Source organism: Arachis hypogaea, chromosome 14 (assembly GCF_003086295.3).
Source record: "Arachis hypogaea cultivar Tifrunner chromosome 14, arahy.Tifrunner.gnm2.J5K5, whole genome shotgun sequence".
NCBI classification, from domain to species: domain Eukaryota; kingdom Viridiplantae; phylum Streptophyta; class Magnoliopsida; order Fabales; family Fabaceae; genus Arachis; species Arachis hypogaea.
The window spans coordinates 140321332-140393420 of NC_092049.1; the positions used below are offsets into that span (position 1 = coordinate 140321332).

At 32.9% G+C, this 72089-nt stretch overlaps 3 protein-coding genes and 7 long non-coding RNA genes across 13 annotated transcripts; all 10 read left to right on the forward strand.

Annotated features, from left to right (window-relative positions):
* Nucleotides 1-2562: 2562 nt before the first annotated feature.
* Nucleotides 2563-3369, forward strand: LOC112744718 (uncharacterized). Its single transcript, XR_003172895.2, has 2 exons — nucleotides 2563-2800; nucleotides 2884-3369. It is a non-coding gene; the product is annotated as an uncharacterized lncRNA (long non-coding RNA).
* A 3293-nt stretch (nucleotides 3370-6662) lies between these two features.
* On the forward strand, nucleotides 6663-7450 carry LOC112744719 (uncharacterized). The gene is made up of 2 exons (XR_003172896.2): nucleotides 6663-6867; nucleotides 7062-7450. It is a non-coding gene; the product is annotated as an uncharacterized lncRNA (long non-coding RNA).
* A 3232-nt stretch (nucleotides 7451-10682) lies between these two features.
* On the forward strand, nucleotides 10683-12139 carry LOC112744720 (uncharacterized). Its single transcript, XR_011871536.1, has 2 exons — nucleotides 10683-10851; nucleotides 11606-12139. It is a non-coding gene; the product is annotated as an uncharacterized lncRNA (long non-coding RNA).
* Nucleotides 12140-17080: 4941 nt separating this feature from the next.
* Nucleotides 17081-17918, forward strand: LOC140178385 (uncharacterized). The gene is made up of 2 exons (XR_011871537.1): nucleotides 17081-17303; nucleotides 17498-17918. It is a non-coding gene; the product is annotated as an uncharacterized lncRNA (long non-coding RNA).
* A 3665-nt stretch (nucleotides 17919-21583) lies between these two features.
* LOC112744723 (uncharacterized) lies at nucleotides 21584-26830 on the forward strand. Of its 4 annotated transcripts, XM_072215271.1 has the most exons (8): nucleotides 21599-22157; nucleotides 22270-22342; nucleotides 23093-23263; nucleotides 23560-23625; nucleotides 23785-24020; nucleotides 24215-24368; nucleotides 24483-24544; nucleotides 25949-26830. In XM_072215271.1, the coding sequence occupies exons 6-8, from the start codon at nucleotides 24332-24334 to the stop codon at nucleotides 26171-26173; spliced, it is 324 nt and encodes a 107-aa protein (XP_072071372.1). In that variant the 5' UTR covers nucleotides 21599-22157; nucleotides 22270-22342; nucleotides 23093-23263; nucleotides 23560-23625; nucleotides 23785-24020; nucleotides 24215-24331; the 3' UTR covers nucleotides 26174-26830. The 4 variants fall into 4 exon arrangements, 3 of the variants coding, with proteins under 3 accessions (XP_072071371.1, XP_072071372.1, XP_072071373.1); XM_072215270.1 differs by lacking the exon at nucleotides 22270-22342 and having other exon boundaries at nucleotides 21584-22157; XM_072215272.1 differs by lacking the exon at nucleotides 22270-22342 and having other exon boundaries at nucleotides 23026-23263.
* A 589-nt stretch (nucleotides 26831-27419) lies between these two features.
* On the forward strand, nucleotides 27420-29388 carry LOC112744724 (uncharacterized). Its single transcript, XR_011871539.1, has 2 exons — nucleotides 27420-28511; nucleotides 28835-29388. It is a non-coding gene; the product is annotated as an uncharacterized lncRNA (long non-coding RNA).
* Nucleotides 29389-43265: 13877 nt separating this feature from the next.
* On the forward strand, nucleotides 43266-45617 carry LOC140178386 (uncharacterized). Its single transcript, XR_011871540.1, has 4 exons — nucleotides 43266-43446; nucleotides 43538-43592; nucleotides 43681-43818; nucleotides 45336-45617. It is a non-coding gene; the product is annotated as an uncharacterized lncRNA (long non-coding RNA).
* A 1826-nt stretch (nucleotides 45618-47443) lies between these two features.
* LOC140178786 (uncharacterized mitochondrial protein AtMg00860-like) lies at nucleotides 47444-47761 on the forward strand. Its single transcript, XM_072216044.1, has one exon. It carries the CDS (start codon nucleotides 47444-47446, stop codon nucleotides 47759-47761), a length of 318 nt encoding a protein of 105 aa, XP_072072145.1.
* Nucleotides 47762-49837: 2076 nt separating this feature from the next.
* On the forward strand, nucleotides 49838-52205 carry LOC140178387 (uncharacterized). The gene is made up of 4 exons (XR_011871541.1): nucleotides 49838-50018; nucleotides 50110-50164; nucleotides 50253-50390; nucleotides 51924-52205. It is a non-coding gene; the product is annotated as an uncharacterized lncRNA (long non-coding RNA).
* Nucleotides 52206-57767: 5562 nt separating this feature from the next.
* LOC112744725 (probable disease resistance protein At1g61300) lies at nucleotides 57768-62483 on the forward strand. The gene is made up of 3 exons (XM_025794423.3): nucleotides 57768-58121; nucleotides 58280-58387; nucleotides 59659-62483. The coding sequence occupies exons 1-3, from the start codon at nucleotides 57908-57910 to the stop codon at nucleotides 62349-62351; spliced, it is 3015 nt and encodes a 1004-aa protein (XP_025650208.1). The 5' UTR covers nucleotides 57768-57907; the 3' UTR covers nucleotides 62352-62483.
* Nucleotides 62484-72089: the final 9606 nt, after the last annotated feature.

Consider the following 72089-nt stretch of genomic DNA (forward strand, 5'->3'; position numbering starts at 1 on the left):
AATTAAATCTCTTAGGATTTACTTTTTAAATTTTAAAATTAAAATCTTTAATTTTACTGAATTTAGTTTTTGAATATATATTTAAATGATAATCTGTTAATAATTAAAAATGTTAAAACTGAAACAAAACTTAAAATTTTTAAATTTTAAATTTTATTTTTATTTAATTTATATTTTAAATATGTATTTAATTTTAAATAAAGAATCACTTTTAAAGAATACCTAATCATACTGGACTAGCTAACCTTAATTTTCTGCAACAACTATTTCTTTTCAAGTTATATCAACATTTAGGAAATCAAGTTAGTAGCAGAAAGTAATGCTCTTGGTTTTATGCACCAATTTAAAAGTAAAATCTTGGAACAAATGTAATTTAATTTTTCGAAAAATGCTAATGAGTTATTAAAATTTATTATTTTTTATTATCAATTATTATTCATTAATATTTAAAATATGAATTAAAATATATTATTAAATTATTAGACAAAAAAATTAAATTAATAATTAAAAATAATAAATTTTAATAATTTTCTAATATTTTTCTAGCATTTTGCTGAAATAACCACTTAATATTATAAATAATTCTTCTTCTATATATAAAATCATAAAAAATAGCATATATTTCGTTGTCAATATACTTTTTAATATAAATGTCACTTTACTTTGTCAAGTCTTTTAATTTATATATACATACGAGTCTATGCTTTGATAGTGCTGCCATATTTTGCCATCAAATTTGACCACTTTTTCGTAACATATTTGTATCATACCTTCAAATTCCACAAGGTATATATAAATATAAAATAATATAATATTAAAAAATCTTTCATTGAAATTTTGATGACTTTTCATTATTGAATTTCTATGTACGTGTTAATGTGTGTTATATTTGTTATTTGAGTAAAATATCGAAGGGGTGCTTATTAAGTTTTATTCTGGATAAATTAGGGTTTTATTTTTTGGAATATTAAATAAATTAATCTCTAATATTTTTTAAAAAGGTAATAAAGCCTTTAATTTTTCTTAAAAAATATATAATATGGTAGGACACACCATAAAATACATAATATTTCTTGTGACAACTTGACCATGAAATTATTAAGTTGGTACATACAACCCATCACAGATTGATCTATCGAGTGTATGTAGGGTTATAAAAAATTGTCACTAGTGTATTTTGTCTAAAATGAGTAAGACGCATGTGGCTACTAGTATCTTTGTATTTATTATAGAATTTTATGTTTTTATTAGTTTTATTCTTTTAGTACTTATATATATTCTTATATATTGTACTTTTGGATACGACTCAATAATATATTATACTTTTTTCAATTTAATCTCTTATTTTTAACGAAAAATATTTATAGAAAATCACAAATATTAGAGATAAAAAATATATTTTATTCTATAATAAATAACATAAACAATTCCTAACTGTTATTTGCATTACTATTCTTATCTATATCCTTATATTATGAGTTTGGAACCTTTACACTAAGGGTGGTAACATGCACGTTATCTACGGGTATCCAAGGGTTGCCAACATAATTCGCAATGAGTAGGATAGGGTGCAGGTCACTAGGGATGGTAACATACACGCTACCCACAGATATCCAAAGCTAAGATTGCCAATCCAATTCGCAATGAGTAGGATAGGGTGCGGGTAAGGTTCTCATATGTGTGTGTGGGTAGAGTCAGATACCCGCAGATTAAGAATGGATAGGATTAGAATTAAAATATTCTCAACCCACAAATAAGATAAAATTGAATTTATATAAAAATCTCAAACAAAAAATATTTTAATTTGACTCCAAATCCTACCTTACCTTACTCATTACTACTCCTACTTTACACACATATACACACAATGTTAATTAAGTTCATTCAAGTAATGGCAAAAGAAACGATACAGTAAATAAAGTTTTCGTTGGTCTATACATGTTAATTAAAGTATCCAACTAATCCTTAGAGATTGTCGATCCTCATTTTCTTTTTAATATTGATTATTATACAACTAAATTTTCAACAAATAACAATAAATATAATCTTGTAAAAAAATTGAAAATATAAAACATTATCCTTTTGAATTTTATTTTTTAGTAAGAACTGGAATATCAATTTCATCTAGAGTAAAAAGAATTCATAATATAATAGCTAAATTAAATAAGTAGTATTCTTCTTTGCAAATCTTTTCCTTTGTCATTTTATGAGTCAATGGCAGATCAAATGAGAAGACAATGTTATCGTATTCCCTTTTTTTTTTTTTGGGGACTTTTTGTCATATTCCTTTTGTAATATTCATTTTTCCATTTCATACGGCGCCACCGCCTACTTGGCAGAAAAAAAGAATGATATGGAAAATTGCCAGCTAAATGAGTAGGACGCATTGTTAGTGTTGCAAATGTGAGAAGTGTTGAAGTTAGTCCTACATCAAAAAAAGCATGAAAGAGTGAGGAGTTTATAAGATGAGAGACCCATTAACTTGACACCTTAAGGTTTTGAGTTGGATGTGGTGTCTTCTCATCTTATGTTATCTCATTTGATTCCTCTCCGAAATCTCCCCGGTGGTCGAGAGCTCTCCGTGGTTGGCCCAACACGCATGTGGCTACTTGAATAGCCTTCAATGTTGTAATACTATATAAATACATGATGATGATGATATCTCCATGCATAAGAAAAGTTGAAGTGTAGCCTCATCGATCTTCAGTTACAAATAATCATAAGATGAAGCCAATTTTGTTTACAATCTTGTTGCTTTTGGTTCCCTCCTCAACACTTGCAGCTCGAGTAGCAGGGGAGCGTAAGAACTCTCATCTTAATCATTTATAGAATGTAGTACATACGTAAAGCATCTTAATTATTCTTCAAATTTGTGTTATGTAGGAGGAGGTGATTTTGGATTAAATCCAAGGGAAAGAGATCCATATGGAAGAGGTATTGGAAATGCTCCACGTGGAAGAACACCAATACATCCACCACCTATTCCTGCTTCTCCCAATCTTGCTCATGGTGTTTCTCGAATTACAATTAAACATATACCTATTCCTCGACCTCGACCTCGACCTCGTTTGCACCTAAAATGCAATCAACTTCCAACCAAATTTCGTCGTTATTGCTCCCCACCTAGTAATTAAGCATTTAATACTTAATTAATTAATAAATTGAGGTCGAGGTCGTCTAAGAATTGAAGAAGCAATATTTATTAACTAGTAGTGTTTCGTTTTAATTTGTGTGCCTTATACCCAAATGCATATGTGTTTGTTTTACTAGCCAGTACGTAGAACAATCGACCTCAATAATGTACGTTTCAGTTTGTTGTAATACTTGCTTGCTTATTATCAAATAAAACCATATATTATTGGCCTTCAATTTTCCGGGGTTGCCTTTTTCTTTTTTCTTTTTAATTCATTAATCTAAAAAGTATTTTACATTATATCATGGAACGCTATGTTTGTATAAAAATGACTCATCATTTTTCGTTTTCTATATGGTGATTCATGAAAATAAGAAATGATCACCATTGTACAGTATAAAAATATGGAGAAGAATCACATATAATCATCACTAGGAGAATAAATGCACTTATTAAGTGGACAAAATATTTGACTAGTATATAATAATTTGAGCGTTATCCCGGTTGAAAAAAGAAAAACACAGGGAACAACAACACTCGTATTAAATTAAACAACGTAAACAACAAATAAAAAAAAATTAATTAATTTTAAATCAAAATTTTAAATCATTAAAAATAATTAGATTTATGAATTTGCATAATTAGAATTAGATAATCTAACCTTCTCTAAATAAAAGAACGCAACTACCGGAGCCAAAAAAAAAAAAAAAAAAGGAGATGATCTCTATCTTATATCATGACAGTTAGATGTATAGTAAATGTATTCATCAAAATTTCAAATTACTAGATAAAAATATATAAACAATTATATTTTTAATATATTTTTTTCTACATAATAACTTTATTCGACTTTAAAACATATTTTTTTTGCATATATATATACTAAAATTCTTTTTTCTAAAATTATATCCCTAATAAGTAGTAATAACATTCTATAAATTATTAGAATGAGATAAAGAGTAGAGTTTGTACGCTGCAAGTGTTGAGGAGGGAAGGAACATTACGGAAACCAAAAACAAGAATATTGCAAAGAAAATTGGCTTCATCTTATGATATGATATGATTATTATGAAATACTTATTTCTGAGTGAATTAGTCTTTTATTACTTAAAATGTCAAACAATTTAATCTATTAACCATATTATATATTTTTTAAGAAAAATTAAAGACTTTATTACATTTTAAAAAATATATTAGAGATTAATTTTTTTAATATTCTAAAAAATAAAACCCTAATTTATCCAGAATAAAAATTAATGAGCACCCATTTGATATTTCAATCAAATAACAAATATAACACACATATACATATCTTAATAAATTTATCATGATTTTTCTGCATTCTTTCGTCAGCATATATTTTTGATAGTAGCAACATGATGCTTATTGCTCAGTGTAGTGTAGTAGTATCTTCTTGACTGAGTACTACCTGAAGGAATAATGAAATAATCATCAAAATTGGTGGTGTTAGTTTTAAGGATTATATATTTTGTTTAATTATGGTGCAGTAATTTTTAAGTTGACTTGACTATATGGACGAAAATTCGTTTAGGCAAATTATTCTCCTTTGAATTTAAACAGTACACAAATTGAGACAAAACTTATAATTTATTAGAGACGCCATAAATTTAAAAAATAGGAGTGGGAAGGAAAAAAAAAATACATTAAAAAGAATATAACGATAGAAGTGATTGATATACTCTTTTCGTTTTAAAACATATATATTGAGAAAAATAATAAAATATTTTTTTGTAATGTTTGAGATTATATAGTAGAAAAAGTTATTAATTGATAGAGAGAGACAAAGAGAAGAGAAAGAGGAGAGGAGGAGGAGATGAAAAAAATTAATATGTGTATTATTTAATTACTATACTTGATAAATTATTAAATACAAGTATTTACAGTATTTACAAGATAAAAGTATAAACCTAAAATTCAATTTAAGTTCAGAGAAATTATTTAGTGCTTATGAAATTTTTTTTAATTTATACAAAAGTAGAGATAAAACAAAGTAAAATTCACTTTTTTTTTTAATTCTATGGGTAAAATTTAAATATCATAGAAGAGATTTAAGATTTTAACAAGAAAATTTTAAATATATAAAAATATTATATAGTTAATAAATTTTTTTTTGTTAAATTAATATTTTAAATAACAAAAATAAAATATCCAAAGTGTTAGTTAATGTGATAAATTAATAACATTTTTCATAAATATATATTATGTAAAAGTAAATTAAATTTAAAGTTCAGTTTAATTAATAAATGGTTAGTCATATCATTGGGGTATGATATTACTCCTATATATATTGTCTAGTAGATATTTTTCCATTGACTAATAAAATGACAAAGCCGAAGACTCGCAAAGAAGACTCACAAACGGGTGAACTTTAACATCGACGTCAATTAACCAATTTTCTTCTATAAAAGAAAATAAAAAATTTTGGAACAAATCTTAACCTATTATTGTAGATTTATTAAACATCCCCTGAAAATTAAAGCTCAAAACATATATACATGGGAATTTAATTTTGATGCATGTCAGTTAAAAATTATTTTTTACTATATCTAATTATATGATACCACCACTACAACAATATAGATTATTTTTTAGGGTTATAATGTGTAAAAGAAAATTAAAATTTGTCAAAAAAACAAATTTTGGCACTATTCTAACTATGAAAATATGTTAATAAAAATTTTGTCAAAAATAGTATTTTTAACATATAAGTGATTGTGAAAAAAATTTAAATCTTATTTTGATAAATATTGGCTGTCAAAAATAATTTGTTAGAAAATTTTGAGAACATATTTTATGTGATACTTATTAATTGTCAAAAATACTATTTATTTTGACACTTATTGACTATAAAATATTTTTAACAAAAAATTTTAACAAATAATGAAATGAGATCTTGAAACTAAATAATAAATTGAGATTTTGAAGATAAAGAATGTGTAGTATAATCCTAAACTGAGAGCAGCGTGATGTCAAAATTAACAGAGTCCAAAAAAGAATAAAAATAGTGGAGTAAATTGAAAACAAATGAGTATCAAAATTGAGGAGTAATTTTCTACGGTCAAATTATTCATCAAGAAAACATAAAAAATTTGACATTTGTGATATTTGTCAAAAATATATATTAATTTTGACACTTAATTATGGTATTAAAAAATAAAGTGTTAAAATAACTCTATTTTCTTGTAGTGCACATTAACAAAAATAATTATCTTTTAAATTGACAACGTGAACAATAATTCAAGAGAATAGTTATAATTATACGATGGTGTAAAACGCATCAAATGAAAAATATAAAAACTAACACATAGCACCATGACAAACTGAAAACTATCACATAGTTTTATCTAGCAAATTGGGATTAAAGTATCATTTAACGGGACATATTTAAAATGTCATTATTGACCAGTCATGTATGTCAATGTCACTGACCAAGTCTTCTTCTAAGTTCTAATTTATTTATTATGTTTATGTTTATTTAATTAGACTTAACATCTACATGCATTAGTGGATCTCTTCCCTCCACTCCATACCCGGGTTTTGGGCAATATAAATACACAACAGCATAGGATGTATAGCCATGCAAAAAAGAAATTAAATTACACTACAATAGTAGTTTCCATTAATCAGCATGAAGGCCATTTTTATTGCATTCTTACTTTTGGCTTCCATGGCCTTCCTACCCTCTTCAACTCTAGCAGCTCGTGAAGTCAAAGGTTTCTTTTGTTTTGCCATAAATTATAAGAGTTAATTAATCCAAAATTCATATGCATGAGTAGTCCTATAAATAGTGTCACGTATTACATGATTTATATATTCTGATATGTATAAGCACTTAAGAATTTCTCTTCTACAAAAATTTCCTTCTAATATAACATGCATGGTATGTGCTAATGATTAATGAATGCAGGAGAGAAAGCAGCAAGATATACAGCAGTAACAGCTCCTACTAAGAACCCTAATAAACCTGCTGTTAACTGTCCCCCTAATTCGCCTTACAGAGAGTGCCTCAAACCGCAGCCGCCGCCAGCGCCAAAATGTTCAGCCTACAGTCGTCGCTGCCCACCATGATGATGCATATCTATGAAGGCAAATAAATTGGAGTGAATGAAGAAGAAGCTTTCCTTGTTAATTAGTCTATAAATAGTAATAGTAATATGTGAATAATAAAACTCTCTTCATCATGAGTTTTATGTGTGTCTTAATATTGTAATTAATCATCTCTCTCTATATATGTATGTCAGATTTCACAATGTGGTAGAAAATTACATAATAATAAGAAGAAAATTCTTCACACAATGAATCCCATTGCATAAACAGGATAGAAACATGAAAGCCATTAGTTATGCCTTTTGTCCTTATTATTAGTAGGAGCTTCTTAATGATTTTATCAAAATTAAAAAAAAAATCTGACTTAATATTGATTCTCTCATGTAAAAGTATAGACGACTTGATGGTTAGTGAACAGATCTTGGTGAATATGTGTATCTAACAGAAAGAATGATTCTGAATATGTGTATTATAAGAAGAGAAGAGACTCTGTTTTACATAACAAGAGTACAAAATGAAGAAGTTAAAAGAATTTTTCAAATAATATCAGAATAAATTATCATTTCTATCCATAAAAGATATAAATGCTGATAAATGTATCCATATAAAAAAAGATAATTGTAACCACAAATGATATTCGTGTGCTAAGAATAACCAAATGTTAATTACGTAATTGGTCCGTTAGGGTACTCTTGGCACACAGAAACCATCTTCCGCAGTTACAATTATCATTTTATTCTTATATAGATATATTTGTCTGTATCATTCATGAGTATAAATGATAATTTATTCTCCAAATATTCAATCCCAAACTAATACAGGATGAATCAGATATCCTTACAATATATATTAAGAGCACCATATTATGTGATTAGTAGTCAGTAATTAATTATTATTAATATTTTTAATAATATAAAATTATATTTAATAGTATAAAATTATATATTTTCTTTTTTTATGATTAAATGCTAGTTATATTTTAATGAAAGTATTAGCTCTTGAACCTTTTTCAATATCCTTAACTAATAATTTTATCTAACAATTTGGGATTAAAAATTCATTTGGACGGAAGTGATTAATAATTTATTCTATTCATTTTTAAATAACTACGGATAAGAGTTAAACTAAGAAATTTTTCTTTTTCAATTTTTTAAAATTATTTTTTATCTTACATTCTAAATTCTAAAAAGTGAGTTAAAAATAATTTTATAATAAAAAAGTAATTAATATTAATTAATTAAAAAATACTTTTTTTATACTTATATATTCTATTTGTTATTATATAGCTCTATTAATATCCTAATTCGAGAGTGTAGTTTTGTTAAAAAAAAAATTAATAATAATAATAAAATAAAGCATCTCTTTAGTCAAGCGAACTTGCCACTTAATTATAAATGATCAAAGATAGGAAAAATTTTACGTATGTCAACAATAATTATACTATGTGAATATTAAAATTAATCGTTAAAATTAACTATTAATATAAAATAAATATTAAAATATAAAATATATATTAAAAATAAGTTAAATAACACATAAATTTATATATAAAAAATATATATTTTGTGTTGTATCTAATTTCAAATCCTTCTTGGCACTATAAAAATGCATGATATCGCAGTTATATTTCCATGGGCTAAAGCTTTACATACAATGCAAACAAATATTTAATAAAGTTTAATCAAATTACTATAATTATTTTTTAAATCACACATATTTTTTATTTTTTTATTTTTTTCTTCTCCTTTTTATCTTCATCTTCTTTCGTTGTTCTCTTCGTGTTCTTCTTCTTTTATTATTTTATAATTTTTTTGTTTCACTCTTTTAAAAAAAAAAAAAATCAATGCTGTAAAATTGTTAGGAAAAAAAAAAGGAAAAAAAACACAACAACAGCAGCAATAAAAAAACAACGATAAAAAAAACCATGCGAAAAAAAATAAGGAACGCAATCAAAAAGAATGAAAAATACGAAAAAGAAGAAGGAGAAATGCGAAGAAAAAGAAAAAAAAAACACGAAAAAGAAAAAAAAAATGCAAAAATGAAGAAGAATATATTTACATTAGGAAAACACGTGTGTAATGAAAGTAATTTTTGTTGAGTTTGAGTTAACTTGATTAGATTTGGTAGCAAAAAAATTTAAATATATAACAAACTGATTTCTATACATTCAAATTAAAAGAAAAACGAGGAAGCTATATAATATTTTTATATATTTAAAATTTGTTTATTAAAAACTTAAATCTCTTTTATGGTATCTAAATTTTACTCATAAAATTTAAAAATAAAAAGATAAATTTTATTTTAATTACTGCAATAATTAATCAATATACTTTAAATACTTATATTTAATCATTTATCAAGTATAGTAAATAGCACACATTAAATTGTTCATCTCCTCCCCTACTCCTCGCTCCACCTCCCCCTCCCCCCCTTCTTTTTTTTTTTCTCTCTCTATTACTATCAATTAATATTAACTTTTTCTACTATATATAATCTCAGACATTACAAAAAAATATTTTATTATTTTTCTTGATACAATATATTCTTTAGTTTTGGAAAATTATTTTAAAACGAAAAGAGTATATCAATCACCATCGTTATGTCCTTTTTAATATATTTTCTTTTCTTCCCGCACTCCCATTTCTCAAATTATGGCGTCTCCAATAAATTATAAATTTTGTCTCAATTTGTATACTGTTTAAATTTAAAGGAGAATAATTTGTCTAAATGAATTTTCATCTATATAGTCAAGTCAACTTGAAAATCACTGCACCATAATTAAACAAAATAATCCCTTAAACTAACACCACCAGTTTTGACGATTATTTCATTATTCCCTTCAGGTAGTACTCAGTCAAGAAGATACTACACTACACTGAGCAATTAATAAGCATCATGTTGCTACTAAAAAAAATGCATGCTGTCGCAAGAATGCAGAAAAATCATGATAAATTTATTAAGATATATATGTGTGTTATATTTGTTATTTGAGTGAAATATCAAATGGGTTCTTATTAATTTTTATTCTGGATAAACTAAGGTTTAATTTTTTAGAATACTAAATAAATAATGAATCTCTAATATTTGTTAAAAGGTGATAAAGTCTTTAATTTTTCTTAAAAAATATATAATATGGTTAATAGATTAAATTATTTGACACTTTAAATAATAAAAGACTAATTTTGTGAATGACCAATTCAACTTTCCGAACAATTTGGGTTAATGAAGGGCTAATATAAAATACATAATTTTAATTTGCTTGTGACGACTTGACCATGAAATTAAGTTGGTACATGCAACCCACCACAGATTGATCTATCGAGTGTATGTAGGGTTATCAAAAATTATCATTGGTGTACTTACTCTAAATGAGTAGGACGCATGTGGCTACTAATATGCAAAATAAGATTACAAGACATATCTACTTGAATACCCTTCAATCTTGTAAGACTATAAATACATGATGATGATATATATCGCCATGCATAAGGAAAATTGAAGTGTAGTCTCATCTTCACTTATTACAAATAAATATCTCCTAATAATCATGTCATAAGATGAAGCCAATTTTGTTTGCAATATTCTTGATTTTGGTTTCGGTAATGTTCCTTCCCTCCTCAACACTTGCAGCTCCAGCAGTAGGGAAGCGCGTAAGAACTCTTATCTTATATTATCTCCTTCTAATCATTTATAGAATGTTAAAAGAATATAACCATTTATTATTTAATTTTAGAAAATCAAAAAATTATTAAAAGCCAATTTAAAATATGAATCTTATTAGAAAATAATGCTAGAGACAGAGAAGAGACTGAAACTCAGTATTATGTTTGTTGGTTCAGAGACTAGTACTAAAATTTCTGTCTCTGTCTCCAAAATTTCAGTATTTCAGTACCTCCAAAAAGTAAGGACACATGGTACTAAAATTTTTAAAGATGGAAACTGAAACTTTAATGACATTTTATACCTAAAATATCCTCATTTTAATTAATTAATTCCAATTTTATCCTTTGTGCAAATTAAATTAGAGTTTTATTCTTGTTTCAATTTCTGTCTCCCATTTTACACCAAACAGAATGCTTAGATTTATTTCAATATCTGTCTCTTTCTCTCAGTCTCAGTCTTTCCGTCTCTGTCTCTCCACCAAACGCTAAGTCTCTGTCTCTCAGTCTCAGTCTTTCCATTTCTGTCTCTCTACCAAACGCTACCTTATAGAATGTTAAAGAATATAACCATTTATTATTTAATTTTAGAAAATCAAAAAATTATTAAAAGCCAATTTAAAATATGAATCTTATTAGAAAATAATGCTAAAGAATCAACGGTTCTATTATTAAAAAAAAAAAGAAAAAAGAAAAAAATTGTGAATGGCCTGTAATTTTTCTTACTTATATAATATATATGCAGGTGGTGATAAGAAAGAAGCATATAGAAGAGGAGGAAGAAGAGCTCCTAATTCTTATGTGGACAATGATCCATATGAAAGAGGAAGAGTTGGAGGAGTACATGCACCTCCTAATCCTGTTCGCTTTCGTCCTACACGTCCATACAGAGGAAGAGGAAGAGGAGGAGGACCACCACATCCACATCCTAAGCCTCATGTCTTATAGAGCTGTTTTCTTGTATTGCTTTATTCCTATTCCTCCCAATTCTTATAGAGGAACAGCTCCGAATCCACATAGAAGATGTATTAATAATCCATACAACTGTTTTTGCTCTCCACCACCTAATAATTAAGCATTTAACACTTCATTAATTAATTGAGGTCAAAGAAGAAGCAATGATAATAATAATTCATATATAAAGTGTTTCGTTTTAATTTGAGTGCCTTGTATCCAAATGCATAAACTTGTAATATATTAACTAGCGTGTTAGATTTGAGCTTCTTGTAAACTTAATAGTGCCTGTGAAATAAAACCATATATTAGCCTTCAATTTTCAGAGGTTGGCTTTTTCTTTCTTGTTTAATTAATTTCATTTTTGTATTGGCAAATCTATACCGCTACTTTCGAGGAGTGTTAGAGGTAAGCAAGTTTTGTGTTTTGTAACCATCAATTGGCTATTAATAGTATTTTTAAGGTTTAATTACTCTCTTGGTTCCTATAGTTTCACGAAATTTTCAATTAGATCCCTATACTTTTTTTCTTTTTAATTGGGTCCCTATACGTTAATTTTTTTTTCAATTTAGTTCCTATTAACGTTAAACGTCTAAAAACTGTTAGTGACTTACGAAATTACTTGTATACCCTTAGGGACCTAATTGAAAAGAAAAAAAGTATAGGGACCTAATTGAAAATTTAGTAAAACTATAAATATTTAATGAAAGATATTCCTATAATCCCTATTCACACTACAAGAAATTACCGAAATAGCGACCGATTTAGTGATTGATTTCTCTTAAAAATCGGTCGCTGAACCCTTTAGCCACTAATTTCTGAACTAAAAATCTAAATCGGTCACTAACTCTGTCATTGTTCCTAATTTTATAATTATAGATTTTTACTCATTTCAGATTAACCACTATTAAAACTAAATTTTCATAAATAATTATATTTTCACAAAATATAAAAAGAATTGAACATAGATTAATTTTTCAAATAAATACCACAACATTTACAATGTCTACATCGAAATATAGAATTTAACATATTGAAATTTCCTAAATACATTAAATTTATGATCCACAATGTCTTCACCATAGCAAGGTGCTTCATTCATGCTTTTGTACAAAGCTGAATCAAACTTTTAGGCCCTCATAAAGATAGAAGCTCGACTTAAATTCCATACTTATGTTCCAAAAGGACATTCTCTTTCTAAGTCTCCAACAAAGACAACACCTGCAACCAACATATCACTCTCAATTAAAACATAATAGAACAAATCTTTTATTATGTGAAAAAGGAGCTCCACCAGGTACCGGCCAATATTTCCACTTGGTCATGTGTTCTTTCTCCCTTAAATATCTCCTTAACTTGTCAGCCCTATGCTTGTGAGTGCCAGATTTTGTTTAAGCCATGAAAGAAATCTCACCTTCTTTATATTCAAGGTCTTCAGGCACTTCTAGCAAGTCTTGAAGTCTAGTCTAAAATCAACTTTGTATCTGAACATTTCCTCCAAAATAAACAAATAAGTATTAAATACCAAACAAAAATTATAGCACAGAGCTAGAAATGACCAAAGGCCCAAGGAAATCAACTCATTGATATTAGATAAACAATGCAAAAGAACATGCTGGCCATTTCTCCTATACTTGATGGAATGCAAAAAACATAAATGAAAAGAGAGGCAAAGTGATGATGTGAAGATCTAGTAGAAAATATGATAAATTTTAACATAAAAAACACACTAAGATTTTTAATAAAAACACAAGAAGCCAACACAAATACAAGAAAACAAATGCAAATTCCTATAGAACCCGATAAACCAATGATCCTAACAAATAAAGAGGATTGATATGCATCCTGAATAAAAGCATTCCATAACCAATATCACATAAGAGATATAATGGAACCAATTGTAGCCCCAACAACCACCTGGTTCATTGTATGAAGTTGTTGTGATACCCTTAGATACGACTGGAAACACACAAGAGCATGCATCAGAAACTCAAGCTACCAAAAATATTAGTTGCCATCATTACAGTAAAACTCGGATATTTCAATGCTAATTCATATGAATAGCTTATATTAGATAAATTCATATTTTAAAAAGTTCTTACCAAGTTTCAATGGATAAATATGTTTGTGCATTCTGAATATAAATGCAAATAATGCAATGTTTGAATACATATACCGAAGGTTTCCAAGTTTATATGCTTTCCTTCGTTGAGATCATTGCAATATGGAAACAATAACATGACATAAGTCATCAACTAGACAAAAGGCAGACTTCAGTGTCATGAACAATTACCAAACGAAAATACAATATTGCCAAACGAAAATACAATATACTTACAAAATAAGAACCACATGTCAAGTACAATCCACTGAGGACAATGCTGTAAACATTTAGCCTAAGCAATTCTACAGCTCCAGCATGATAAGAGAAACAATCGCATGTATGTAGTGAATTAGTATATACTAAAATAAGAACCATTTTATTATATGATGATGAAATTATAACTAAAAATAAAGGATCAATCCACATAAGTATAAGTTTAACAGTATATACCTCAACTTCAATGGTATTAAATCAGAATCCAGAATTCCCTTTAACTGCAACAAGAAGTCGATCCGGACAAGCCACTGCAGCCGAAATGCAATACCTAAGGCCAACCCCCCAAGTCCCTGCATCCAACCTAGTCCTGGGCTCTGTCTGAAATGGAAGCCACGGGAGTAGGCGCGAGGCAGCGAAACCAAGCGCAAGGGATGGAGTGGCGGCGCGGTGAGGGAGGGACGGAGGCACGGGCGGCGAGGCGAGGAAAGCATGGAAGCACGGAGGCACGGAGGCGAGACACGGCGAAGGAGAGAGGGACAGAGGCGCGGCGAAATACAAGGGATGAGTAGAATACAAGGGACGAGGCATGACAGGGACGTCGAGAGGAGGAGGCGCGGCGAGAGGCACCATGCGGCAGATCCGGAGAGAGCTCGATTGAGAGGTTAGGGCTAAGGATATGGGAGTGTGGGGGGTCACTGGGCTATGGATGGGAGTGTGGGAGTCAGCTGAGAAGGATTTTTTTGGAATTTTTAAAATATAAGAGTGTCCTGTTATCTTCAAAAAGAGAATATTCGTTTTTTTAAGAGAATATTCTGTTATTTTAGACGTTTTTGTCATGGTAGGGATTTAATTGAAAAAAAAATTAACATATAGGGACTCAATTGAAAAGAAAAAAAGTATAAAGACCTAATTGAAAATTTCGTGAAACTATAGGGACCAACAGAGTAATTAAACCTATTTTTAATGGTGTGAGATTATATTCAATAGTAAAAAATCACTCACTTTTCTTTTAATGGTTAAGTACTGACCAGATTATTAAAAAAGTGCTGGCCTAGAGTTTTCCAAAATGAAATTACATTTGTTCCAAAATTTTACTTCTAAATATTGGTATGTAAAACCAAGAGCATTACTTTCTGCTACTAGCTAGATTTCCTAAATGATGATCAATTAAAAAGAAATAGTTGTCGTAGAAAATTATTGCTAGCTAGTCCCCAATAATTCTTCATTTATACGTGAAGTCACTAAAAATAGCATATATTTCATTGTCAATATACTTTTTAATATAAATTTCGCTGCACTTTGTCAAGTCTTCTATATATATATATATTTGATAGTCCTGCTATATTTGGCCATCACATTTGACCACTTTATTGTTGTAACTTATGTGTATCATACCTTCAAATTCCACAACATATAAATATAAAATAACGAGTGATTACCTAACTCAGTCCCTGATAATTATCTTGAAAGGACTACGAGACCCTTAATAAATAAAAATATTCAATTCGACTCCTAAGTTTTATTTTTATGGGACTGATTAGTTTCTATGTAAAAAAAAAACACTGAAAGAGGAGCTAATTAGTCCCATAAAAATAAAGCTCAGGAGCCAGGTTGAATATTTTTTTGTTAAGGGTCTCGTTGTCTTTCGAAGTAATTGTCACTTTAGAATTTTTCTCTAAAATAATTTAAGATTAAAAAAAAACTTTCTTTGAATTTCAATTTATAGTATTGTGTTGTATCATTCGAATTCATGCAGTTATCTTTTTATGTAAAATTAATAGTTGAAAATTTTTAGAGAATAATTTAATCAAATTTACTAATTATCTAATAATTTTTAATTATTAATTTTACATAAAAATGACTGTATACGAGTATTTATCTATTTTACAATATAACCCTGGAGAAGAATCATAACCATTCAATCATTGAGCGAAAAGAAAAAGTTTAAGGTGAATGCTATCATACCCTCTCTAAAGTAATATGTAAGTTATTCTCTCTGATGTGTCACATTTTAATTGGGTGTTTATTTTAACCTGAGTTACCTTCTCCACTCTTTTCGTCGTCGTTGCGCCTCTCAAGCATCACCGTCTCATTGGTGTTTCGTTTTCTCTTCCCAAATCATTCTTCTAGAAAAAGTACTCTAACTCTCTCTAATTGTGTTTACTCCTTCTCACACCTTCGTCGTCCTCCCAAGCATCACGGTCTCGTTGGGTATCTTATTTTATCTTCTCAAATCATTCTTCTAGAAAAGGTACTCCAACTCTCTCTCTCTAATTGCGTTTACTCCTCCCCATTGTACTCATTCATCGTCGTCGTTACACCTCCCAAGCATCACTGTCTCATTGGATGTCTTGTTTTCTCTTCCCAAATCATTCTTTTAGAAAAGGTATTCCAATTCTCTCTAATTGCGTTTACTCCTCCCCACTCACCGTTTTATTGGCCGTCACCGTCTTCCAAGATATTATTAACTCTCACGAGATTAAAGTAATTCAGGTTAAAATAAACACCCAATTAAAATATGACATATCAAAAAAGATAACTTACATGTTATTTTAGAGAGGGTAAAATAACATTCACAAAGTTTAATTATTAGTATAAAAGTTTCAGTGTTGTCGAGCAATATAGTAATGTCTCTATCTAAGTTTATTTAGAAATTTACTTGTTCTTAGTAAGGTACTGAAATTCCACAAGTAGAAAATGACACAAAAGAGGAAAATTATTCAAATAATAAATATAGTTTAAATTTCATCCAATCCCAAGCCTACACTATCCTTATTAATAAATGATTTTATCTAACAAATTGGGATTAAAGTTTCATATAACGGGACATATTTAAAATGTAATTATTGACCAGTCATGTATGTCAATTGTCACTGACCAAGTCTTCTAAGTTCTAATTTATTTATTATGTTTATTTAATTAGACTTAACATCTACATGCATTAGTGGATCTCTTCCCTCCCCTCCATACCCGGTTTTTGGGCAATATAAATACACAACAGCATAGCATGTATAGCCATGCAATAAGAGAATATAAGTGACAACACATATACACTACATACAATAGTAGTTTCCATTAATCAGCATGAAGGCCATTTTCATTGCATTCTTACTTTTGGCTTCCATGGCCTTCCTACCCTCTTCAACTCTAGCAGCTCGTGAAGTCAAAGGTTTCTTTTGTTTTGCCATAAATTATAAGAGTTAATTAATCCAAAATTCATATGCATGAGTAGTCCTATAAATAGTGTCACGTATTACATGATTTATATATTCTGATATGTATAAGCACTTAAGAATTTCTCTTCTACAAAAATTTCCTTCTAATATAACATGCATGGTATGTGCTAATGATTAATGAATGCAGGAGAGAAAGCAGCAAGATATACAGCAGTAACAGCTCCTACTAAGAACCCTAATAAACCTGCTGTTAACTGTCCCCCTAATTCGCCTTACAGAGAGTGCCTCAAACCGCAGCCGCCGCCAGCGCCAAAATGTTCAGCCTACAGTCGTCGCTGCCCACCATGATGATGCATATCTATGAAGGCAAATAAATTGGAGTGAATGAAGAAGAAGCTTTCCTTGTTAATTAGTCTATAAATAGTAATAGTAATATGTGAATAATAAAACTCTCTTCATCATGAGTTTTATGTGTGTCTTAATATTGTTAATCATCTCTCTCTATATATGTATTTTGCTGTCAATGTATGTCAGATTTCACAATGTAGTAGAAAATTACATAAGAAGAAGAAAATTCTTCACACAATGAATCAATCCCATTGCATAAACAGGATAGAAACATGAAAGCCATTAGTTATGCCTTTTGTCCTTATTATTAGTAGGAGCTTAGCTTCTTAATGATTTTATAAAAAAAAAAAATCTGACTTAATATTGATTTTCTCATGTAAAAGTATAGACGACTTGATGGTTAGTGAACAGATCTTGGTCAATATGTGTATCTAACAGAAAGAATGATTCTGAATATGTGTATTTTTATAAGAAGAGAAGAGACTCTGTTTTACATAACAGAAGTACAAAAATGACATAAGAAAAAGTTAAAAGAATTCTTCAAATAATATCATCCAAATATTCAATCTCAAGCCAATACAGGATGGATCGGATATCCCTACAGTAATATTAGGGGCACCATATTTTATAATTTGTAGTCAATAATTAATTATCATTAATATTTTTAATAATATACAATTATATTTAATGGTATGATTATACATTTTTTTTTATGGTTAAATGCTAGTTATATATAGGGGTGTCCATGAATCAGATCGTATCCACAGATCCGCGGTAAATATTCGCATCCGATCCGAAAATTGCGAATATGTACTCTATATCCGCGGATCTGCAGATCCGTACTATAATAATTAAAAAATAAATAAATAAATATATATATGTTTGGTATTATATTTACTTGTTTGTATGTTTTAGTTAGTAATTATTATTCATATATTGTATTATTTTATTTTTGTTATTTAGAGAGAGTTTGATTAAAAATATTTTAAGAATAAATAAGTTTAAAAGTATGAAAGAAATATTTTTATCGAATTCTTTTACATAAAAATATGATTAAAAAGAGAAGGTTTAATTATGCGGATATATCCGATATCCGATATCCGATCCGATCCGCAAATGTGCAGATCGGATTGGATTGAATCCGACACTAAAAAGTGCGGATATCATATTCGATCCGATGAAAATTGTGCGAATCAGATCGAATTTTCGACCATATCCAATCCAATCCGATCCGCTGACACCCTTAGTTATATTTTAATGAAAGTACTAGCTTTTAAACCTTTTTCAATACCCTTAACTAATGATTTTATCTAACAATTTGGGATTAAAATTTTATTTGGACAGAAGTGATTAATAATTATTTACTCTATTCATTTTTAAATAATTACGGACAAGAGTTAAATTAAGAAATTTTTTTTCAATTTTTTAAAATTAAAATTCTAAAAAGTGAGTTAAAAATAATTTTATAATAAAAAAGTAATTAATATTAATTAATTAAAAATAGTTTTTTTTTTATACTTATATATTCTATTGGTTATTATATAGCTCTATTAATATCCCAATTCGAGAGGCTAGTTTTGTTAAAAGAAAAATAAATAAAATAAAATAAAGTATCTCTTTAGTCAAGCGAACTTGCCACTTAATCATAAATTATCAAAGATGGGAAAAATTGTACGTATGTGAGCAATAATCATACTATGTAAATATTAAAATTAACCGTTAAAATTAATTATTAATATAAAATAAATATTAAAATATAAAATATATATTAAAAATAAGTTAAATAACACATAAATTTATAGATATAAAATATATATTTTGTGTTGTATCTAGTTTTGAATCTTTATTGACACTATAAAAATGCATGATATCGCAGTTATATTTCTATGGACTAAAGCTACAAAATATTTAATAAAATCTAATCAAATTATTATATCTGTTTTTTAAATTATGCACCTTTTCTATTTTTTTTCGTTGTCCTCTTCATTTTTTTTATTTTTTTATAATTCTTTTTATTTTATTCTTTTAAAAAGAATAAAAAAATCAATACTGCAAAATTATTAGAAAGAAAAAGAAAAAAAAAACGTAACAACAATAGCAGCAATAAAAGAATAATGATGAAGAAAAAATGCGCAAAAAAGAATAAAAAACATAAAAAAAAAGGAAGAATGCGAAGAAAATGAAAAAAGAACAACACACAAAAAAAAATGCGAAAATAAAAAAGGATATATTTACACTAATAAAATATGTGTGTAATGAAAGTGATTTTTATTAAGTTTGAATTAATTTGATTAGATTTACTTGCCAAAAAAATTTAAATGTTTAACAAGACTGATTTCTATGCATGCAAATTAAAAGAAAAACGAGGAAGCTATATAATATTTTTATATATTTAAAATTTGTTTATTAAAAACTTAAATCTCTTTTATAGTATCTAAATTTTACTCATAAAATTTAAAAATAAAAAGGTAAATTTTATCTTAATTACTGCAATAATTAATTAATATTAAATAAAATAAATTCTAATTTTTTTTTTAAATCTTTTTAGGATTATCAATACTTTAAATACTTGTATTTAATCATTTATCAAGTATAGTAAATAACACACATTAATTTGTTCATCGCCGGTAGGGTGGCAACCGGGTGGGTAGGGGTGGATTTTTGCTCTACTCGACCCCGCTCTGCCGTACAACAACCCGCATAGAATCCACCCCACTTCTATCCGTGGGTAGTAAAACGTTGAACCCTAACCCGCTCCTACGGGTATCCTTTTCGCCTCTACCCGTCCCTATAATTATTAAAATCTAATAAATAAAATTAAATTTCAAAATTTATATAACCACCATCACATACATAACATAAATTAAAGTAAAAATTTAAATATGATACAATATTATTAATTATTTACTAATTATTTTATATATATTATACATATTATATATTAAAAATATATATATATATATATATATATATATATATATAGTGGGGCGGGTCGGGGTGGGTATTACCTAAACCCGACCCCGTCCCGCCCCTCCCAAGAACTCGCCCCGTCCCTCCCAAGAACCCGCCCCGATGCGGGACGAGTTTTTAGCGGGTAGAGACGGAATGAATACCCGCAAGTTCGGATGTATTGCCATCCCTAGTTTCTCCTCCCCTATTCCCCCCTCCATCTCTCCCTCTCTCCCTTCTTTTCTTTTCTTTCTTTCTCTCTGTATTGCTATCAATAAATATTAACTTTTTCTACTATATAATCTCAAACATTATAAAAAAATATTTTATTATTTTTCTTAATACATATATATGATCTTTAGTTTTGAAAAATTATTTTAAAACGAAGAGTATATTAATTACCATCGTTATGTCCTTTTTAATGTATTTTCTTTCCTTCCCACTCTCATTTTTCAAATTATGGCGTCTCCAATAAGTTATAAATTTTGTCTCAATTTGTATACTGTTTAAATTTAAAGGAGCATAATTTGTCTAAACGAATTTTCGTCCATATATATAGTCAAGTCAACTTGAAAATCACTACACCATAATTAAACAAAATAATCCCTTAAAACTAACACCACCAGTTTTGATGATTATTTCATTATTCCCTTCAGGTAGTACTCAGTCAAGAAGATACTACACTACACTAAGCAATAAGCATCATGTTGCTAGCTGTCGCAAGAATGCAGAAAAATCATGATAAATTTATTAAGATATGTTTGTGTGTTATATTTGTTATTTGAGTGAAATATCAAATGGGTTCTTATTAATTTTTATTCTGGATAAACTAAGGTAATAAGGTTTATTTTTTTAGAATATTAAATAAATTAATAATCTCTAATATTTTTTAAAAAGTGTTAAAGTATTAATTCTTCTTAAAAAAAAATTTGATTAAATTATTTGACACTTTAAACACTACAAGAGACACGGGACTTAGCAGCCAAAGATTGTCGGCTGTTGTCCCAAACCGCTGCAGCTTCATTGAATTGATGCGGTTCCTAATGCGTAATTAAGCCTCGCTCCAATTGTTCTGACCTGAGGCGGTTTTGGGCAACCACCGCATCGAATAACCCTGGGCGCTACTGGCCTGGCCTTTCCTTTCCTTTCCTTTTGTTTTCCATTTCTATCAGACAACTCCAAAACACACAAACTAAAAAGTGAAAGGTGAAAATAGCAGAGCACAACCCCCAACCCCTTTCCCTTTCCTTCTCTCCCCCTCCATCCTTCGTGTTAGTCCAAAAAATTAATTAGGGCTTCATTGACAGAACACAATCAAGTATCAACCAAAGCCGCAGCACACACACTCTCTTCCTCTCCAAATGCTTGTTCTCTTGCCCCAAATACCACTTTTAGGTTTTTAGTGAAGAGAAATAGCGAACAGGGAAGGGAGTGACCGCGGCGATGGATAAAGGGCGCGTGCCCGGCTGAAGAAATCAGCTGTGGCTCCGTGAACGACAAGCGGCGGCCGCGGTAACCGGAGGTGGCAGATCCTCTCCTTAGTTCCCTTGGTCTGTACTCTCCGTCTCTCTCTTCCTGTACATTTTGCTTTTTTTTTTCGGTATTAAAAGGATAAGTAAAGAAGCTGTTGTTGAACTTAGTTTTATGGTTTTGGATTACTAGAATTGTGCTGATCTTTGCAATGAAATGGTAAAGCTGAACCTAGACTTGATGAAGTGAAGATGATGATTTGTGTGTGAGTTGAAACTAATTAATTAATTATGGCTAAATGGTTAGAGTCTGTTCCATAATGTGTCATCATATTTGATTAAATACTTCCATTTTGCTTCATTTTGATATGATCACTTGATTTGGTTTGATTCACCTATTTATTACCACTTTGAGCTGAATTATTATTATTATTATTATTATTATTATTATTATTATTATTATTATTATTATCTCTGAAGATGACATAGATACCAAGAAACTTATCTTCTGATTAGGAGCCTCAACATTTTGATTCATTTTCTTGGTTTGGAACATTTATAGAAGTCTTTGAATGGTGTACTTTCACTCTTCATGATTAGAATAAAATCTCTATTGCTTCTTATGGGTAAATGCTCACACCTCATTTTAAACTATACTAATAAAATGTGTGCTAGATACTAATTCTGTTTGAGACTGGAAACACACATTAATTTATTATTTGCTGTTTATGCTTTATTTTGGTATTTTTTATGTTTAGTTCTACCAATTGTTTGTAAAGTTGTTTGTTTAGTCTTTATAGCATTTGATATCTTCAGTGTTGATAGAAAGCAAAGCACAATCATGCCCCCCTTTAAGTTTGTTCACACCAGTCGTGGCACTAATTTGATTTTGATTTTTGAGTTATGCAATTGTTGCTTTAACATTGCTACCTCCTTTTGCCAAAACTAGATAATAATAACCAATGAAAAAGGTCTTAGATGTTAAAGGGCTATGATGATAACATATGAATTATCAGATTCGTAGTTTGTTATCTTCCTCGTGCGAACACAAAAGGGGCAGAGGCGCGAAACACACCTCCGCGCACAAATCCTCGCCGCCGTTCCTTTCTGCCCGTCAGTACCAGCTGCATCGCGCTTCCCGTTGTCGGTGGGTCCATCACCGATCAACTTCTTCGTTTAGATTACTGGTATGTACAAAACCCCTCTTTCTATTTTGTTCTGTTTTCCTTTTGGATTCAGAATTCAAATTGGTCCACATTAATCCTTTTCTTCTTGATTTGGTATCAATTTACTGTTTTGTTTTTGTGTTAGTGATCGGGACTTAGCATACCAACAGTTAGTAATAGGTTTAACAATAGTTATTAATATATTATATATAAAATGAAACTGTGAGTGAGATCAGAATTCAGATCCTTTCCTTCTTGTTAATTAAACTACTCAGGACAATGTTCTTTTTGTTAATTCATCTATTTATACACATCAGTTGCCATGGATAAAGTTACCAGCTGAGCTAAAGCTCATGAAGGAGGCTGCATCGGTTGCTTGTCAGGTACATCCATCTTCGTTGCACAGTTAATAGTCCAATGACTCAAATTTCTAGCGAGGCTGTCTGATACACTGTTGTTAAGTATATTACTACCATTCGTTGGGTCTAGGTGCAAAATGATAAAATCTTGATACTTGAACCTTTCTTGTCTGTCTTGAATAGGCCCTTTTGTTGACTATGCTGCATTCAAAAACATACCCTTTTGAAAGTATGCTAGGTGCAAAGGTTGAATATGAATGCAGAATGAAAGGAGCACAGCGAATGGGGTGAGTGCCTCTCTATTTATCTTTCTACTGTGTAAAAAATTTTGGATGCAGATCTTAAAGGCAAGAAAGATCTCAAGATTCATGCTTTAGAGGTTGTGGAAGAACTTAGAACTAAAAGAGCAAGACAAGCAGGTCAGTTATTAGTTATCACCCTTGAATGCTAAGATCCATGTGTCGTTATCAGTGTTGTAAACTCTGGATCATTGTTTGACCTTTTTCCTTTTGTTGTTTTACCTTTGTCATTAAACTATTAAGATAGTTGTCTGATCACTATTTTAGAGGAGCATACTAACAATTCTTTTGACTTTCTAACAATTTCCAAACAGTCCATGCTCATGTTAGATGCCTTTAACAAAGACAGGGCATCTTTACCTCAACCTCTGCCAAATCCACCTCCTTTGGCTCCCATTCCTGTTGCTGCTCCTGACCCTTGAACACAAAAGATGATAAATGAGAAGTTGAAGAAAGCCGAGGACCTTGGTAAGCCACTGATCTGATATTCTTTAGCTCATTGGAAGACTGAGGAGAGATGCCTTCTTTAAGGAAAAAGCCCTTTAATTTATATTCAATATATAAGTTTGGATTAATGAACAGGCGAGCAAGGAAAGGTTGATGAGGCGCAAAAAGCATTGGAAGAAGCCGAAGCACTTAAGAAGGTCCTTCACTTTTTATAATATGGTTTTGTTTGTCTTGCTATTGAAATCATTTTGGGTACTGTTTGCTTATTTAAATCGAAGAGTTCATATATACCTGCTGTGATTTTTTCTTGTTAATTTTGATCTGTGTGTTAACAATCTTTGCTCTCTTATCTTCTTTGCCTTTGTTGCCGAGGCACAGAGAGAGAGACAGAGAGTTTTTGGTTGGTGTTCTTTGTAAAAATTCCTCATCCAAGTAAAATTCCATTTTTTTATTTTTTGTATAACTTTTATTGACTTATAATTTGTTGCTGCTTCTATTACCTTCCTTGTTTATCAGATATATTGTTTCATTTTATTTATAGAATTTATTGCTTATATTATATTCGAAACCATTGCAATTTCTTTTTGAAAAAAAAAACCAACATAAATCTGCGGCGGTTTTGAAACCGCCGCAGATTTTTTTAAATCCAATACAGAAATAGCGGCGGTTCTGCAACCGCCGCAAAATCGTCAACTTGATTTGCAGCGGTTGTGCCAGCGGTTCATTAGAACCGCCACAAAATCATATTACAACCCCCTAACAGGCGACGCTTCTGGAACCGCTGGAATTTCGTTCCGCGGCGGTTTAAAACCGCCGCAAATTCCTAAATAAACCGCCGCTATTCAGCGTGTCTCTTGTAGTGAAATAATAAAAGACTAATTTTGTGAATGAGCAATTCAACTTTCTGAACAATTTGAGTTAATGAAGGGCGGCTAATATAAAATACATAACTTTGTTTGTGACGACTTGACTATGAAATAAAGTTGGTACATGCAACCCACTACAGATTGATCTATCGAGTGTATGTAGGGTTATCAAAAATTGTCATTGGTGTACTTAGTCTAAATGAGTAGGACGCATGTGGCTGCTAATAATATGCAAAATATTAAGATTACAAGACATATCTACTTGAATACCCTTCAACCTTGTAAGACTATAAATACATGATGACGATGATATCGCCATGCATAAGGAAAATTGTAGTCTCATCTTCACTCACAAAAAAAGATCTCCTAATAATCATATCATATCATAAGATGAAGCCAATTTTGTTTGCAATATTCTTGATTTTGGTTTCGGTAATATTCCTTCCCTCCTCAACACTTGCAGCTCCAGTAGTAGGGAAGCGTAAGAACTCTTATATATCTTATCTCCTTCTAATCATTTATAGATTGTTAAAGAATATAACTATTTATTATTTAATTTTAGAAAATCAAAAAATTATTAAAAGCCAATTTAAAATATGAATCTTATTAGAAAATAATGTTAGCTAGAGAATCAACGGTTCTATTATAAAAAAAATTAATTAATATTAATTTAAATATAAGAAAAAAAATTGTGAATGGCCTGTAATTTTTCTTACTTATATAATATATATGCAGGTGGTGATAAGAAAGAAGCATATAGAAGAGGAGGAAGAAGAGCTCCTAATTCTTATATGGACAATGATCCATATGAAAGAGAAAGAGTTGGAGGAGTACATGCACCTCCTAATCCTGTTCGCTTTCATCCTACACGTCCGGATCCATACAGAAGAGGAGGAGGAGGAGGAAGAGGAGGAGGAGGACCACCACATTCACATCCTAAGCCTCATGTCTTATAGGTAGCGTTTGGTAGAGAGATAGAGACAGAAAGATTGAGACTGAAAAATAGAGACTAACAAATAGAGATTGAAATAAATTTTAATATTCTGTTAGTGTAAAGTAAGAGACAGAAATTGAAATAAGAATGAAATTCTAATTTAATTTGCACAAAAGATAAAATTGGAATTAATTAATTGAAATAAAAATATTTTAGGTATAAAATGTTATTAAAGTTTCAGTCTCCATCTCTAAAAATTTTAGTCTTTTGTGTCCCCTACTTTTCAAAAATATTAAAATACTAAAATTTTAGTATCAATCTCTAAACCAATAAACATGATACTGAATTTCAGTCTCCCGATCTTTGTCAAACGCTACCATAGAGCTGTTTTTTTGTATTGCTTTATTCCTATTCCTCCCAATTCTTATAGAGGATGTACTAATAATAATCCATACAAGCGTTTTTTCTCTCCACCACCTAATAATTAAGCATTTAACTCTTCATTAATTAATTGAGGTCAAAGAAGAAGCAATAATAATAATTCATATATAAAGTGTTTCGTTTTAATTTGTGTGCCTTGTATCCAAATGCATAAACTTGTAATATATTAACTAGCGTGTTAGATTTGAGCTTCTTGTAAACTTAATAGTGCCTGTGAAATAAAACCATATATTGGCCTTCAATTTTCAGGGGTTGGCTTTTTCTTTCTTGTTTAATTAATTAATCTAAAATATATTAGCTCGAGATCATTAAGATTTCTTCCAAAATTTCATTTTTGTATTGGCAAATCAATTACACTACATTCTGCTACTTAAATATTAGATTTCCTTTTTTCCTGTGGAGCGAGCTTATATAACTAAGTCATCATCAAATAAAATAAAATTACATTTGTTCCAAAATTTTACTTTTAAATATTGGTATGTAAAACCAAGAGCATTACTTTCTGCTACTACCTAGATTTCCTAACTGATGATCAATTAAAAAGAAATAGTTGTCGTAGAAAATTATTGCTAGCTAGTCCCCAATAATTCTTCATTTATACGTGAAGTCACTAAAAATAGCATATATTTCATTGTCAATATACTTTTTAATATAAATTTCGCTATACTTTGTCAAGTCTTCTATATATATATATATATATATATATATATATTTGATAGTCCTGCTATATTTGGCCATCACATTTGACCACTTTATTGTTGTAACATATGTGTATCATACCTCCAAATTCCACAATGTATAAATATAAAATAACGAGTGATTACCCAACTCGAACTTTAACAATTATCTTGAAAAGACTATAAGATTCTTAATAAATAAAAATATTCAACCTAACTCCTGAGCTTTACTTTTATAGGATTGATTAGTTTCTGTGTCAAAAAAAAAAAAACACTGATACAGGGACTAATTAGTCCCATAAAAGTAAAGCTCAGGGCCAGATTGGATATTTTTTTTAAGGGTCTCGTTGTCTTTTGAGATAACTGTCAAGAGCTGTTTAGAATTTTTCACTAAAATAATTTAAGATTAAAAAATAAACTTTTATTGAATTTCAATTTATAATGTTGTGTTGTATCATTCAAACTTGTGTAGTTATTTTTTTTATATGAATTTAATAGTTGAAAATTTTTAGAGAATAATTTAGTCAAACTTATTAATTATTTAACGATTTTTAGTTATTAACTTTACATAAAAATGACTGTGCATGAGTATTTATCAATTTTACAATATAACCCTGGAGAAGAATCATAACCATTCAATCATTGAGTGGAAAGAAAAAGTTTGATTATTAGTATAAAAGTTTCAGTGTTGTCGAGCAATAATATAGTAATGTCTCTATCCAAGTTTATTTAGAAATTGACATGTTCTTAGTAAGGTACTGAAATTCCACAAGTAGAAAATGACACAAAAGAGGAAAATTATTCAAATAATTAATATAGTTTAAATTTCATCCAATCCCAAGCCTACACTATCCTTATTAATAAATGATTTTATCTAACAAATTGGGATTAAAGTTTCATATAACGGGACATATTTAAAATGTCATCATTGACCAGTCATGTATGTCAATGTCACTGACCAAGTCTTCTTCTAAGTTCTAATTTATTTATTATGTTTATTTAATTAGACTTAACATCTACATGCATTATTGGATTTCTTCCCTCCCCTCCATACCCGGGTTTTGAGCAATATAAATACACAACAGCATAGCATGTATAGCCATGCAAAAAAGAAATTAAATTACACTACAATAGTAGTTTCCATTAATCAGCATGAAGGCCATTTTCATTGCATTCCTACTCTTGGCTTCCATGGCCTTCCTACCCTCTTCAACTCTAGCAGCCCGTGAACTGGTAGCGGTCAAAGGTAAAAACACACTCTTTAAGTACGTTTTAATTGTTTGAAATACAAATATTGATGTAAGGTGTTATGATTTATTTTGATCTCGAAGTACTTAAGAATTTCTTGTCTAATACATGTATCAGCACCAAAATTTCGTTCTATTATTTTTGTCTAACCGTTTTCCCCTCACTATTGCTTAATTGGTATATATCTTTTTGTTGAATTAGTTAACATAATTGTGCTGTGGCATTTAATTTGAAGATATATATATATAATATATGGTTGTCATTTCATATAAAATGATTATTCTATAGTATAAATTATGGAGAGTGTACTAATGAATGCAGGAGAGAAAGCAACAACAGTAGTAGTTGACCCTAATAACCCAAAGGGGCCTGCTGTTAAATGTCCACCAAATACGCCTTATGAAAAGTGCCTCAACCCGCCATCTCCAAAATGTAACAAAGTGTACAATCGTGGCTGCAAATGATGACCATCAATAAAAATCAATCTGTATAACTCACATGCAGTTGTCTTAATGTGAAGTTGGTAGTCGAAAAACGTTAGATAATTTAATATATTCGATTAAATTATCATCTAATAATTATCAATTATCAACTTCATATGAAAACAACTATAAGTGAGTTTCTATCGTATACACATATCTATGAAAATAAATAAATTAGATTTTATCACTCATGAGTGATGAAGCAGCTTTCATTATTAGTCTATATAGTGATATGTAAATAATAAAACTCTCTTGATGATGAGTTTAATTAAATGTTGAAGTTTTACAGAGTTTATCTGTGTCTTATTGGATAATGTATTTTGATGTCAGTGTATGTCAGATTTCAAAATAAATCTAGTAAAAAATGACATAAGAAGAAGAAAATTCTTCAAACAATGAGTCAATGAATCCCAAAGCATACATATAGTGATGGATATTCTTGATTAATGATTTTATGTTTTATCTAACAAACTAGGACGCTTTAAATTAATTAGTAGGGACCTGATGAAAATATCTAACAAATCCAACGTGTATGTGTTCTCTAAATTAGATTACTACACTGACATGCATGGCTACGGTTAACTTGCTATTAATTATTGCATCAACAGGGTAGAACCATGAAAGCCATTAGTCACAGTTTTTGTCCTTATTAGCGGCTTCTTAATGATTTTTTAAACTTATAAAAATAATCTAATTTAATATTGACTTTCTCATGTAAAAATATAGATACGTTGTATATAATTGAAAGCTATGAAGTATGGACACTTGTGTTTTTATGTCAAACACATTTTAGATATGATAATATTTGTTCAATATGTGTGTCTGTTGTGTCTAAGTGTGTTTTAATAAAAAAATAAAATTTTTTTTGGACATTCTTGGACACACTTAAATATCATCATGTATCAGCGTGTTCAACCTTATTCTTAATATGTGTACTATACCTCTAAAATTTCGGACAAAACCGAATCATACCTCGGCGTAACGGCTCTATTCTAACAATTCACTCACCAAAATCTCAGAACCAGTTCACTCACCAAAATCTCGAAAGAAACTGACCATTAAACTACAAACCAAGTTATAAAACGAATAAAGGCATAAGTAGAAACACACAAGACAGAAATACTTCGTCCCAAAAATAACATACTTCGGAGCTATATTCCCAATCATATACACTCTTTATTTATTTATTTTTTTACTGACTTGGGCGTCAGAGTCCCTTTTGCAAATACCACGCTCGGGTCCAGGTTCACAAAGATATTATTGACTCAGCCAAAGCTACGGGGCACAGCGAGGTTAACGGAGAACCGACGTATAGATCGGATAGAGCATCCTTAAAAGAATAATATGTATTCTTGAAATAAATTTAAAAATAATATAATTATTATTTATCAAAACAAAAATATTTTAAATATTTATATAATTAAAATAAGATATTAAAAATAATTACAAATTAATTTATATTTTAACATTAATGAATTATTAAAATATCATTATGATTTATTTAAAAAATATTTTATATATATATATATATATATATATATATATATATATATATATATATATATGCATGTTTTCGTATTTTATAAGATTTTAAATTTTATGTATCGACATATTTCGTATATCTATATTATTATCAGGGTTGAATCTTAGCCCCCTTTTTTTGTTGCTAACACTTGCTGAATTTAGAGGAGACTTTTCTGTTTTGGCTCGTCTCTAAACACGAGACTTTTTCTTTTATCTCGTCCCTAGTCACGAGACTTTTTGTTTTGTCTCGTCACTTTGCACGAGACATTTTTAGTTTTTGCTCCTGTACAGTAGAAAACAGAAATGAAGTAGGAGAGAAGAAAGATTACACCCAGATATATCCTGGTTCAGCTGCTAAGTGCAGTGCAGCCTACATCCAGTCTCCATCACAACAATGATGGAATTTCACTATAATCAACCTGATTACAAAACTGTAAAGTGCTAACCCAACTTACAAGGGGATTCCCACAGAATCATGAAACACAACATAGATGAACAAAGGAACTCTAAGACATCTATGGCTTTTTCTTTTAATTTTGCACTCTCTCCCTTTTTTCGCTCTATGGCTTTTTTCATACAAACCTCACTGTTTGCCTTTTTCCATGAGACTCAAGACATGACAAAATTAAACAGAAAAATACAAAACTGAATACATTGAAGGAGAAGAAAATCTGTAAGCTTAGGTAGCTCTGAGAATCCTGTGCCTTGCACTCTCACTGCTTACTTCTAACTCCTTGCTCCAAACAGTGGTTGTTCTCTCTTTTTATAGAAGAGGGAAGCCTCCACACTTGAAGCCAACACCCAAACCAACTTCTTCCTCCTTCAACAAACAGAACTAGTTCGGCCACATAGAGAGAGAAGAGATAACCATGCAAAACCCAACATGCAATTACCTCTAGTCCTTTCTTGATCATCACCCTTCATCAATCCGAGCTCTCCATCCTTGGCTTGCTCTCCAAGATGGATTTCTAGCCCTTGATGCTTCATGATGATAATGACTTCATCTGCTTCAATCTCTGTCTTAACCATCACTTCGCCACTCTAGCTACTTCCTGTGGTGGTTAAACAGAATCAAAGACAAGCCATGCTTCAAGAATTTCCTCCTTGCTGGCCGAATCTTCATCTACCTTTTTGAGCATGAGGAGCTCGAGAATACCTCACCAAATCTAACCATATTTGGAGAAGATCTCAGCCACATCTCACTTTTATTTTTGTATATTTTCTTGCCATCATTGTGATGGTCTTTATGTTTGCTCTCCCTTCCTTTCGGTAGCTTATTTTTGTTTCCATGGCTACCAATGTTTCCTGGACAATGTCCGAAAGAGAGAGAGAGAAGAAAGAGAAAATAAAACAAAGCTATGAGTGTTATGATAGATAAATTAATTAGGTACACTTCTCCATGCTTTGTGTAGTAGCGTGTAAGCTACCATTGATTGCCATCAAATCACTTGACTTTTTCTCTTTTATATTTCCAAGGACTGCATTAACTTTACTTGATAAAATTTGAATTCCATTACAAGTTAAAGTGTGAAGTCCGTTGGAAGCATGCAACCAAATTCAATGAGTTGGGTTTTCATCATTGTGCCCCAATTCCATTTTTTTTCTTTCAGACCATGCATGCAAAACAAATTGGGCTTGTGATACTATTTAAATTCTGGCCCAATAGTAACATTTGCTTTCCTGATGAATTTTTTGGATCAAGCATTGAACACATAGGAAAGCTTTCTTTGGGCTTGTTGTATTTCATTTTTTTTGGCCCAATAAAACCTGCACAGTAAAATTAATTTAATTAACATATCAATCAAGATTAGCTTAATAATTTTGCTGTTAATAATGTTTGATCATCATCAATTTAGTTTAGAGTTTTCCAAACTCATCAATCTCCCCCTTGATGACAAACTTTATTAAAATTGAAATGGAAAGAAATTTAAAGATTTGAGTATAAAGTACTCCCTTTGAAGATTTGAATTTCTCTCCCTTTCTAATTGTCACATGGCTCCCCCTTAATATATGATGTTTTTACCAAGGGAAGCACTAACCTGTAACAATTTTAATCAAGCTTCAAGTAACAATGTTATTCAACATATTTATTTTGAGATGTTGAATGCTTGATTTATGAGTAGAATTGGATGATAATCAAAACTCATTTGTTATCAATAAATTGATTTTCTGCTCAAACTTAAACAAAAATCTATCCAAATATTTTCCAAACATTTCTTGTTAGTATATCAGAGCAAAACAAAATGATGGAAAAAATATTTGAAGTACACATGATCAAAACAAGGCAGTTTTAATATATTACACAATTTAAAGGAATTGCCAAAAATAAGTTTTCAATCCAACAAGTTTATCAATGATGAATCAACAGCCAGGCATCAAAGATAAATCAAACATCATTATAAACCAAATGCCAAATGAGTATTAACTAATCATGATAAACCAAATGCTTCATGCAGTTCAAACAGCAGTGACCATAGTAAAACAAATGCTATAACAATATTCATTCTTTGAACACATGCATTCTTTGAATCAAGGGTGATCATAAATTTTCAATTTTGAATGTTTTGTTCCAATTTCAATTTTGGAACATGAATTTTCTCTCCCTTTTTTCATCATGGGGGCACCTGCACAAAACATGATCAACATAGCAAAATATTCAAAGTAAAGTAGCAAAAGTATATCACATTATCCTAGAGATTATCCTAGAGCAGTGAGTATCAAGTCATGCTCCCACAAAAAAACAGATTGAGCCTAATGGAGCCAATATCAAACAGAGTAAAAACAGTCATTTAATCATCAGAAAAATTAATATCTTCTTCCTCAGCGCCTCCTTCACTTTCACCTTCCAGATCCTCCTTAAGAGATGCTAGCATCAGGCCGACCATTTCTTTGCAATTTTTCCAAGCTCTCTCGCTTTCAGAGGCTTGCTTGCGAGTCTCTTTGTGAGATTGAATCATCATTTCTGCCATGTTGGAGAATTCACCCAAAATTTCTTTGATGGATTTGACTGTTTTGGATGATTCTGGCCGAGTCTCATTGTCACTGTCTGAAGCCACAGATTTGCCTCCTTTGGTTCCCTTAGTTGCTCCTCCTCCTCTAATGGAAGATACTTTGTTTTCCACTGCCTCATTCAATAGATCAACTTTAAAGTATTCAAAAATTCTTGTTAAAAACATACCATAAGGCAGATTAGCCTTTTTGGTGCTTCTAACAGAATCCCACATATGCCTAATCATAATATAGCCAAAAGATATAGGAGTAGAGGTAACCAAAGCAAATAATATGAGACAGTCAGAAAATGTTACTCGGTTGTGTGAGCCGCTTTGGGGAGTCAAAATATGGGTGATGATTCGGTGGAGCAGAGAGTTGACTGGTCCTAGAGCTTTGTGGGTTGGAATCGTTCCATGCAAGCCAGAAAGGTTCTCGCAAATGTGCTGAAGAACTGCTTTGTATGAAACGCCAACTTGTGTGTCCCATTTGTCTACCATATATGCTCGTGGTCCTTCATCCTTGAAGCCCAGGGCCGCTCCAATGGTCTCAGAATCAAGGGCTATTTGAACCCTTTTGACATAGGAATGAAGAGTGCCATCAATGAGTTGCATATTGGCGTAGAACTCTCGGACGAGGCCATGATAGACTGGTTTCTGAATCAGAAGAAGGGGCTTCCAGTTGAGGAGTTCAAACAGAGAGGAGATGTTGATGCCCTTGTTAGTGAGAGTGTCGAGATTCACAAGATAGGTTGTACATAGATGACGTTTTTCCATAACCTCATTGTGAAACTCAAAAGAAGTGCAAGAGTTGAATCTGCTAGGATCAAAGTGGGAGTGAGTCTTGCCATACTTGTTTCTGAATTCTAGGGATTCCAAGTTTGGTGGTTCGGTGGTGTCATGAAGAGCAAAACCCTTCAACTTTTGAGCACTCTTCCCGGATGCATGGGGAGTTGATCTCTTTGGTGGTGATTGTGGAGGGGAAGGAATGGGAGAAGTATGAGACTCCTCTTCTTCCGTCACGGGAACACTTTTCTTCTTCCTTGAGGAGGTTTTTGTGGCAATGACTTTTCTTCTCATTGTGTCTGTGCGTTTTGATGGGGGTGAGGGTGATGAAGATGATGTAGAATGGATGTGAATGTGTGTGTGTGATTGTGGAGTAGACTGTTTTTGAGAGAATAGAAGCCTTTCACTTTTTTCTTGGCGCGGTTTTCTTTTTCATGGTGATGGAGGAATGAAATATGAAAGGTTATGGAGATAACCGAATTGAGTGGAAGGGAGATGTAAGGTAAGTGACGCATTAAATGAAGGTTGGAGAGAGAATATGGAGTGAGTAATGACCATTAGTGGGCGGTTAATGACCATTATGGGTGGTTATTACCCAAAAAATGATTTCCCTTTTAACTTTTGAAATCTAAAATAGAAAAGTTGTTGCCTTAAATCAAGGGATTAGATGGAGAGAAAGATTTTGATTTGACAATAACCACTTCCAAAAGGATTTGATGACACAAGAAGAAGATTCTTATTTGTAGAGAGATAACTACCATAACTGTTAATGTGGGGTCAAGAAATTTTGGTGGGGCCCATAAAATTTGAATTCTGCGTTGCCTCCCCCTTGATCATAGCTCCTCCAACAAGCTTGCATTTTTATCTCGTCCAAACCTACGAGACAAAACTGGGCAGAGTAAAAAATTCACAAGTTTTCAATGAAACTTAAATCAAACATTCCCAAATTTTTTCTCAAGGTACAGAATCTGTCTTCACAGAGGGGTTTTGTAAAAATATCAGCAATTTGGTCTTCAGATTTTACAAATTAAATATCAATAGTACCCTTTTGCACATGTTCCCTAATAAAGTGATATTTTATCTCAATGTGCTTAGTTCTTGAATGCAAAACAAGATTTTTTGAAATGTTTATAGCACTCATATTATCACAAAATAAGGGTATACTATTGATTTTTAATTTGTAATATTCCAATTGTGTTTTTAACCAAATTAATTGGGTGCAACATGCAGATGCGGAAATGTATTATGCTTCAGCGGTGGATAAAGCCACTGTGGCTTGTTTCTTGCTTGACCACATGTTGAGTGAGCTTCCAAGGAAGCAACACATTCCGGACGTGCTTCTTCTATCCACTCTATCTCCCGCATAATCTGCATCACAAAATCCTACTGCACAAAATTCATCAGATTTAGGATACCACAAGCCATAATCACAAGTTCCCTTAATGTATCTAATGATGCGTTTCACAGCCGTAAGATGGAATTCTTTTGGGTGAGATTGAAATCTTGAGCATACACCCACACTTTGAACAATATCCGGTCTAGAAGAGGTAAGGTACATGAGTGAACCTATCATTCCTCTATACCTTGTTTCATCCACATCTTAGCCATCGTCATCCTTTTCAAGTTTTGTGTTAGGATGCATTGGAGTACCCATTGCTTTGGAAATTTCTAGGCCAAACTTTTTAATAAGTTCTTTTGCATATTTTCCTTGGTAAATAAAAGTTCCACTAGGAGTTTGTTTAATTTGGAGGCCAAGAAAAAAAGTAAGCTCTCCCATTAAACTCATTTCAAACTCACTAGTCATGAGTTTTCCAAACTCTTCACACAAGGAAATGTTGGCCGAGCCAAATACAATGTCATCAACATAAACTTGAACAAGGAGTATATCATCATTAGATGCTTTAATAAATAAAGTAGTATCGGTGGTACCCCTTTGAAATTTATTTTCCAACAAGAAGGCACTAAGCCTTTCATACCAAGCTCTTGGAGCTTGTCTAAGACCATAAAGAGCCTTAGTTAATTTGAAAACATGATTTGAAAATTCTTTATGTTCGAAACCGGGGGGTTGTGCCACATACACTTCTCTATCAATAAAGCCATTAAGGAAAGCACATTTAACATCCATTTGAAACATTTTGAAACCTTTATGGGCGGCATAGGCAAGAAGCAACCGAATTGCTTCCATTCTAGCTACCGGAGCAAAAGACTCATCAAAATCTATACACTCTTCTTGATCGTAACCTTGGGCCACTAATCTAGCCTTGTTACGAACAACTTGTCCATCCTCACCAAGTTTATTTTTAAATACCCACTTAGTACCCGTTACCTTCTTACCATCCGAATAAGGTACTAATGTCCAAACCTCATTCTTGTCAAATTGAGCTAGCTCCTCTTGCATGGCCTTGACCCATGATGGATCTTCAAGAGCTTGTTTGACATTGTTGGGCTCCATTTGTGACAAGAAAGCAAAGTTGCTAGGTTCGATTTGCCTTTTGGTGGAGGATCTTGTTGTTACACCATGAGAGGGATCTCCAATGATGAAGTCATGAGGATAACCCCTCATAGACTTCCATTCTCTAGGCTTTCGGACAGGTGTAGAGCTTTGATGAACTTCTGGTGGTCTCACTGTTTCAGTTGCTCGTGCCTGCTCAGGAGACAAAATGAAAATATCTCCTCCAATCTGACGAGACAAAACTGGACTGACAGATTCTTCATTTTGCACAGATTTGGGATTTTCTTTATTTGTTCCAGCCTCTTCACAATCTGAATTAATATCCTTCACAATACTGGGAATTAAGTTAGAATCACAGAAAGTAACATGTATGGATTCCTCTATGGTTCTATGCTCTTTGAGATAAATTCTATAGGCCTTGCTTGTAGTGGAATATCCAACAAACATTCCTTCATATGATTTTGGATCAAATTTTCCAAGGTTTTCCTTATTGTTAAGCACAAAGCATTTGCATCCAAAAACATGAAAATACTTAAGATTTGGAGGGGTTCCTTTCCATAGCTCATATGGTGTTTTCTTTAACCCTTTTCTAATGATTGTTCTATTCAAAATATAACATGCTGTGTTCACAGCTTCAGCCCATAAGAATTTAGGAATTTCACTTTCACATAACATAGCCCTAGTCATTTCTTGAAGGCTTCTATTCCTTCTTTCAACCACCCCATTTTGTTGGGGGGTTCTAGGGCATGAAAAATTATGAGAAATCCCTAAGTCATCACAGAATTTTTCAAAATCTTGATTTTCAAATTCTCTTCCATGATCACTTCTCAAATGAGAAATTTTCAAATCCTTTTCATTTTGAATTTTCTTACAAAGGGTGGATAAAGCATGAAAAGCATCATTCTTATGAGTAAGGAAAAGTACCCAACCAAATCTAGAGTAATCATCTACCACCACAAGACCATAATGTTTACCTCCTAAACTTTGAGTTCTAGTAGGACCAAAAAGATCAATATGTAACATTTCCAATGGCCTTTTGGTTGAGATTCCATCTTTTGATTTAAAAGATGATTTTACTTGTTTGCCCAATTGACAAGCGTCACAAGTAAGATCCTTATCAAACTTGATGTTTGGAATTCCTCTAACCAAATTTCTTTTGACTAGCTTAGAAATTTGATACATGTTAGCATGTCCCAACTTTTTATGCCAAAGCCATTTTTCAGATTCAAAAGATGTAAAGCATGTTACATTTTGTTCCTTTAAATCCTCAAGAGTTAATCCATACACATTGTTGCATCTTTTAGCTTCAAGAAGAACATTCCCAGTTTTCTCACACACAACTAAACAAACAAATTTCTTAAAAATAACTTCAAAACCCAAATCACAAAGTTGACTAACACTAAGTAAATTATTTCTCAAGCCATGTACAAGGAGAACATCATTTATACAAGATGAAAAATTTTTACCCACTTTCCCAACAGCCACAATTTTTCCTTTTGCATCATCACCGAAAGTGACAAGCCCTCCATCATATTCATTAAGCTTTATGAAGAAGGTTGTCTTTTCGGTCATATGCCTAGAGCATCCGCTGTCCATATACCACATATTTTCCTTCCTTTTGGATGCTAGGCACACCTACAAAACAAGCTCAAGTAACCTTAGGTATCCAAATCTTTTTAGATCCTTTTACGTTAAACCATCTTCTATGTCCTAAGCCATTGTAATCAAAAACAATTTTATAAACCTTATCACCGACCATTCTTTCACCGAAAAAGCATTGAATGGGAAAGTGTCCATTCCGATTGCATAGTCTACAAAATCTTGGAGTTGATGTTTTGTTAAAGTAGGTGGGATCTTGAAATCTTGTATCATTAGAAGATGAAGCAATATTTTCAAAATGTGAATTTTCAGATTTATAGAACCCCAACCCAGCCTTATCATAAAGAGGTTTTTGACTAGCCAAGATGTGATTTAAACTTTCGGAACTTTGTGTGAACTTGGCTAAGTCTTCCTTAAGTCTTTTAACCTCTTTAAGCAACTCTTCATTTTGCTTAAAACAATCCACATATGCAAGAACAGAATGGTTACTTTCACAGCTTCTAACTTGCGCTCTTAATTGCTTATTCTCTTCAACAAGGTCACAAGCAGTTTCGGCTTCTCTTACTTTTTCTTTTAAAAAACTGTTTTCAGCCTTGAGAATGGTGATTTGTTGTTCAAGTTCTTGATTTTCCAGCAAAAAATATCTTATTTTTTCAGAGAGGTGGTCTATCATAAGATGAAGATCTTCAGTATTAGGGTTATGAAAGACTACCTGATCTATGTGGTCTGCCATGAGACATGTTTGTGACTTGGTCTCGGTTTCTTCATCATCATCATCAGAATCATTCTCCAAGTCTTCCCATGAGGCCATCAGTCCTTTCTTCTTTTTGGCTTTTCTTCCTTCTTCAGCTTGGGACAGTCAGATTTGAAATGCCCCATTTTCTTGCAATTGTAGCAAGTTACTTTGCTAAGGTCTTTCTTCACTCTCCTTGTGCTGCTGCCTTTGCCTTTGAGCTTAGCCATTTTCCTGAATTTTTTTGCAAACAACACAAACTCATTTTCAGAAGAGTTATCACTGGATTCATCATCCAGAGGGTTAGTCACAGAAGAAAAAGCAATTCCTTTTTTTTTGTATCTTTTTTTTAAATAGGTATTTTCAAAAGCAAGAAGATTTCCTCTCAAATCATCAAGTGTCATGGAATCTAAGCTACTGCTCTCAGAAATAATTAAAGCTTTAGTTTCCCACTCTTTTGTGAGACATCTCAACACTCTTCTCACTAGCACAGATTCAGAATGTGTAATTCCCAGAGCATCTAAGCCAACAATGATAGCATTGAACCGTTCGAACAGTTCATCAATGGACTCTCCTTCCTTCATTGCAAACATTTCATACTCTCTATTCAACATGTCTGTCCGAGTCTTCTTTACAATGGTGGTTCCTTCATGGGTGATTTGCAATTTGTCCTAGATTTTCTTTGTCGTTGTGCATCTTGATACCCGTCGGTACTCCTCGAAGCTTATAGCACAGTTGAGCAGATTTATTGCCTTGGCATTTAACTCTACCTTCTTCCTATCTTCTTCTGTCCATCTTGCTTCAGGTTTGAGAGAAACAACTCCTTCGGCACTTGTAACAGTTGGATATTGTGGTCCTTCCAAGATGATTTTCCATAGTCTGTAATCCACTGCTTGTACAAATATCTTCATCCTCTCCTTCCAATAGGTATAATTTTTCCCATTGAAAAGAGGGGGCCGGATCTGTTGCTTGATTGACCTTCAGTTAGATTATAAGACACCACATTTGCGCCACTGTTTTCTGCCATGAGGATCTTTGCTCCAAGCTGCAAAGCTTGATCTCTTTGAGACCAAGCTCTGATACCAATTGATGGTTTCAGTGGCTAAGAGAAGGGGGGGGTTGAATCTTAGCCCCCTTTTTTGTTGCTAACACTTGTTGAATTTAGAGGAGACTTTTCTGTTTTGGCTCGTCTCTGGACACGAGACTTTTTCTTTTATCTCGTCCCTAGTCACGAGACTTTTTGTTTTGTCTCGTCACTTTGCACGAGACATTTTTAGTTTTTGCTCATGTACAGTAGAAAACAGAAATGGAGTAGGAGAGAAGAAAGATTACACCCAGATATATCCTGGTTCAGCTGCTAAGTGCAGTGCAGCCTACATCCAGTCTCCATCACAACAATGATGGAATTTCACTATAATCAACCTGATTACAAACTATAAAGTGCTAACCCAACTTACAAGGGGATTCTCACAGAATCATGAAACACAACATAGATGAACAAAGGAACTCTAAGACATCTATGGCTTTTTCTTTTAATTTTGCACTCTCTCCCTTTTTCCGCTCTATGGCTTTTTTCATACAAACCTCACTGTTTGCCTTTTTTCATGAGACTCAAGACATGACAAAATTAAACAGAAAAATACAAAACTGAATACATTGAAGGAGAAGAAAATCTGTAAGTTTAGGTAGCTCTGAGAATCCTGTGCCTTGCACTCTCACTGCTTACTTCTAACTCCTTGCTCCAAACAGTGGTTGTTCTCTCTTTTTATAGAAGAGGAAAGCCTCCACACTTGAAGCCAACACCCAAACCAACTTCTTCCTCCTTCAACAAACAGAACTAGTTCGGCCACATAGAGAGAGAAGAGATAACCATGCAAAACCCAACATGCAATTACCTCTAGTCCTTTCTTGATCATCACCCTTCATCAATCCGAGCTCTCCATCCTTGGCTTGCTCTCCAAGATGGATTTCTGGCCCTTGATGCTTCATGATGATAATGACTTCATCTGCTTCAATCTCTGTCTTAACCATCACTTCGCCACTCTAACTACTTCCTGTGGTGGTTAAACAGAATCAAAGACAAGCCATGCTTCAAGAATCTCCTCCTTGCTGGCCGAATCTTCATCTACCTTTTTGAGCATGAGGAGCTCGAGAATACCTCACCAAATCTAACCATATTTGGAGAAGATCTCAGCCACAGCTCACTTTTATTTTTGTATATTTTCTTGCCATCATTGTGATGGTCTTTATGTTTGATCTCCCTTCCTTTCGGTAGCTTATTTTTGTTTCCATGGCTACCAATGTTTCCTGGACAATGTCCGAAAGAGAGAGAGAGAAGAAAGAGAAAATAAAACAAAGCTATGAGTGTTATGATAGATAAATTAATTAGGTACACTTCTCCATGCTTTGTGTAGTAGCGTGTAAGCTACCATTGATTGCCATCAAATCACTTGACTTTTTCTCTTTCATATTTTCAAGGACTGCATTAACTTTACTTGATAAAATTTGAATTCCATTACAAGTTAAAGTGTGAAGTCCGTTGGAAGCATGCAACCAAATTCAATGAGTTGGGTTTTCATCATTGTGCCCCAATTCCATTTTATTTTCTTTCGGACCATGCATGCAAAACAAATTGGGCTTGTGATACTATTTAAATTCTGGCCCAATAGTAACATTTGCTTTCCTGATGAATTTTTTTGGATCAAGCATTGAACACATAGGAAAGCTTTTTTTAGGCTTGTTGTATTTTATTTTATTTTTGGGCCCAATAAAACCTGCACAACAAAATTAATTTAATTAACATATCAATCAAGATTAGTTTAATAATTTTGCTGTTAATAATATTTGATCATCATCAATTTAGTTTAGAGTTTTCCAAACTCATCAATATGAATAGCCAAAGAAGTCTCAAAACAGAATAAACTATTACTAGAGCCAGCAGTAACCGAATTGAATGCATTATCTAACTAAACTTATTATAGTAAATAACAGAAACAATTCCTAACTGTTATTTCCATTGCTATCCTTATCTATATTATCCTGATGAGTTTGGAACCTTTACACACATATGCACACAATCTTAATGAAGTCAGTCAAGTTATGGCAAAAGAGACAAGACAGTAAACTTTTTCATTGCTCTATATATGTTAATTAAATTATACAACTAACCTTAGACATTATTGTTGATCCTCGTTTCCTTTTTAATATTGATTATACAACTAAATTTCAACAAATAACAATAAACCTTGTAAAAAAAATTGAAAATATAATAAATGATGCATTATCCTTTTGGATTTTATTTTTTAGTAAGAGCTGGAACATGAATTTCATTTAAAGTAAAAAGAATTCATAATATAATAGCTAAATTAAATAAGTAGTGGTCTTCTTTGCAAGTCTTCGCCTTTGGCATTTTATAAGCCAATGGCAGATCAATGAGAAGACAATCTTGTCGTTTTTTTTTTTTTTTTTTTTTTTTTTACTTTTTGTCATATTCCTTTTGTAATATTCATGTTTTCATTTCATATACGGGGCCACCTTCATGGCAGAAAAACAGTTAGCTTTTTTAGTTTGTTGTAATCTTGCTTAATTGTGAAATAAAAGTATAAAGAAAAAGTATAGGATACCAATAGATTATTTGTCAATTTATTATTAACAATAATTAATTATTATATTTTAAACACATGTATAAAGAGATACATTTAAAAAATATATCTATAAAGACACTTCTATTAGCCTGAATCATAAAAAAAGATATTTTTATTAGATACATCCACAAAAACACTTCCATTAAACACAGTTATAAATAAGAGTTGGCAGAAGTTTTCTGTTGGTAACGTAGTATAAAACCATACATTTTGGGCTTCAATTTTTAAGGGGCTGGCTTTTTTCTTTCTTGTTTAATTAATTAATCTAAAATAATATTAGCTCATGGTCTTTAAGATTTCTTCCAAAATTTCTTTTTTATATTGGCAAATTGTAAATCCCGGTTAAATTAGTAGATAATTAGTCAATAAATTAATTTTTAATAAGGAGGATTAGAAATGTGAATATTATATTAAATTAGGGTAGAGCTCATCGAAACGAGAATTTTGACACTAATTTCGAGAAAATCGGTCCAAGATTGAACCGAACGGGCCGAACCGGGCCCAACCAGCCCATCACTTAAGAAGACCGAAGCCTTCTCTTTTCTTTCATTCAGTGTAAATGAAGCTTTCAGCTTCCAGGGAGAGGAGAAATGAGAAAAGCTCCCGAAACCCTTACGTTAATTTCCGATCTTCGTAACTTCTCCGTCCGAGCTCCGATCGCCGCACCGTTTACGGCCACGCGTTCATCGCGTCGAGCTCTACATTTCTACCGGAACAATTTCATAGGTAAGCCCTTAAATATTCTCAGCCACTCTTTTCCCCCAATTTTCGAGTTTTGAGAAGGGGTATTGAATTTCTTTGATTTTTGATGTTTTAGGATCCAATTAGCTTGAGAAAAACGTTCACTCTTGCTTATGTGAAGCTTGGGTAAGGTGAGGATATGATAATTCTATTTTATTTTCATTGAATTTGAGCTTTGAGTATTAAATTAGATATATATGTGTTATGAATGTGTATTAGGTTATGAATAAATAATTGGAGCTTGGAATTGTGGATATTGGAACTTGGAGGAAGCTGAGCCTAGTGTTTATTGAATTTTGAAAGGGCTGTGTTTATTATAATTAAAGTACCTTAATCGTTACGTGGGAATCGGCCAAGGTATGGTTTAGGTTTCTTGCATTTAATATATAATGTTCTGTGAAAACTTAGGCTAGATGACCATAGGATAAGTTGGAATGCAGGTGTATATTTAATGTTTAGTAATGGGTTGATAAATATGCTTGGTTAGGTTTGGTGATTTGTTTGTAAGATGATATTGGTTGCTAGTTGGATCTTTGAAAGGATATGTGATTGAATTGTTGATTATATGGCTATATTTTGGTTTGGTTGAATGATGATTGATGGAAAGACATGGAGCTTGTTAAGGATTATTGTTGGCAATTTGGATTGGTGGTAATAGGTTTGAAAATAATTGGAATGGAAATTTTGAATGAAAAATGAGGTATTTTGTGTTAAAAGTCTAGGATTTGTGAACTATGATTTTTAGTTGAATTTTGGTCGTTGGATTTGAATATTGTATGAGTATAATTGTTGATCTGAGGTAGATTTATTGTGGTGATTGTAATGATGTGAGGAAGGGTATGTTGAATTGAAAAAAATGCAGGTTTGGACCCGAAAAGGGTGGCAAAGTCCGAGTTTTAGAGGAGATGCTGCCGAAATTTTATAAAAATTAGAGATTTTGTTTATATGATTATTTAGAAAGATTTAGATTCAAAGGTTATATGGTTTGATTTTGAGTTATTAAGAAAATGAGCATGTTTTAAGTTTGATTCATTTAGAAAAGAATGAATTACGTTTTGAATTGGAACTATTGATGGACGGAATGAGAGGTGTGATAATGAAGGATAATGATTGAATATGATTGACGTATAATTATGAATGAGATGTGATTGAGAATGATGTGGATGTTGATGAATTTTAATTGAATTATTTATATGGCTTATGAATTTGAATAATCTGAGATACGAGATTCCCTGGATTAAGTGCCGTGGCTTGCCACCACGTGTACCAGGTTGAAAACTCGATACTCTGTTGACCCTACGACGTAAGTGTGACCGGGCACTATATAAATTCCCGGGAATGTTACCCCCATTGAGTAATATTGATTATTTGAGATAAAGCTATGCATAGACTCTTGGGGATGCACGTCGGGGGACAGTCTAAGGACAATTCAGACTTGTCGGGTTGGCTGGATAACCGACAAATGAGCCTCATCAGCCATAGGACAGGCATGCATCATATGCATAATACTTGAATTACTTGCTTGTGTTTTAATTGGGTGTGCCTATATGTATTTGCCATGTTAAATGTGTATTTGTTACTTGCAGTAATTGTAACCTTCTTGTGCTTGTCTTTATCTGTCTATTTGTCTGTGGAAATCCATGATGGAGTTGGAGGTATGGAGGAAAGGCAGTATGGTACTTAGATTTAAGGTTAAATATTCTTAGAAAACCACCTCTTATGGCTCCTGTTTAATACTTTAAGCTCTATAATCTGAGTGTCGGCGTCCTAGGATTGCCTCTGGCATTCCCAGGACCTTATATATTATGTGTGTGGCACCTTTACCATACTGAGAACCTCCGGTTCTCATTCCATACTATGTTGTTGTTTTTCAGATGCAGGTCGAGAGACACCTCGTTAGGCGTCTGGACTCTTGAAGCGGAGTGGTTACTGGGTAGTTTTATTGTACAGTGATAAATATATATGTACTTAGCTTTCTCTCTGCATAACATGTTCTTTTTTATCCTCTTAGAGGTTTATGGAGAGGCAGGATTGTGTATATGTACTTTTGGGTTTTTGATATGTATGTATATATGTGTAAATATTCTCCGGCCAGTCTTGACTTCGCAGGCTGAGTTAGGAGCTTGTTATTTTGTATCTTTGGCACTCTTTTCCTACTTCTGTTATCTTATGTTTGACAGTTACGGTTTTCTTAGCACGCAAGTTAACTCGTTCCTTGAGCGTTGCGCTTTTATCTCACGATTTTTATTTCCCCTATTCTTCAAGGCTCCTAGCATATTATAATTCTTCTGCTATTATATGTACTCATTTTATTTTAGAGGTCGTAATACCACACCACCTTTGTTTTACGACTTAAGCGTAAAGCTTAGTGTGGTAGGGTGTTACATTATGGTATCAGAGCAGTTCGTTCCTATAGAGCCTGAAAGACGGACTGATTGTGCTTCTGTGCATTTTCTATGTATGTGTTTATGTGCTATTAGGATATCTGACTGATATATATGGCATAAACGTTTGTGAGCATGCATTTGGAACTTAAAGCATTAGACCTGCGATATTAAGACTGATCAACTTAATATCACTTGTTTAGTGTGTATAAGGACCATATGTCGACTTGCGGACACAGTCGCGGGTGAGGTAGAGATAGGATAGGCATTATTACTCCTGATCCCATAGAGACTGATCCAGTAGACTTTATGGCTACCCTGGGAAATATGGCTGCAGCTATGCAGGCAACAGCTGAGGCACTGGGTAACCAGATAAATCAGGATAATCATGGGAACAATAATGATGAAGACAGTCCTATGACACTTGCTACATTTCTAAAAGTTCACCCTTCGACTTTTAGGGGAACCTCAAATCCCACTGATGCAGATAATTGGATCCAAGCTATGGAAAGGGCGTTGCAGGTTCATGAGGAGCAAAGGGTTGAGTTTGAAACTTATCAGCTGCAAGGTGAGGCTTAGTATTGGTGACAGGGGACACGATGTATCCTGCAGGCAGGTCGCGCTGTGATAGTCGGGAGATTGGTCATTTAAGAATCATGTTTTGCTTGATTGTTCTGAGGAGTCAGTACAGTTTATGCTGGAAGGGTCAGAAGCACCTGTTGTGGTGAATAGTTACTATATGAACTCTATGATAGTAAACTGTTCTGGAACTGAATGTCAGGGTATTATGTTATTAACTGTGGGAATATCAGGTGATAATCAGAGTTTAGAGAAGATTATGATTGTATGTGAATTTCCAGATATGTTTCCGGATGATATTAATGAAATTTCACCTAATCGGGAGGTTGAATTTGCAATTGAGTTGGTGCCTGGAGCCGGTCCGATTTCGATTACTCCTTACAAGATGTCACCTTTAGAAATGGCTGAACTGAAAGCTCAGCTGGAGGATCTGTTGGGTAAGCATTTTATTCGACCAAATATTTTTCCGTGGGGAACGCCAGTGTTACTGGTAAAGAAGAAGGATGGAAGTATGCGCTTGTGTGTCGATTATCGGCAATTGAATAAGATTATTGTGAAGAATAAATATCCACTACCTAGAATCGACGACATAATAGATCAGTTACAAGATGCAAGTGTGTTTTCTAAGATTGATCTGCGATCCGGGTATCATCAGATAAGGGTTAGAGATGAAGATATTCCAAAAACTGCTTTCAGGACATGTTATGGTCATTATGAGTATACAATAATGTCTTTTGGGTTAACTAATGCCCCAGCAGTATTCATGGATTATATGGACAGGATTTTCTGACTGTATCTGAACAAGTTTGTTATTGTCTTCATTGATGATATTCTTGTTTAATCTAAGACTGAAGAGGAGCATGCTGATCATTTGCGAACTGTGCTACAAATTCTGAGAAAACAGGAAGTTATACAATAAGTTATCTAAATACGAATTTTGGAAGAGTGAGGTAAAGTCTCTCTGTCACGTGGTGAGTAAGCAGGGAATAGTTATGGATCCTGCTAAGGTGGAAGCAGTGATGAAATGGAAGTGGCTAACTTCAGTAATAGAGATTAGGAGTTTCCTAAGTTTGGCGAAATATTATCGGAGATTCATTAAGAGATTTTTGCAGCTCGCCTTATCTTTAACTAAGTTGACTAGGAAGGATACGCCTTTTGTCTGGACTCCGGAGTGTGAAGAGAGTTTTCAAGCATTGAAGTACATGTTGACTGTTGCACCCGTATTGGTATTGCCCGAACCAAGTGAGTCGCTTGAAGTGTACTGTGATGCATCACTGAAGGGTTTAGAGTGCGTTCTGATGCAGCACCAGAATGTTGTAGCATACGCCTCACGGTAGTTAAGGCTGCATGAGATAAACTACCCGACACATGATTTAGAACTTGCTGTTGTTGTGTTTGCTTTAAAGATCTGGAGGCACTACCTCTATGGCATTAAGTTTCATGTTTTCTCAGACCATAAGAGCTTGAAGTGTCTTTTTGACCAGAAAGAGTTGAATATGCGTCAGAGGAGGTGGATGGAGCTTCTAAAAGATTATGATTTTGAATTGAATTATCATCCAGGAAAAGCGAACGTTGTGACGGACGCCTTGAGTCGGAAGTCTTTATATGCAGCTTGGATGATGCTATGAGAGGAAGAGTTACTAAAGGCATTTCAAGGTTTGAATATAGGAGTTAGAGAAGAATCTGGAATTCTATGTTTGAGTCAGTTGCAGATTTCAAGTTATTTTAAATCAGAACTTTTGAAGGTTCATCAAGACAGTGAAGCGTTACGTAAGGTATTACCAGCAGTTGAACAGGAAAAACAGTGGAGAGTGTCAGAAGGATAGGATGGTTTGTGGAGGTTCAAGAACCGGATTATTGTGCCAGATATTGGAGACCTGTGACAGAGTATCTTGAAGAAAGATCATAAGAGCGGATTTTTAATTCATCCAGGGAGCACTAAAATATACCAAGATCTGAAAGCAATGTTCTGGTGGCCAGGAATGAAGAATGATGTGGCATTACATGTGTCTAAATATTTAATGCGTCAGAAGGTTAAGATTGAGCATCAGAGACCATCAGGGATCCTTCAACCTTTGGAGATTCCACAATGGAAATGGGAGAGTATCGCAATGAATTTTGTGATAGGGTTGCCTAGAACCCGATCTGGTTGTGACGCTATTTGGGTAGTTGTGGATCGACTGACGAAATCAGCTCACTTTCTTCCTATCCGAATAAGTTACACAATGGAAGAATTAGCTCGAGTATATATCAAAGAGATTGTCAAGTTACATGGCGTGCCTTCTACCATTATATCTGACAGAGATTCCCACTTTACATCAAGGTTCTGGGGAGCTTTTCAGCGTGCATTTGGGACTCAGTTAAGCTTGAGTACTGCGTATCACCCTCAGACAGATGCAAAATCAGAGAGAACTATTCAGACCTTAGAGAATATGCTAAGGGCTTGTGTTTTGGACCAGTCGGCGAGTTGGGATCCGTATATGCCATTAGTGGAGTTTGCTTATAATAATAGCTACCATGCAAGTATTGGAATGGCTCCATATGAAGTTCTGCATGGCAGGAAATGTCAATCTCTGTTGTGTTGGTATAAAACTGGAGAAAGAAGTTTGTTAGGACCTGAGATGATAGCTGAAACTACTGAACAAATAAAGAAGATTCGTAACGAATGCTTATAGCCCAAAGCCGCCAGAAGAGTTATGCTTATCAGAGACGAAAGCTTTTGGAATTTGAGGAAGGGGAGCATATTTTTCTGAAAGTTATACCAACCACTGGAGTGGGAAGAGCTATTAAAACTAAGAAACTGAATCCCCGTTATATTGGACCGTTTGAGATCCTGAAGAGAATTGGGCCGGTAGCTTATAGAATTGCCTTACCACCGTATCTTTCGAATTTGTACGACGTGTTTCATGTGTCACAGCTTCGGAAGTATATTCCTGATACAAGTCATGTCCTAGAACCAAACCAATTCAAGTAAGAGAAGATCTAACACTTCCAGTAATTCCGGTAAGAATTGATAACACCAGTGTTAAACGATTACGTGGAAGGAAAGTATCATTAGTAAAAGCAGCTTGGAGTCGAGCTGGTATCGAGGAACATACTTGGGAACTTGAATCAGATATGCAAAAGAACTATCCACATCTCTTTTCAGGTAACTAGATTTGAATTTTGAGGGCAAAATTCTTTATTAGGTGGGTAGGATGTAAATCCCGGTTAAATTAGTAGATAATTAGTCAATAAATTAATTTTTAATAAGGAGGATTAGAAATGTGAATATTATATTAAATTAGGGTAGAGCTCATCGAAACGAGAATTTTGACACTAATTTCGAGAAAATCGGTCCAAGATTGAACCGAACGGGCCGAACCGGGCCCAACCAGCCCATCACTTAAGAAGACCGAAGCCTTCTCTTTTCTTTCATTCAGTGTAAATGAAGCTTTCAGCTTCCAGGGAGAGGAGAAATGAGAAAAGCTCCCGAAACCCTTACGTTAATTTCCGATCTTCGTAACTTCTCCGTCCGAGCTCCGATCGCCGCACCGTTTACGGCCACGCGTTCATCGCGTCGAGCTCTACATTTCTACCGGAACAATTTCATAGGTAAGCCCTTAAATATTCTCAGCCACTCTTTTCCCCCAATTTTCGAGTTTTGAGAAGGGGTATTGAATTTCTTTGATTTTTGATGTTTTAGGATCCAATTAGCTTGAGAAAAACGTTCACTCTTGCTTATGTGAAGCTTGGGTAAGGTGAGGATATGATAATTCTATTTTATTTTCATTGAATTTGAGCTTTGAGTATTAAATTAGATATATATGTGTTATGAATGTGTATTAGGTTATGAATAAATAATTGGAGCTTGGAATTGTGGATATTGGAACTTGGAGGAAGCTGAGCCTAGTGTTTATTGAATTTTGAAAGGGCTGTGTTTATTATAATTAAAGTACCTTAATCGTTACGTGGGAATCGGCCAAGGTATGGTTTAGGTTTCTTGCATTTAATATATAATGTTCTGTGAAAACTTAGGCTAGATGACCATAGGATAAGTTGGAATGCAGGTGTATATTTAATGTTTAGTAATGGGTTGATAAATATGCTTGGTTAGGTTTGGTGATTTGTTTGTAAGATGATATTGGTTGCTAGTTGGATCTTTGAAAGGATATGTGATTGAATTGTTGATTATATGGCTATATTTTGGTTTGGTTGAATGATGATTGATGGAAAGACATGGAGCTTGTTAAGGATTATTGTTGGCAATTTGGATTGGTGGTAATAGGTTTGAAAATAATTGGAATGGAAATTTTGAATGAAAAATGAGGTATTTTGTGTTAAAAGTCTAGGATTTGTGAACTATGATTTTTAGTTGAATTTTGGTCGTTGGATTTGAATATTGTATGAGTATAATTGTTGATCTGAGGTAGATTTATTGTGGTGATTGTAATGATGTGAGGAAGGGTATGTTGAATTGAAAAAAATGCAGGTTTGGACCCGAAAAGGGTGGCAAAGTCCGAGTTTTAGAGGAGATGCTGCCGAAATTTTATAAAAATTAGAGATTTTGTTTATATGATTATTTAGAAAGATTTAGATTCAAAGGTTATATGGTTTGATTTTGAGTTATTAAGAAAATGAGCATGTTTTAAGTTTGATTCATTTAGAAAAGAATGAATTACGTTTTGAATTGGAACTATTGATGGACGGAATGAGAGGTGTGATAATGAAGGATAATGATTGAATATGATTGACGTATAATTATGAATGAGATGTGATTGAGAATGATGTGGATGTTGATGAATTTTAATTGAATTATTTATATGGCTTATGAATTTGAATAATCTGAGATACGAGATTCCCTGGATTAAGTGCCGTGGCTTGCCACCACGTGTACCAGGTTGAAAACTCGATACTCTGTTGACCCTACGACGTAAGTGTGACCGGGCACTATATAAATTCCCGGGAATGTTACCCCCATTGAGTAATATTGATTATTTGAGATAAAGCTATGCATAGACTCTTGGGGATGCACGTCGGGGGACAGTCTAAGGACAATTCAGACTTGTCGGGTTGGCTGGATAACCGACAAATGAGCCTCATCAGCCATAGGACAGGCATGCATCATATGCATAATACTTGAATTACTTGCTTGTGTTTTAATTGGGTGTGCCTATATGTATTTGCCATGTTAAATGTGTATTTGTTACTTGCAGGAATTGTAACCTTCTTGTGCTTGTCTTTATCTGTCTATTTGTCTGTGAAAATCCATGATGGAGTTGGAGGTATGGAGGAAAGGCAGTATGGTACTTAGATTTAAGGTTAAGTTAAGCTAGGTTTAAATATTCTTAGAAAACCACCTCTTATGGCTCCTGTTTAATACTTTAAGCTCTATAATCTGAGTGTCGGCGTCCTAGGATTGCCTCTGGCATTCCCAGGACCTTATATATTATGTGTGTGGCACCTTTACCATACTGAGAACCTCCGGTTCTCATTCCATACTATGTTGTTGTTTTTCAGATGCAGGTCGAGAGACACCTCGTTAGGCGTCTGGACTCTTGAAGCGGAGTGGTTACTGGGTAGTTTTATTGTACAGTGATAAATATATATGTACTTAGCTTTCTCTCTGCATAACATGTTCTTTTTTATCCTCTTAGAGGTTTATGGAGAGGCAGGATTGTGTATATGTACTTTTGGGTTTTTGATATGTATGTATATATGTGTAAATATTCTCCGGCCAGTCTTGACTTCGCAGGCTGAGTTAGGAGCTTGTTATTTTGTATCTTTGGCACTCTTTTCCTACTTCTGTTATCTTATGTTTGACAGTTACGGTTTTCTTAGCACGCAAGTTAACTCGTTCCTTGAGCGTTGCGCTTTTATCTCACGATTTTTATTTCCCCTATTCTTCAAGGCTCCTAGCATATTATAATTCTTCTGCTATTATATGTACTCATTTTATTTTAGAGGTCGTAATACCACACCACCTTTGTTTTACGACTTAAGCGTAAAGCTTAGTGTGGTAGGGTGTTACACAAATCAATACCACTACTTTCTGTACTTATATTAGATTTCCTTTTATCTTTGGAGCATATATAAGCTAAGTCATGATCAAATAAAATAAAAAATTACTTTCTGCTACTATCTAGCTAGATTTCCTAAATGATAATGAGTTAAAAAGAAAATTAATGCTAACTAGCTAGCTAGTCCCCAATTGCATTTGAATAATTCTTCTCTATCTATATATATGAATCACTAAAATTAGCATATATTCATTGTTATTTGTTAATATACTTTTTATTAGTATAAATGTCGCTGTACTTTGTCAAGTCTTCTATATATACATACGAGTCTATGCTTTGACCACTTTGTCGTAACATATTTGTATCATACCTTCAAATTCCACAAGGTATAAATATAAAATAATATACGATTAAAAAAATCTTTCATTGAATTTCTATTTATAGTGTCGTGTTGTATTACTCTGTCCCACATTTAACATAATAAAATTTTGTGAGAGTAGTGTGACTTAGTTATTAGTATTACGAAAACTAAATTACCCAGATAGCTAGTAATTTCAGTTTTATTTGTCAGCCAATAATAATGTCTCTAAATTTATTTAGAGATTGACTTGTTTGTATTAAGGTGCTCAAATTCTACAAGTAGAAAAATAACCAAAAAAGAGGAAAATTATTCAAATAATTAATATAGTTTAAGCCTACACTATCCTCAATTAATGATTTTATCCAACAAATTGGGATTAAAGTTTCATTTAAGGGTACATATTAAAGTGCACGTCATTATTGGGCAGTCACCATGTCACTGACCAAGTCTTCTAATTTAGATATTACGTTTATTTAGACTTCAACATCTACATGTATAACTGAACGTGAAAATTCAGGTGAAGTCGATTTCACGTTAAGTTGATATTTGAGAACCGTTGGTATCAACTTTACGTGAAGTTGACTTCACTTGAGTTTTTACCATAATTGAATCTCCTCCCTACTATCAATATAAATACACAACCCGTTGGATATATAATCATGCAAAAAGAAAGAGAAATAAGATAAGCGACAACATATATATTAAAGTAGTTTCCATTAATATAATCAGCATGAAGGCCATTTTTATTGCATATTTACTTTTGGCTTCCATGCTCTTCTTACACATTTTTATTTTTAATATTGGGTTAACAATGGTGTTTTTTTAAATTGTGATCTACTGTAATATTTTTTTAAAATTTGAGATAATTTAATTTACGGAGTATAAATCGGACTATTTGATTTTTAAGAAATACCAATTTTTGTACTCGAACCGTCCAATTTGTGTTTAAAAAATTAAAAAAATTTGAAGTACAGAAATCGAATATTATTTTAATTTTTTAAACAAAAATCAGTGGATCCGATTTATATACTCCAAATTTTTAAAACTTTTTAAATACAAATAGAAGAGTCCGATTTGTGTCCCTTTCGTAATTTTAAAAAACACTAAAAATTACCACGTTAAGGTATAACGTTCATCCTACCTCCATATCCAAATTTTTTAGTCCCTTCCTACCCTCTTCAACTCTAGCACCTCGTGAACTACTAGAAGTCAAAGGTACATAAGACCAGGCTCTTTAACTATTCTCTAATCTTTAAGTAACCAAATTTTATTTCTCTTAATTTCACTTCTATACACCTAAGACCCTAAAATAAACTCTTATATCTAAGGATGTGTTAGATATAAATACACAGTAACTTTTCTTTCTTTATTTTTTTTTATTTCTCTTATATTGCGATTAAATCTTTTCTCTTTTGATGGGACCATAAAAAAATTAAATAAATTTTAGATCTTTTAGGCATAAAAATTTTGATAATACTGTGTTATAAAAGTACATAAATGATCATAACTCTAACAAACAAATCTAGTAACGTTCTACGTGCTAATGAATGCAGGAGAGAAAGCAGCAACATATACAGTAGTAACAGCTCCTACCAAGAACCCTAATAATCCTATTGTTAACTGTCCCCCTAATAGGGGTTACAGAGAGTGCCGCCTCAAACCACGGCTGCCGCCAGCGCCAAAATGTTCAGGCTACAGTCGTCGCTGCCCACCATGATGATGCATATCTATGAAGGCAAATAAATTGGAGTGAATGAAGAAGAAGCTTTCCTTGTTAATTAGTCTATAAATAGTAACATGTGAATAATAAAAGGTGAAAACTTAGATGGAGTTGACTGTGAAATTTATAGCGGAGAGTCGTTAGATAAAAATTTAGTCAAATCAGTAAAATCATTTAACGATTCTCCGCTATCAACTTCACCTGAAGTCGACCGCACCTGAGTTTCCACCGTAATAAAACTCTCTTCATGATGAGTTTTAAATGTATGTCCAACTTATACACTTTATCTGTGTCTTATTGGCTAATCATCTCTCTCTCTCGTGTAGGAAATGACATAAGAAGAAGGAAATTCTTCAAACAATGAATCCCAAATTAAAGCATAATACACATAGTGATGGATATTCTTGATTAATGATTTTAATATTTTATCTAACATACTAGGAGTTTTAAGATTTATATGGACTTATTATTGAGATATAAAATTATTCATATACAAATTCTACGGTTTTAAGTTTTAATATTATTCATTTACTATCTAGCTAGTTTAATTTGGAGCTGTAGTATTGTGAAAGAAAGGGATGCCTTAACAAGTTCAATAATCATTTAGTGTCAAATCCTGAAGAAAATGGATTTCACTGTTATGGTTAATCTCATCTTCTTCTACATTGCCCAAAAACTTCTTTTACATTAGTTACAACTTACAAGCTTATATAGCTACTACTAAATTAAACATTACGTTTTAAGTACCATAATAATAATCACTATGGTTTAATAGTCCTGATATTTTTATAATCAAAATTGACCGTTTGCCCTAAGATATGTTGATACCCATAATCATACCTTCAAATTCTACAAGGTATAAATATAAAATAAGATTTAAAAAAGTACGTAAAAAAAGTTATAGTTTCATTGACATTACAGTCATTAGTATATAAGGAATAACCATTATAATAAAGTATGAAAATATGGAGAAGAATCACAACCATTCAATCATCATCACTAGGAAAAGAAACTTCAATTATGGAGTGGAAAAAAATTTTGTGATTAGTATATAAGAATTTGTTGTCGGCAACAGTAGCAATATCTTTAAAATTATTTAGAAATTGACACGTTTTTGGTAAGATGCTCAAATTCCACAGGTAAAAAAATGACATAAGAAGCAGCTAAGAAAATTCTTCAAATAATATCATTCAGTCGCAAGCCAACACATACAGGACAAATCAAATATCCTTAATTAATGATTTTATCTAACAATTTCATTCGGATTAAAATTTCATTTGGACGGAAGTAATAATTTCCTTTATTCGTTCCTAATAAGGACAAGAGTTAAACTAAGAAATTAATTTTTTTTGTGAATTCTTTAAATTATTTTTATTTTAAATTGCAAACTCAATTTCTAAATTTTGAAATTTTAATTTTAAACTGTAAACTTAAAAAAAAAAAGAGTAAAAATAATTTTACAATATTCTATTAGTTATTATGATCACTCAATTAATATTCCTTTAGTCAAGTCAATTTATGTTAAAAGGTAAATAAATTAACTAAACTACTAAAGTATCCCTTTAGTCAAGTCAATTTGCCACTTAATAATTTAATTTGAGTATGACGCATGTGGCTACCCCTATAGTTTCTTAGGGACATTATCTACTTTTCCAACTCTTAGCTTGACAGAAATTATTTTTAATATGGAAATAGAGACGTTGTTTTGGTTGAATATTGATATTTGAAGTGTATTACAGTATTGTGGAAATCATTCAATACACTCTCTACGTATTTCAACACGTCCTCCATGTGTTGGCTAATATGTTGTCACGTGTCTAATACGCTTCTTACGTGTTGGCCAAAATACTGCCATGTGTCCGGCACGTTCCCTACGTATTGCCCTTCTACCTGATACCTCCATTCATGCATAAATACACTAGGTTCACCCATTCTCAACCAATACACCACCCTAAATCCCATAACCAAATTCTTGAGCCCCATGCAAGAACCCCTACACGCGTAGATGCTCGCCACCGCACAATAATTAAGCTCCGACGAGAAACTAATTAAGCCACTTGTTAAAGTTTTCAATACATTAATGAATAAATTTGGTCTCTTATTTTCAATGATGTATTATTTCAGTGTTTCAGCAATTTCAAATAGAAATTGATGTAAGTTTTTGTATGTAATGTTTTTTTTTTTTTACCAAAGATATGAGACTCGAACTCGCGCGCAACCTCTTAATTGAGTATGAGGAGACTATGTCATTTGAGCTATTACTCGTTGGCTTTGTATGTAATGTTTATCCAATAAAAAGAAACGCATTATATTGTCTTATATATGTATCTTATTGATTAATGATTTTATCTAACTAACTAGCTAGCTAGGTAGGACGTTTAAAATGTTATGTATATATATGTTCCTGAAAATATAAATCCAACGTGTATATGCTCTATTGATATGGCTATGGTTAAGTGGCTATTACTTCTTGCATATATAGGGTAGAACCATGAAAGCCATTAATTATTACACCTTTTGTTCCAAGAGAACTTAGTTATTTCATTATTTTATAAAGTAATTAAATTTTCATATACATACGAGCCTCTTGACATACGAAAATTCTTATATACGATGAATTATTATTAGGAGCAGATTCTAGTCACAGTAAAAGGAGAAAGAGAAGAGAAATTCACTAATTTTCCATTTGACTGAATTACGAGTAGGAGGCGACACTTTATTATAATAATAGAATAAGAAAAAATCTAGGACCAGCATTTTTATTAAAATTTGATCGGTATTTAGTCATAAAAAAAATAAATAATTTTTTATTATTAAATAAAATCTTATACCATTAAAAATATTATTAATAACTAATTAATGACTATAAATCACAAAATTTACTGTCTCCTAACACATATATACATACATATACTAGTTTGTAATATAAAAAATAAATATGGTCACATTATGAACTTTTACATGTACATACACATACTAGTTTGTAATTTTTGAGTTCGTAATTTTATGTACAATCAATTTTTATCTATTTAGTAGTTTTTAAACCAGTCATAGAATCACTGTGAATAGTATTTATAATAAGTAAAAAAATAGGTAAATGTATTTTAATTTTTTTTTATTAGAACTATTAAATTGTAGCTAGATAATTACTTTTACCTTTTCTTAATTTTAATTTGTAATAATAGCTTGAAACATTAATTTGATTTTAAAGTAAAAAGAATTCCTTCATTCATAATATAATAGCTCAATTGAATAAGTGTAGTCTCCTTTGCAAGTCTTGGTCTTTGTCATTTTATAAGTCAACCACCTTCTTGGCGTGAATATACTTAGCTGTAGATATAACTAACTTGTAACTTATCAATCTATCTTACTTTGTTGGTTGAATTAGAAGAACGCAAGAGTTATGGGTAGACCGAAGGAAGAACATTACTGGAATCAAGTTACAAAAGGAAACGCCGGAACGTGGAAGTGCAAGCGCTGTGGACGTGAGTTTAGTGGAGGTGCTTCTCGAATTAAAGCTCATGTGGATCGAATCCCAGGAAAAGGTATATCTGCATGCTCTGCTTCACCTCATGATAATCATCCACAACCACAAGAAACTGCAAATCCAATGGAAGGTAATAGAGTAACTTAAGTTGATTCATCATGGATTTAAGCGGATAGGTAGATCATAAGTTAGTTGTTACAAAATTTGTTTTTACCCAACTACTGTGTTGGAGTATAAAAGTCTTGACTGGATCTTTTAATTTCCTGCCTCATGTTTGTACTGATTAAGGGGCTGCTGAACATGAAGATCATGAAATGGTTGATGCCTTTCCTGGAGGTTTAATGCAGCATCCAGTTAATGTCAATAATACTGAACACATCAACTACTTGCCGGGAGGTAAGCACCCCTTTTGCTCCTACCAATTCATCATTGAGTTGGATAACCAGATTTCTGTTTCTTCCACCATAATTTGAGTAATCTAATAAATCAGAAAGTCTTGGGACAGCATTTTTATTGAAATTTAGCCGGTACCTAGCAAACAAAAGAAAAATGAATAATTTTTTACCATTAGATAAAATCTCACACCATTAAAAACACTCTTGATAGTTAATTGATAGTTACAAAACGCAAAATCTGCTGGCCCCTTGCACTCCTCCTAATAAATTATATCATTTCTTTTTCTAGATCTCAAAAGTGTGTATGATGATGAACGACTAATTTTTTGAGATGCTGACAAAAATAACCTCACTTTTGACAACTATGAAAATGTGTTTGAAATATTTTGAAATGCTACAAGAAAAAAATATTCAATTATGATAAATATATATTTTTAAAAGATGTTTTAGAGATTGAATTTTGATTTGATTTTTTTATAAATATGATTAAAAAAATCGGACAATTTTATTTTTAAAAATTAATGGTTTTATGCTAAATAGGCTATTTTTAATTCATTTTATCAATGACAAATTATTCTTTTAAGAAATGAAAAGAATTCTAGTGATCAAATTTTTATCTATTTTTTCATATATTTTTTAAATAATTATCCAAATATTTTTAAAAAAAAATTAATCAAATGTATAAATAATTTGTCAAATACAAAAGTCACTTACTATTTATAAAAAAATATTTTTTTTGGTTATTTTTATCGTGTTTAAAATAGTTTGAGAACATTTTTGTCATAATAAAAAATGAGAGTTATTTTTGTAAATATTCAAAAGAATTCGGATGTGATTTTAGTAGTTTACCCATATATATATGTTAAATTCTAGCTATGGTTATCATTCTGAATAAAAAAGTTCCAGTTAAATTCTCAACTCTCAAGCATAAAGAACAAAGGGAAATGGTGTGTGTATAAATCTAGATTTAGAAAGTGAAGATAATTGGGGTGAAATTTCATTAAAAATTTTTTATTGATAAATTAAACATAGCACAATAATTATAGAGAGATATGGTTAATCTTAATCTCACCATAATTTGATTGGTAAATTAAATTTAGTAGAATATAAAAGTTAGAATCAATAAATGATGTAATTCTAAGTAAGTTCAATATGGGTGAATAGACTTTCATTTGTTTATGTTTTAATTTTATAGAAATTTCCCCTTGAATTAGAAGTTCATGTTTTATAAATTTGTTTACGTGCGTTTGAAATTTGAACTTTATGTAATAGGCTCGGCAGCGGTGGTCCAAAGCAACAACGTTGGTTTTGTAAGTGATGAAATTAAAAAGTTGCTTGAATTGCTGCATGATCTAAGCCTTGAAGAAAACGACATTAAGGGAGAGTTAGACTGGCTTAAGTCTCAGGGCAAGCAGAGCAAGACACAAGTTGATGATTGGTTGAATGAACTGCAACAATTGAGAAACAAAGTTGTTGATCTTGTGAAGGGAGCATCTCATAATTTCATACAGCCATTAATTTTACAAATGAGCGAGCTTAAGAAGGAAAAGCCTGTGGTGTTGTCAAGTGAATTTGTTGGTAAAGATTTTGAGAAAAATGTTAAGAAGATGTGGGAGCTTGTTGGAGACGAGAAAGCATTGATGATTGGGATACATGGAATGGGAGGAGTGGGTAAAACATGTCTTGCAACTTATATGGAAACTCAAATCATAAGGAAAGGAACTTTCAACCGCGTCATTTGGGTCACGGTGTCCCGTGAATACAGCATTTCAAAGCTTCAAGAAGACATCGCTGAAGCAATTGGTGTAAAGCTTGGTGGAAATGAGAGAATAAGAGTTGCACATTTGTCATCCGCATTATCAGAAAAAGGAAAATGGGTGCTTATTTTGGATGATGTTTGGAAATTCATTGATCTGGAAAAGGTGGGAATCCCTCGTTGTAGAATCAATGGCTCTAAACTGATTATAACAACTCGGTTGAAACATGTGCTTCGACAGATGGACTGCCCCACAAGTAATGTAATAGCAATGCGTCCTCTCTCTGAGAGTGAAGGTTTGGAGTTATTTCTTGCAAGACTTGGTGAATATCACAAAACGCCTGCAACCTTTCCTCCTAATATATTAAAGATTGCAGGGATTATTGCAAGGGAATGCGATGGTTTACCGCTTGCAATCAGTGTAATGGCTAGAACCATGAAAGGCGTTGATAGCATTCATCAGTGGAGACATGCGTTGAATAAACTTGAGAAAGGGGAGATGGGGGGAGAGATGGAAGAAGAGGTATTTCAAGTATTAAAACCGAGTTATGATAACCTGATGGACACTCGCTTGCAAAATAGTTTCTTGCATTGTGCATTATACTTTGGCTTCTGGAATTTTGATGAAAGGATAATGAATCTGGTTGACAATGGAACCATAAATAATGGAAGGAGGAGCTTGGAAGAAATTTTTGATGAAGGCCATACCATATTCAATGAACTTGAAGACCATTCATTATTGCGTCGTTTTTGGAATATACAGAATTCAGTAAGAAATATGGCTTGTCAGAGGTTGATAGTTAGATGTGGTAAAGAATTGACAGGAATACCTCACGTGCATGAATGGAGTGCTGATTTGGAGTTGGTTTCGTTGGATACAAACAGGATAAAAGAAATCCCAGCGGGTATATCACCCAAGTGTCCAAGATTATCCACCTTGATTCTGAGTAATAATTGCATCAGTAGCATCCCAGAATGCTTCTTCACACACATGAAATCTCTAGCAATACTTGACCTATCTGAAAATGGCAGTTTAACCTCTCTGCCGGATTCCCTGTCGGACTTGACTTGTCTTGTTTCTCTACTGCTTGATAAATGTTATGCTCTGGAAAAGGTGCCTCCATTGGAAAGGCTTCAAAAATTGTCAAGGTTGATAATTTCATATACTAAAGTTGAGGTAGTTCTAGGCTTGGAAATGCTGACAAACTTGAGATGGCTTGATCTATCTTACAATGAAAAGTTGAGGTTGGAATCAGGGAGGGTGCTGCGTGGTCTGACCAATTTGCAATATCTGAATCTCTTCTACGCAACTCTGTCAAATGTGGAAATAGAGGATGTACAAGGGCTGACCACTCTTGAATATTTTGTGGTTGGCTTTGATGACTGCAAAAGCTATAACAATTTTGTGACAAGTATATGCAACACAGGTTCTGTACCCAAATCTTATCTTCTCTATTTGGGTAGTATCGAGGATAACGATGAGATTATTGAATCTTATGATCATATTGGTCCAAGTGGTGACCACCAGCGAATTGTACATTTATTAGATTGCAAAGAATCCCCGCATTTGCTATCCCCTCATTTGCTGCCAAATGATCTTACCAATCTCTACATTGATTATAATGCACGATGGGAAAGCTTATGTGAGGCTCTGTCAAATATTACTCCTTCTTTGGACAACATTCAAATTGCGAGATGCAGAGAAATGGAGAGCGTGCTTTGTTCATTTGGTAATTGTTCCTTTTGCAGTAATCTGAACAACCTTCAATCCTTGCAGCTTTACGAATTGGACAGCTTAACAGTCATTTGTAAAGATGATGTTGCTGCTACTGATACAACAGCACAATCTCTCAAACCAAATGCCGTCTTCTCTCAACTCAGGCACTTGGAGATCCGTGATTGCGATGGGATAGAAACGTTGGTAACAGCAGGGTTATTGCCCCAAATTCAAAACTTGGAGACATTAAGTGTATACAGATGTAATTCATTGAGAGAAATATTTGCAGCGAACAGCAGTGGTGCTGATAGTGAGGATGCTGCTTCCACCATCATTACACTCCCCAACTTAACCTCACTCTACTTGTACGACTTGCCAATGTTAGAGACTGTGTGCAAAGGAATTATAATCTCTGAATCATTCCCGGATTTGGAGACCGAAGACTGTCCCAAGTTAGAAAGTCGCTTTCCATTTAAAGTCTCGTCATCATAGTTACATGATCTTGCACATTACTTTTTATGAGTGTAATTTCACACCTCTTCACCTTTTAATTTCTATCTTCACAGCTTTCATGTCATGATTATATATATTCATTTACATACTACCAACAACTAATTTATTGCACGTTTATTCTCTAACAATAATTATGACCTCTATTATTGGTTATCCTCCTAAAAATAAAATAATAAAAACACACAATACAGCGTATGCTTGTTAAAAACAGTGATGATAATAATTTAATTTCCTTGATACTGATACTAATATATTTTAATTATATATTATTCTATCGATAAAAATAAATATCTTTTACACTCAAAACTTAAATAGTTAACGTAAAAACAAATGTATCTAATTAGATGATAATGTAATTTTTTTTAATACATTGTTAAGGTATTAAAATTAATCTATTTACCAAAAAAATATATATAACTCGACAAGTTTTTGCAAGTCTTCGGCTTTGCCATTTTGTCGTTGATGTATGTCGTTTTTATTTTTCATTTTAATTTCCCTTTTATATTATTATTATTATTATTATTATTATTATTATTATTATTATTATTATTATTATTATTATTATTATTATTATTATCTAATTTTGCCATACCATGTTAATTATTACTAGCAAATAATACCACGGATAATAAATAAGATAGTTTTAAATGATAACATATTTTAAATGCTTTATTTTACCTTAATATGTTAGTTAACGCAATCTAATTAAGATAGTTAGTTAAATTATAATTGATTTTAAAGTTGCCAAATTAGGACATAAGTGATGATGTCACGATCCAAAATGAGCTATCACCGGCGCTCAGAAAGATAATCTCCTAACAAGCCTATCCAACTCAAATATAAGTTGAATAAGAAAGGTACAAATATTTTAAATAAATTTACAGTTTCTAAAATGAATAATTACATATTTTTAATAAAAGGTAAAATAAATAAATATGAATGGATCCTACATGTGACATATGGAGCATATGACGTCTAAGAACTCAACAAAAATGAAGTACCAATTGCAGATCATTACTCTTGAATAGAAGGCTCACACATTCAAGTATTTGTTCCTAAAAAATATTTTTAGAAAAACAGAATAAATTTTGCAACTCAATGACTAGATAATACATCTATAATTCACATGAGACCATATAAACATTATCATAAAAATAATTTTATTTAAAAAATAATAATTTATATAAATAAGTAAATCAATAAGGGAGTTTTCATACAGAAATCAAATCAAAAGTCTACACTTGGGCGGCTCCACCTTTATGGATAGCCCTTTCTTCTCGTGTGTCCTAACAGAATAACAGATCTAACGTGTGGCCTACACGTTAAGCTAGCAACACCCCTGTTAGCTGGAGTCTGAGTTAGATGCATCTAAGTTAACGTCATAACCGCCGTTAACTACGGTTTTCTAATACAAGCCTCCCAAACCAATTCAAATATAATAAATCTTCAATCTTTCAAATATATACGGTATTAAATCAAATCAAATAATACTTTCTCATAAGAAATCATTTCTAATCATAACTTCTTCAATCATAAGTAATTTCAAACACATTTCACAATTAAAAAGTCAGTAAGTACTAACAAATACTTCAATGCTTCAAAAATATATATTCGAGTAAAATCAAATGTTCTAAAATAATATAAAACTTCATCAAACATATATATAGTCTCATGTAAAATTTCTAAGATATGAGCTTCATAAAAATAATTTTTTCAACTATAATAAATTAATTATTCTAATCAAATCAAAGTTCTTCAACAATAGTTTTATAAATATAATTAGAAACACAGAATAGCATAAACCAACAAAATTAACGGTTATAAATGTAAAGTCTACTCACTAGTTGGTCTTAAGGGACGAAGAGACCAAACTCAAAGTGCCGAATTAAAATGTGAGAAAGGTCGGAATAGAATGGAACAAAAGAACGCCGAATTTAGACCAAGCCAGTGGCAGCAACTTCAATTCAAACAGTAGCAACGACTACATCACGGATGTAATCTCGACAACAGCAGCAACATGACTACTACTTCTAGCCCGTAACAAACAACAGCAAAAGCAAATTAATCAAGAATAACAGCACGAAAATGGAGCAAGACAGTAAGATAGATAAAAGCAGAACAGGAATAGAAAGAGATGTCAAGTACAAGTAAAATGGGATTTGTTTTACCAAGGTAAAGGTATAACAGTGGTGGCTCTTGGCGGCAACAATTCCGACGACTCCGGATGCAACATTCACGGCCCTATAGACTCCGACAACCAATGGAAAATTAGAAGCAGAAGCAGAACAGGACAATCCCTTCTCGGTGACCTCTTCCACCTGCAACGGAGGCAACCGCAATGACAGTGGAAGAACAGACAACTGGCTCTGTGTCGCGGTAGTGGAAGGCAGCAGCATTTCGGCGACGAGCTCCAGCAGAGCTCCCCTTTCTCTCTCCTGTTCGTGCCCTCCTTCTCTACCCTATTTGGCGACGACGATGACCTCAGCCGGGACGGGGACGACGTGTCCGCTTTGGCACACAAGGCCTCACGGTTTTGCCTTTGACGATAGGGATGATAGCCTAAGCCCCCACACTCACTTGTCAAAACGCGTCATGCTAGGGAAAGGTATCCACACCCTTATAAGGCATGCTTCGTTCCCCTCTCCAACCGATGTGGGCCTTACAATCCACCCCCTAAGGGAGCCCAGCGCCCTCGCTGGCACATCGATTTGGGTTCTGGCTCTGATACCATCTGTAACAGCCCAAACCACCCGCTAGCACGATATTGTCCGCTTTGGCACACAAGGCCTCACGGTTTTGCCTTTGACGATAGGAATGATAGCCTAAGTCCCCCACACTCACTCGTCAAAACGCGTCATGGTAGGGAGAGGTATCCACACCCTTATAAGGCATGCTTCGTTCCTCTCTCCAACCGATGTGGGCCTTACAACCTCAGCTGGGATGGTGACGGTCTCGATCAACGACAGCGGCGCCGATGGGCACAGCAACGACGACAAGACTTCCTCCTTTCTCTTCTCCGTCATGTGCTTTCCTCTTTCTTCATGGAAGGTCCGTGATCTCACTCTCATCTCTCTCGTGCATCTCTTCTTTCTCTGCGACGGCAACAGCGACGCCCATCCCCACCAATGTCGTCTCTTTCTTCTTCTCCCTTTCTTCTTCTTCTTCCTTTCTTCTTCAATCGTTCCCCTTTGGTTTCTGTTCTCTTCCCTTTCTCTCTTTCTTTTTCCTGTTTGAGGGTGTATGTGTTGTAATGAAATTTGGGTAAAATTGAAAATTTTGAATTAGGGTTAAGGTTGAAAAAAGAAGGATAAGGATAATTTAGAAATTTTGATAAAATTTGAGGGTAGAATAGTAATAAAAAAAATTAGGATGTTACAGATGACCTCTTATTTTATACTCAATAATCATCAAAGGAACGATAGTGAAGAGGTGTGAAACAATTTTTAAGAACCTGCATATTTAATAATAACTAGTTTAATCATATATATATATTATCATTCAAAATGGTGATGGTGATAGTTTTGAGTTTAGAGTGATTTTAGGGTTGAGTTTTGGGGAAGGGAGAGTACTGTATTTGTGGCTGTGAGGTGAGAAAAGATGAGTTAAAAAGCTAATTGGCTAATACTAGAGAAATGAATTTAATGCCATATCATCTATTTTATAAGTCAATTTGGTATTTTTCATTAACAGAAAATTTTTGTCAAATTTTAAAATATTTTAAAAATTATTTTATCATTGACATATTTTAAGATAATTTTTGTGAGCACCAAAATATTTCTGGTACCCGATTTGGCCGATTTGATCATTTTATTCATCATATATATCATTGAAAACCATATCAATAGTAGCAATGTCTTTTTTATTAAGGATAGAGAGTAATAGTGTACAAGAGTTGTGTGTAAAACTGCATTGTTGTCTTTCTTTGTATTGCTGTCTTTCTCAATTAGTGACTAGTGTCCTTCTTGATAAGTATTGAGCTTTAATAGTCACTAGCCATGTATATATATATAGCAAACTTGGCTTAGCAAGTGTGTAATTCCAAAAATGAAATAAAACTTGATTACACTCTCATTACAAGTCTTTTCTTTCCAAACCTATCACTGCTCTTTCTCAGAGAGCTGAGCTTACTATGTTCTTTTTTTCTTCTCTTTCTCTGAATCTTTTATGGTATCAAGAGCCTATTGCTTAGTTTCAGCTCTACAATGGAAATCATCCTTTCTGATTCAACAAAGAAGACCTTCTCCCCAATTGCTGAAAAACTAAATGAAGATAACTATTCTACATGGAGGTACCTTGCAATTCTCACTATTGAGAGTCTTGGTCTTGAAAGTCATCTCGATCCCTCCAAGATCCCTGAGCAGTTTACAACTGATGCTACCAAGAAAACAAGAACAGAATCTGAAGAATACAAAACCTGGCGCCAGAGAGATAGAACCCTCACAACGTGGCTCGTTGCTTCCATGACTAATTGCTTCAAGAACAAAGTGATTCACCTCTCAAGATTTTCTGAAGTATGGGCAAAGATTGATGATTACTTTCAGGCAGCCTCTTCTGCTCGTGTTCAAAGTCTCAAGAGTCAATTGAGATTGTGCAAGAAAACAGGTTCCGCTGCTGATTACTTGTCCAAAATTAGAAGAATTGTTGATGCTCTATTTGCTGTGGGATATGAAGTGCCAGAAGATGATCATCTTCAGGCTATTATTGAGGGTCTTTCTGAAGAATATACAGTGTATATTTCTTCCGTAACAGCAAAGAGAGGATCTTTTAGGATTGTAGAGGCTGAAGCATTTTTGCTTTCCCATGAAGAAATGCTTGAACGCTTCAAGAAACCAACCTCTGGTATGCCTATAGCCCATTATGTGCAGAACCCTTCTCCAAATTTCGATCCCAATAGAGGTAATCCTTTTAGAAGAGGACGTGGAGGCAGAAATAATAGAGGAGGAGGCAGATTTGGATACAACAACAATAACACAAGAATGCAGTGTCAACTATGTGGAAGGATGGGTCATGTGGTATGGAACTGCTATCATAGGTTTGATCAGTCTTTCAACCCTAATTCTGGAAACCCTAACTCATCTTCTCAGCCTCCCTACCTTAATGCTCAACCTCCACCACCCCCTTCCAGTTTCCATCAACCAACTGCATATCTCACAGGCTCTTCCTCCTCCATAAGTGATGCTGCCTGGCTTGCAGATTCTGGTGCGAGCCATCACTTGACCCCCGATCCATCCAATTTGCTAACTTCCACTGCGAGCAACAATGACTCCGATCAAGTGTATGTAGGTAATGGGTCAGGTATTGCCATTCAAAACTATGGTTCTTCAATTTTGCATGATCCATATGCTAATGTAACTTTTCGATTACAAAATTTACTCCATGTACCCCAAATTTCCCAAAATCTGCTTAGCATTTCTAGGTTTGCAGCTGATAATGGTGTCTTTTTTGAATTCTGGCCTGATTTCTGCTTTATTCGTGATCAGGCTACCAGGGAATTTCTCCTACAGGGAATAGCTAGGAATGGGATCTATTCCTTTCACAATCTCAGAGTTCCTAGGCATGCTTCTGAGAAATCTGCTTTGTCTTACAACTCTACCTATTCTCATAAACCTTTTAGTAATAATCATCCTTCTATTTCAATACAATGTAATTCAGATAGGATTAGCAATCAAGAAACCAATCCTCCTAATTTTTGTGCTTTTAACAGTTCTTGTAATCAGAATAGTAATAATACAATCTTGTGGCATAAAAGACTTGGCCACTGTGCAATGAAAATAGTTCATATAGTAATGAATCAGTGTTCTATTCCTATCTCTAATTCTGGATCATCTTTACAATATATGTGTGAAATTTGTCCATTGGCTAAAATGCATAGACTTCACTTTAATGAAACTCAAACTACATAGCATCAACCATTAGAATGTGTTTTTGCTGATCTTTGGGGACCTGCCCCGGTTAATTCCAGAAATGGATTTAGATACTATGCATGCTTTGTTGATGGTTTTTCTAAATTTACAGTTATCTTCTTGCTTGAAAATAAATCTCAATCTTTACTAGCTTTTCAAAACTATAAAAGACTTATGGAAAAACAGACAGGACATCAGATTAAGGCTTTACAAACTGATAAAGGAGGTGAATTTTTATCCACAGCATTTGTTGATTTTCTTAACACTCAGGGCATTCATCATAGACAGTCGTGTCCCTACACACATCACCAACAAGGAAGTGTGGAAAGGAAGCACAGACATATCACAGAAATGGGACTGTCCCTTCTTGCTTCTGCATCTCTTCCCTTCCAATTTTGGGAAGATGCATTTGTAACCTCTGTCTATATCATAAATAGATTGCCTACACAAGTTTTAGACAATAAGAGTCCTTATGAAATTTTATTCCATCAAAAACTAGATTTTGCCTTCTTTAAAGTTTTTGGATGTGCTTGTTTTCCTTATTTAAGACCTTATAATAGACATAAATTTGATTATAAGTCTGACTTATGCCTCTTTCTTGGATATGATTCTACCCACAAAGGTTACAAATGTATGAATAAGAATGGTAAGATATATCTTGCAAGACATGTAACTTTTATTGAGAATTTGTTTCCTTATCAATCTATGTTTTGTGATTCCTCAATTCAATCTGCTATAGAGACTGTTGCAGATACTGCAGAATTGACAAAATTTGTAATTGATCATCCTTCATCACTTCCACTCTCTACACAGCAACCTTCTCCAACTTCTCATCTTCCATTGGCATCACCTAATCCTTCCACTACTCTTGCTCAGCCTGCCCCTCAACCCTTACCAACTCAAACTCCATCACACCATCCCACACCCATTTCTATCACTGACCCTGAGACAAATTTACCTCCCATTACACCTTTAAATACTCATTCTATGATCACCAGATCAAAGGTAGGCATCCGTAAACCTAAGGCATTTGTCACACAAACCACTGACCTTATACACCATACCCCAACTACTGTCAATCAAGCCCTTAACTGTCCACATTAGAAACAGGCAATGGATGCAGAGATACAAGCATTACAGCGATGTCAGACTTGGATTCTCACTGAACCACCACTAAACTCAACCATTATAGGAAGCAAATGGGTCTTTGCTATCAAAAAGAATCAAAATGGTGAGATACTCAGGTATAAAGCAAGGTTGGTAGGTAAAGGTTTTCATCAAAAGGAGGGGATAGACTACGAGCAAATCTATTCCCCAGTTATTAGACCAACCACAGTGAGAGTTATTCTAACTATTGCAATTTCCTTAGGTTGGCCATTAAGACAATTTGACTTTGATAATGCTTTTTTGAATGGCAGATTGGAAGAGAATGTCTTTATGGCCCAACCACAAGGATATGTTAGTACCAATAGTCATTTAGTTTGCAAACTAAATAAAGCAATCTATGGCTTGAAACAAGCTCCTAGAGCTTGGTTCAAGACATTAGAAGATACCTTGTTCCAATTTGGTTTTAAGAATACAAAATCAGACATTTCATTGTTCATCAAACATAATCAGTCACATGTAATCTATTTATTAGTATATGTAGATGACATTATTGTAACGGGCAATAATTCAAAAGAAATTGAACTATTGATATCTCAATTGAACAGAATTTTTTCGCTGAAAGATCTTGGCAGGTTTAACTATTTCTTAGGCTTAGAAGCAACTTATCTCCCTCATGGTGACATGATGCTCTCTCAGGCCAGATACACAAGAGAGTTGCTTCTAAAGGCAGGAATGCAGAATTCTAAACCATTACCTACACCAATGGCTACAGATGTCAAACTCTTCTCCAATGATTCAGAACCATTTGAAAATCCAACACAATATAGGTCTATAGTGGGTGCACTGCAGTATCTCACTATGACAAGGCCTGATATCACATTTGCTGTTAATCGTGTGTCCCAATTTGTGCACGGTCCAACTTTGCTACATTGGAAAAGTGTAAAAAGGATCCTCAGATACTTGCAAGGTACGTTGGATCATGGGATTGTGTTCACGAAAGCCGCTGATCTTCGAATTTTCTCGTTTGCAGATGCAGATTGGGGAGGGGATTTGGAGGATAGAAAGTCTATCTCTGGATTCTGTGTATATCTTGGGAACAACCCTATATCTTGGAAGAGCAACAAACAAACTAAAGTGAGTAGAAGTAGCACAGAGGCAGAATACAGGGCTATGTGTGCAGCTCAAACAGAAATTATGTCCATACAACAGCTTCTACAAGAGCTTCGGATACCTCAAACCATGGTGCCTACTATCTACTGTGATAATCAGAGTGCGTGTCTTCTTGCTGCAAATCCTATACTTCATAGCAGATGTAAGCATCTGGAGCTAGATCTGCATTTTCTAAGGGACCTAGTTAACCAGAAATCTCTTTATATTGTGCATATTCCCTCTTCTGATCAGATTGCAGATTGCTTAACAAAACCACTGTCACAACACCTATTTAATAGGTATAAGCGTAAACTGAGAGTATTTCAGAACCCATATCTCAGTTTGAGGGGGGATATTAAGGATAGAGAGTAATAGTGTACAAGAGTTGTGTGTAAAACTGCATTGTTGTCTTTCTTTGTATTGCTGTCTTTCTCAATTAGTGACTAGTGTCCTTCTTGATAAGTATTGAGCTTTAATAGTCACTAGCCATATATATATATATAGCAAACTTGGCTTAGCAAGTGTGTAATTCCAAAAATGAAATAAAACTTGATTACACTCTCATTACAAGTCTTTTCTTTCCAAACCTATCACTGCTCTTTCTCAGAGAGCTGAGCTTACTATGTTCTTTTTTTCTTCTCTTTCTCTGAATCTTTTATTTTTGACACATATGATACTGGTGCTTTTAAATTCCATAGAAAATTATTGAATTGTAAAATTTCTAGTTTAATTATTATAATGTTTTGGAGTGTGAATAACTTATGAATACCACTACTAAAATGTTTCCTTGAACTAAAAGTTGTAGTTATCGAATCTGTAAGCTCCTTAATATGCTTATTGCACTCTACCAGCTAGAACACTACGTACTCTACTACTGCACTTGTATTATTTTAACCTTCATATATACATCGACTTTTTGTTAGTTTTATACAAATGATGAAAGTCAAGACCATGAGTATAGGAGAGAATAATATTAATACGAAGATACCCTCGTGACATTCTGATGGTTATCAGCGGCTAAGAGAAGGGGGTTGAATCTTAACCTCTTTTTCGCTTAGTAACACTTACTGTCTTTTTGAACACTTGAGGAGATATTTCTTGTTTTTGTCTCGTGCCTAGTCAAGAGACTTTTTCTTTTTGTCTCGTAACCAGCCAAGAGATATTTTTCAGTTTTGTCTCCTACGCAGCAGAATCAGAAATGGAGTAGAAGAGAGAGAGAATCACACCAAGATGTATCCTGGTTCAGCTGCTAAGTGCAATGCAACCTACATCCAGTCTCCATCGCAACAATGATGAAATTTCACTATAATAATCATGATTACATACACCAATTCTCCCTAGGAACTACCCTTCCTATCTGGGACAAGTCCAGAATATATTCCCAATCCTGAATTTGACTTGGTCACCTACCAAACTTTCAACTGCTAAGTGCTAACCTAACTTGCAAGGAGATTCCCACAGAATCATGAAAACACAACACAGATGTACAAAAGACCTCTAGGACATCTATGGCTTTTTCTTTTAATTTTGTATACTCTGTCTTTTTTCGCTCTTTGGC

What these genes read in the sequence shown, in the direction of transcription:
- LOC112744725 (XM_025794423.3), top strand. Translation starts at nt 57,908, where the DNA reads ATGGGTAGACCGAAGGAAGAACATTACTGGAATCAAGTTACAAAAGGA. An exon ending in AACTGCAAATCCAATGGAAG is followed by an intron (nt 58,122 to 58,279) that starts GTAATAGAGTAA and finishes GTACTGATTAAG; the next exon opens with GGGCTGCTGAACATGAAGAT. An exon ending in CATCAACTACTTGCCGGGAG is followed by an intron (nt 58,388 to 59,658) that starts GTAAGCACCCCT and finishes TTTATGTAATAG; the next exon opens with GCTCGGCAGCGGTGGTCCAA.
- LOC112744723 (XM_072215270.1), top strand. Translation starts at nt 24,332, where the DNA reads ATGATAAATGAGAAGTTGAAGAAAGCCGAGGACCTTG. An exon ending in GAAGAAAGCCGAGGACCTTG is followed by an intron (nt 24,369 to 24,482) that starts GTAAGCCACTGA and finishes ATTAATGAACAG; the next exon opens with GCGAGCAAGGAAAGGTTGAT. An exon ending in AAGCCGAAGCACTTAAGAAG is followed by an intron (nt 24,545 to 25,948) that starts GTCCTTCACTTT and finishes ATATATATGCAG; the next exon opens with GTGGTGATAAGAAAGAAGCA.
- LOC140178786 (XM_072216044.1), top strand. Translation starts at nt 47,444, where the DNA reads ATGAAATGGAAGTGGCTAACTTCAGTAATAGAGATTAGGAGTTTCCTA.